The following is a 72,089-nucleotide window of genomic DNA, read 5'->3' as shown; positions in this document are numbered from 1 at the left end:
AGACACAAAGGTGATTTTTTTTTAATTATTTGTAATTTTGCACTGATGGTGGACCACAACCTAGGAGGCTAAAACCGGTGGAAAGACCACTATCTTTCTGGCTGGAGGAAAGAGAAAACAGGGAAAGAACCACAACAATCACCACCAACCTCCAGCTTGGCAGAGGGGAAATCCTGGAGAGAAGAGGACTGGAGGAAGGGCTCCCCTAATTCTGTGTGTGAAGACCACACTTGATTTATGATGACCCCTAAAGCCCATATGCATGAGACAAGTAAGAATTTAAAATGAGACCAGAGAGCAAAGCTGTATATTTTCTCCCTAAGTTGCTCGGGCTCGGATATAGAGTAAGCAGTTAGCTAGGCTGTCAGAGATCGCAGCCAATATGACTTGGTGAACAAATGAACAGGAGAGGTATGTGAGAGAGTGAAGTCTGACTGTCATCATTCCTGGGGTTTGTTTTGTGCGATCAGGTGGACAGTGTTATGGAGGTGGCAGAAAGATTTCCTTTGGGGAAGTGTTAGGTTTGAAATACCTGTGAGATGACCCGGGGAGCACTTCAAATACTGAAAAAGATCACTAGAAGCATATTTGGGAGTCACTAGAATTTATGATACAATAGGAAACTATAGGACATCAAAAATTACCCAGGAAGAGTAACTTGTATCAGTGAGCATCCTTACTGAGGATAGAAAGGATTGCTGGTGTGGGCCCATCCATGCATGAGCGTATTCACTCCTGCGTTCACTCGAGCACTTGTGCCCCACGTGTTCTAAGCACTGCGCTAGGTACTAAATATTCAGCTGTAAACTCTTAGCCAAATGTAATTTACCCCTCCCAAATAAGTTTTAGAGATATTTCATTAACAGAATTATCTACAGCAGAACTGCTCAATTCCTGTATCTTTCTTTCCTTGCTGCAAAGCAAACTAAAAAAAACTTAGCGGCTTAAAATAAGACTACACCTTTACCACCTCATAATCTCTGCGGGTCAGAAGTACAGCTACATCTCAGCTGGTTCCTTTGCTCAGGCAGGGTCTTATAAGGCTACCACCAAGATGTACCCAGATTACTTTCTTACTCTGAGGGCTGCGTGGGGAAGAATTCACTTCCAAGTCACTAGGGTTGTTGGCGGGATTCATTTCCTTGCGGAAAAAGTACTGAGGGGTGGCGGGGTGGGGGGGTCTGCCTTCTTTCTGGCTCTCAGCTGGAGGACACCCTCAGCTTCTAGAGGCTCTGGAGAGTTCCCAGAGGCTGCCTGCTGTTTTTTGCCAAGTGACTTTCCCAACATGGCTATTTATTTCTTTAAACCAGAATCACTCTAGAGGATTACAAGGTAGTAGAGTTTTCTATAATGTAACATAATCATGGAAGTAACATGCTATCATTTTTGCCATATTCTATTGGTTAGAAGCAAGCCAGATGTGCTACACTTAACTGGAGGAGACAGAGGCCATGGACAGCAGGAAACAGAGATCATGGGGGCAGCTTAGAGTCTGTCCACTATAGTTTCAGTAGATGGCATCATGCATATCCACGTGTCCAGGAAGTAAATGCAGACAGCATTATGTCCCCACATTTTTAACTGGAAATACTGGTATTCCAAAAATGCTAGCAAAGGAGGAAGTAACCTCCATGTACAAATACACTTGAATTCCAATTAATTTTCATTTGCCTCTCTTCCCTACTTCCTATTACTCTACACACACAGAAACCTTATTTCTATGGCTTATTAAAGGTCAAACCATACAAGTCAAGGATCATTATTTTAAAAAAATTGTTTCCCCAGATGTTCAGTAGAATAATTGCGGGTTACCACTAGAACTGAGTTTCTTCCGGTCTTTTTTACGTTATTATTACATTAAGAGTAAGAACTCCAGTTTCACGGACTTGTGTTCCCACGTTGTCATACTTTTTCATGAACAATATTTCATTACAAATTAGTGAGTCTTATATCCTCAGAGGCCCTATTTTTCCTTGAGTCTTCCCACAGTTTCTCTCTAGAACTCGGGCAGACATCCTGGACCAGTTCAAGGAAGAGGTACCATGCTGTTCTCCACGTATCCAGAAACAGTGAGCCCTCTTCTCCCTCCCTCCAGTAAATCAATTCGTGTAAAAAGATACCACTAGGCCTGTGGCTCAACATGCTCAACAGAGCCACTCAGAGAATTGAAATCCTACTTTCGGCTCAGCCGATTCCCAGAACGATGCTGTATTACCTTTGACACCTTCGACGTTTCAATCGTGACCATTTGTTCTGTGGAGTGTCCATATTATGAAAACGGAGTCGACTGGAATGGAAACCAAGCCAGGAAGAGGCTGGAGGAATGTGGTATCTATAAGAAATGGCCCCCAGATCCAGAGAGCAGAAGATGGATGGCAAAGGTAGTTCTGTAGTGGAGCTGGTATTAGACTGGGATGTGGAGTTGGGGTGGCATTAGGAGAACTCTGGTAAATCTCTCCTTTCTCAGGGCGCCTGGGTGCCTGGTCAGTTAAGCATCTGACTCTCGATTTTGGCTCAGGTCATCATCCCACCACTCGTGAGATCCAGCCTCTGATTATGATAGGGAAAAATTGAATAAAATAGGTAGAGGGGGAAAGCATTAGGACCTGAGGTCCCCGGTGGGGGGGGGGGAAGACACATATTTTGGAACAATGCTGAAAGTGTCTGACCACAGCAAAGGTTCCACTTAAGCATGTAGCAGATGCCACCTACTCCCCCTTGGGTTTCCCTCAGGAATTTGACAAAAGACCTGACTAAAAATGAGTAGTAGACCATAAAATGTATGACCCACAAGGAATGGTGTGGCCATAGACCACCCATCATACAATGGAAACGAGCCAATCAGGAACGGACAACCTGGCACCTAGAACTATCCAGCCAATAAGGGTACAACCTGAGAAGGAACAAGGGGGAAGGGGGGGCAGGAGGTGACCTGATAAAACAAGGACCCTTGCCTATTGCTGTGGGCATTCACTTTCAAATGTCCCCTCTCTGTGAAGAAAGCTTTCCTACCATTGTTACTTTCTAATCTAGTAAACTTTTGCCTGTCACTCATTTTACTTTGTGTCCACCCCTTCCTTCTTGGAAGCAGCGAGACAACAAATCCCAGGTATTGAGGTGAAAAATCCTGCAACAGGATTGGGTTTTGGGGTCTGCACTGACAGCATGGAGCCTACTTGGGATTCTCTCTCTCTGTCCCTCCCCTGCTTGTGCAAGCCCTCTCTCACTCAAAATAAATAAATAAATATTTTTTAAAAAATCTCTTTGGGGCACCTGGGTGGCTCAATCCGTTAAGCGCCTGACTTTGCTCAGGTCATGATCTCGCAGTTCATGGGTTTGAGCCCCGCATCGGGCTCTGTGCTGGCAGCTCGGAGCCTGGTCCCTGCTTCGGATTCTGTGTCTCCCTTTCTCTGCCTCTCACCCACTCACGTGCGCTCTCTCTCTCTCAAAAATAAATAACCATTAAAAATTAAAAAAAAAATCTCTTTGGCAGTTTCCAAATTATGTTCTATGTAGTTCTAGAGTTTAGGAAATGTCTTCTAGGTTACTTCCAGGGACAACCTGGGACTGGTTGAGACCACCCCATCCTCAGAGAAGTCAGAGCAGCACAAGACAATGTAAGGTTTACACTGTTTGTTAGATGATGTTAACACCAAAGTTACAAAGGACAAAATTAAACTGTATTCAGGGTAATGCAATAGGAGAGAGAAACTGAACTCAACTCCACTGAAACAAAACTCTGGACGGTTTTTAACCACGGAAGTGGTCTGGCGGAAAACTACTAAAGGACAACCACTCCAGAGGTTGATCAATGGGAGGGGTTTGAGCACAACTGAGTTATTCCTGAGTTTGCAAATAAATGTTTTCCTCTGTGTTTAGACCATTTGTGTTCACCATTGAGAGTGGGAGGAGAGAGGGATGTTATCTCCTTTCTTTTTTTTTATTTTTATTTTTTAAAGTTATTTAAAAACGTTTATTTTTTAACGTTTATATTTTACTTTTGAGACAGGGAGAGACAGAGCATGAAGGGGGGGATGTCAGAGAGAGAGAGGGAGACACAGAATCTGAAACAGGCTCCAGGCTCTGAGCTGTCAGCACAGAGCCCGCCGACGCGGGGCTCGAACTCACGAACTGTGAGATCACCACCTGAGCTGAAGTCGGAAGCTTAACTGACTGAGCCACCCAGGCACCCCCTCCTTTCATGTTTACATTTCAAAGAGATGGCTTCCAGAGACTTAAGAAAGACATTTCTGGGCTGTAAAACTGGCTAGAGACTTTTTAAAAGATTTACATCTCAAAGGGACAGAAAAAGACTTTACAATTACAAGTTCTCTAAAGTAAATGCTCCAAGAAAAAAAAAAAAGAGAGAGGTCGAGGCATAGAGTCAGAAAAAGCCTGTCTAAAGTTTAGTCAAGCTGAAGGAAATGTTAAAGCTGTCTTGGTCAAAGGTATATTGGCCAGGACCTTCAGAAAATCAAGGATCCAAATCAGAGAAACATCTTCCCACATGTTCCTACAAGGACACTCGTAAAATAAAGCAAAGCAGCTTAACTTTTAGTAGGCTCTTCCCCTAAATCATTATGCAGAACACTGACAGATAATGTGGTTTGGAACAATAGGCATTCTACCTTCCCTTTGAATAACACTGAATAAAACTGAATAAAACTTTGCACACTCCAGCAAAGAGGAGAGGAACTGATCAGAAGCAAATGCCCGAGAGCTGCCCAAATGAACAGCAGTAGATTCATAGGATGGAGAAGAGAAAAAGAGAGCAAGACACATGATTTGGCTCATTAGCAAACATACACTAATCTGGCCAATTGCATTAATAATCACTCTACCATAAGGAAGGCATGCAATGGGGCAGAAAGACAGTAATGAAGGAGTCTTTAAGAACTTGCTTTATAGAGGCCATGGTTTTATTTAATAGAATATTTCTGCAGCTGAAAACAAATATTAGGAATCTTGTAAGTCCTATAGAACTTTTTCAGTTCAAACATGTTATGCGATTTATAACCATATCTAAATCTGTATCTGTATCTATTTCCTTCCATTGTGTTTGAACTGTATTCTGTTCAGTATTACTTAGAAGCTATGACTCAGGTTTTAGACTCCATGATTCACTGGAGTTTGAGATGTTTCTGATTTTGTAGGAAAGGAAACTGACCAAAATCCTTCCATAGTCTTACCAATCTGAAGATTAGGGAAATGTAGGAAACTGTTTTGACCCTTGAGAATCACAGAGATGTGTAGCAGCTGATATTGTCTTTCAAGAAAATTGCACTGAAGTTCTGAATTAATATTTTTTTTCAATGAATTTCTTTTCTATCCGATTTTCCTCAGTGAAACACTTGGCCATTCAAGTCACGACTGAATACTAGCTGAGCATCTGGGCACAGTTTCCAGGATCCAGAGCGGCTGAATGAGATTGAGTTGTAATCAGCTTGGATGTGTGAGTCACCAATTTGAGGTCTGTAATACTGACAGCAAAAGACCTTGGTTGCAACAAAACTGGAGACTGACATTGCATTAACAATCGACTTTGGGATAATTTTCTGGGTAAATTTAGCATGCTTTAACACAGTTTTCCAATGACCTTTAGATTGAATATGGTGTAAAAGAAGAGATCAAAGTGCTCAACTGCAGTTCGGGGATAAATGCCAAAAGGTATTTTTGCCAAGACTTTCAGGCATATTGTTTGGGTTGTGTGTTATTTTAATTTGGTTAAGTATATTCTGAATAATCATAGGATATGAAGTGAAGACCATAGGTTCTGAAGACAGACTGCCTGGATTCTGATAGCAGCTTCTCTCCTAACGTGGTCTAGGGCAAACTACTGAACCTCCCTGTGCTTCATTTTCCTCTAATATAAAGTGGGAGTGCAGAGCTGTGTAAGAGAATGAAGCACAATTAGCAATGTGTTGAATAGAGAGGAAATGCTAAATCAGTATTTATTATTATTTACAGTCTGTAATTACACAAACTCCATAAATCCATGACCAAGATGATTGTTTGATCTCATTTTAAAATGTTTGACTTCAGTCTGTACAAAATGAGTTTTTACACTTATTTATGTTTTTTAAGTGTGTCCATATTGTTTATATTCTGTTTGACATTAACAAACCATTTTAGCTGTATTTACCAGTCACTGAATTATCATGGCCAATTGCCAAGCTATAATATAGAGATACACAATTCTGTGTGTGTGTGTGTGTGTGTGTGTGTGTGTGTGTGTGTATAGTTGAGATATTCCTCCATCCTGCTAGGAGAGCCAGGGCTCCAGAGGATTTTCTAACCTAGAAGGGACCTGGCAATCAACTGGTTGTTCATCACGTCACTTTATCGGTAAAGCCCATAAATCAGCGGCAGTGGTCTCATCCATGGCCATAGGTTGTGGAAACAGGACTACAGCCTACTCTGTATCACGTAACAGGTATTTTTGTGTTGGAAAGATGGATTCGAGCCCTCAAATAATGGGATTGATTCCAAAACGAAATAATGTTCGTTTGCAAAAAGGATTCTTGATGATCTCCAGAGGTCCTCCAGCTCATAAGATTTTTACAGTTAAAAGCCTGCCTCCTGCCCTCATAATGCTCTCTTCTGCATGTAATTCTGCTTAGCACTATTTTATTTATTTATTTATTTATTTATTTATTTATTTATTTAAAATTTATTGTCAAGTTAGCTAACATACACTATATATAAGTGTGCTCTTGGCTTCAGGAGTAGGTTCCCGTGATTCATCACTTACATACAACACCCAGTGCTCATCCCAACAAGTGCCCTCCTCAATGCCCATCACTCATTTTCCCCACTTCCCCACCCCCATCAACCCTCAGTTTGTTCTCTGTATTTAAGAGTCGCTTATGGTTTGCTTCCCTCTTTGGTTATAACTATTTTTTTTTCCTTCTCTTCCCCCATGGTCTTCTGTTAAGTTTCTCAAATTCCACATATGAGTGAAAACATATGATATCTGTCTTTCTCCGACTCACTTATTTCACTTAGCATAATACCCTCCAGTTCGATTCACGTTGTTGCAAATGGCAAGATTGCATTCTTTTTCATTGGTGAGTAGTATTCCATTGTGTGTGTGTGTGTGTGTGTGTGTGTGTGTGTGTGTGTACACCACATCTTTTTTATCCATTCATCAGTTGATGGACATTTGGGCTCTTTCCATAATTCCATAATTTGGTTATTATTGATAGTACTGCTATAGACATTGGAGTATATGTACCCCTATGAATTAGCACTTATGTATGTATCCTTTGGATAAATTCCTAGTAAGTGCTACTGCTGGGCCATAGGGTAATTCTATTTTTAATATTATGAGGAAACTCCACCCTGTTTTCCAGAGTGGCTGTACCAGTTTGCATTCCCAACAGTGCAAGAGGGTTCCCCTTTTCCCTCATCTTCACCGACATCTATTTCCTGAGTTGTTAATTTTAGCCACTCTGACTGGTGTAAGGTGGTATCTCAGTGTGGTTTTGATTTGTATTTCCCTGATGATGAGCCATGTTGAGCATCTTTTCATGTGTCTATTAGCCATCTAGATGTCTTCTTTGGAAAAATGTCTATTCATGTCTTCTGCCCATTTCTTCACTGGATTCTTTGTTTTTGTGGGTGTTCAGTTTAGTAAGTTCTTTATAGATTTTGGATACTAACCCTTTATCCAATATGTCATTTGCAAATCTCTTCTCCCGTTCTGTCGGTTGCCTTTTAGTTTTGTTGATTGTTTCCTTTGCTGTGCAGATGCTTTTGATCTTAATGAGGTCCCAATAGTTCATTTTTGCTTTTATTTCCCCTGACTTCAGAGACATGTCAAGTAAGAAGTTGCTGTGGCCAAGGTCAAGGAGGTTGTTGCCTGCTTTCTCCTCTGGGGTTTTGATGATTTCCTGTCTCACATTTAGGTCCTTTACTCTTTTTGAATTTATTTTTTGTGTATGGTGTAAGAAAGTGGTCCAGTTCCATTCTTCTGCATGTTGCTGTACAGTTCTCCCAGCACCATTTGCTAAAGAGACTATCTTGTTTCCATTGGATACTCTGTCCTGCTTTGTCAAAGATTCGTTGGCCATACATTTTTGGGTCCAATTCTGGGTTCTCTATTCTATTTCACTGGTCTATCTGTCTGTTTTTGTGCTAATACCATACTGTCTTGTTGATTACAGCTTTGTAGTACAAGCTAAAGTCTGAGATTGTGATGCCTCTAGCTTTGGTTTTCTTTTTCAACATTTGGCTATTCAGGGTCGTTTGTGGCTCCATACCAATTTTAGGATCATTTGTTCTAGCACTGTGAAGAATACTGGTGCTATTTTGACTGGGATTGCAGTGAATGTGTAGAATGCTTTGAGAAGTATCAACACTTTAACAATATTCTTCCAATCCATGATCATGTAATGTTTTTCCATTTCTTTGTGTCTTCTTCAATTTCTTTCATAAGCTTTCTACAGTTTTCAGCATACAGATCTTTTCCCTCTTTGGTTAGGATTATTCCTAGGTATTCCATTGTTCTTGGTGCAATTGTAAATAGGATCAATATCTCCTTCTGTTGATTCATTATTGGTGTATATAAATACAATCAATTTCTGTACATTTATTTTACATCCTGCAACTTTGCTGAATTCATGGATAAGTTCTAGAATTATTTTGGTAGAGTCCTTTGGACTTTCCATGTAGACTATCATGTCATCTGCAAAGAGTGAAAGTTTGATGACTTCTTTGCCCATTTGGATGCCTTTTACTTCATTTTGTTGCCTGATTGCTGAGGCTAGGACTTCCAACGGTGTTCAACAACAGTGGTGAGAGTGGACATCCCTGTCATGTTCCTGATCTTAGGGAGAAAGCTGTCAGTTTTTCCCCATTGAGGATGATATTAGCTGTGGGCCTTTCTTACCATTCTGATCTGAATTGCCTAAATTCAAGTTTATCCTTGAAAAATATAATTTTTAATCCTTATTGAAATTTTCACAACTTTCAAGAATTTATCTGTTGACATAAAATAATTCTGCATTGATGAAATAAAATCACAGTTTGGGGTTCATATTGTGACTATTTACTTTTCTGGTAAGAGTGTTTTTTAATTCAAATACATGTCTTGAACACGTGAATTAATCTATGAAATGTTTGAAAGACAGAAGATTTAACAGAGTTGATTTGTTTAAATATTAATAAATAAAACAGGTTGAATCACTGGGTTGCTTCCTGCTTCTCACTGAGTTGTTTCACAATTTAGCTTCATGATTTTATTTGAAGTAATTTTCTAGAATACCAGGAACAACCATATTTAATATAAGCAAAACAATATCCCAAGCTAATTGGAAAATTAAACCTTCTCACCATTCTGTAACAGTCTAAACTGCCTTCTACTTTTCTCTCTAATGCTACTACTATTACCCTTTGTGCTTTATCATTGTTTTACCCTGATTCTTTAATTCATTAGTGTAAAATTTAGTCTAACCTTGTTTCCCTCATTCTTTTATTCTGCAACCCTCTCTATACCAACCCACAATTTGGCAACAACTGTAAAACTTAATAGGTGACCTCCTTCAGGTCATTAATAGAACATTAAGTAGGAATGAGTCCAATAACAAATAAAATACTGGACTGCTACCTGAAATCAACATTTTAACACAGGAACAGCACTCAGCAATGCTGGGGTTGGCTATTGTGTTCTCAATTTTTCCTGCTTTTGATGGGAATGGTCCTGAAACATGGGCTCCTGCCCTTATAACAGTATCACATGGCTCTGTCCTTTTGGCCATCCTAATTGACTCTAGGGTGGATACTTGACCCTAACTGGGCTGGTAATACTCCCTTTCTGAGAAACTAGAAACTGAGAGTGAAGGGACCCACACACGTTGAGTCATCTCAATGTCAGAGCCGTGGAGAGAAAGAACTCCCACACTGCTACCTACCCGTTGAACAAACTACAATAAATATTACGATTTTTGTCATCTATTTTCTAATACTGGTTAAGCATTAACCAGTCATGTCAGGGGACATGCTAGGTGATCACTGAGCATTAGGTCATGTAATCCTTTCAAAAGACTATGAGGTAGGTACACTTTTAACAATATATGTATGCGTATTACACATAATTTACACAATATATGTATAGGTATGTGAGTTACCCATAAGAGAAGACAGGTTTTGTGTGGTTAAATGGTCACATGTCTGACAGCTAGTAAGTGTAAGAAACATTGCACAAATCCAGAACTTACTTCTTCACCATTGAATTATGTGTTTTCCTTCATCAAATGCTTATTAAATGACTTCAAAGTGGCAGGTAGAAAGAATGAGAACATGAACACCTGTATGCTTGAAAATATTTTCTAAAATTCCAAATTTTCACTCAAAGCCACCCCGTTCTGAAAGGTTAACATGTAGATATTTAAGAAAAACATTAATTTACTTATCTAAATCTCGATTTCCCTATAATTTGTCTGGAATCTAGAAATTTTTTTAAATGTACATGTTCTTTAATATATCCCTACTTTATACTTAGGGACAGCTACTTTCCTAAATTCTAAATCACAGGGCAGATTCCAAAAGAACACAAACTAATCTAAAAAGTGAATTTTAGATGAATGGTGGGAAATTAGACATGGATATAGATAACAATATCTTTCAGGGAAAAGCAAGGCATTGCTGCAGCCCATCTCAGACTGAAAAGTAACAAAGAAAGTGCTGTCTTGTGAGCCGTGATAGTCCATACGCTAACTGTAGTTCAAATAGCTTACATGAGTTATTTGAAAATACGTGCAATTAGCTGCAAAGTTAATGCATGTCTTAAGGCCAACGGAAAGCTAAAATTGAAGCTTAGAGTTGTTTCCTCAGCACACGGGGACCTGAATGCAAAGAATGAAAGGGACACAAAATGCTTTAGTATTTGGTCACTGACGTTCCCCAGTGATTAGAGCAAAATTGCTGGTGATGGACGCTCATAAGTGCAAATGATATCTGGTTACTGGGATAATTTTCAGAGCTATTTATATTATCATTCCAACTTCAGCAATGGTTCCTAATACTTGAAACATTTAGACAAGAAAATCATATGCTTTCTGAAAAGTATTAGAAAGTAATAGCAGAAGAAAATTAATGAGCTTTGAGCATTTGCTCATTCAGCAATTGCCAAGTAATTAGAAAGCCAACAAAGCAAGGCATGAAGCAGTTGCAGAGTTTCTGTGTGCGTACCTTCTTAACACACATTGTGCATTAAATTGGGTCTGACACACCAGCCATGCATCTGGTTCAAAGAATCCACAGTGAGAATGTAATGCAATTCAGTTAAGCTCATTTTTATAAAAAGTAAGCTTACCATATACAGAATTTGTATATGCAAACGTCAAAGTACAATACTGGGATTAGTACTTTATTCCAATGGAAAAAAAAATCATGCTACAGATATAACTATTCCCATTTGGCAGATTGGACTCTTGAAATAAAACAAGATTACATGCTTTATCTCAGGATTACTGACTCAATATTCTAAATAATTAGGAAAGAACACAAATTTTTAATATTTCACATTGATTATTCCTTTTGGCTCACTCTGTGTGTTTGGAACATGAATTTAAACAAAGGTTATGAATTTTTTAAAAACTTCTTTTTATGTTTATTTTTATTTTTGAGAGAGAGACAGAGTATGAGCAGGGAGGGGCAGAGAGACAAGGAGACAGAATCTGAAGCAGGATCCAGGCTCTGAGCTGTTAGCACAGAGCCTGATGCAGGGCTTGAACTCATGAAGTGCAAGATCATGTCCTGAGCTGAAGTTGGACCCTCAGCCAACTGAGCCACCCAGGTGCCCCCCCAAAAATTAATGAAAAAAAATTGAAAAAGAAGCAGAAAAAAAGGTAAGAAAATGTAGTGAAGGAAGAAGGAAGTCATAGGAAAAGAAAATAAGAAGTTAAAAGGTAATAGATAACATTATTTAAAGTCCTTTACTAATAAAGTAAAAAAACAATCTTTGCTTAGAGAGCAAGTAAATGATCAATACATAATATTATGCTCTCAGTAAGCATTGTCTGTTGGTAATAGAATTAAATGAGCATAAAGACCAACCAACACCAAACCTTATATTTGCTATCACATCATATTTGACATTAAGTCTACTGATTTTATATAAAAAAATTAAGCCAAGAAGTAAAGATGGAAGATTCTGAATACAGATAAAACATCCCATCATTACACTGACCAAGGAAGTTCAACACTATGACAAAGCACTTTAAGAGAAAAAAAAGTAAAGGATCTCATTGTGATCCAGCCATATTATTAAAGCATTCAAGGGGGAAGATACAAAGAAAGATACATGGTTTTCCCCATTTCTCTGCACATCTTAGAATTAAATTACTGCAGAGTATGGATGAATTTCTATCCCAGTAGCTCTTAGCAAGGTGGAGGGTAGGGGTCAACATCCTTGCTCAACTAGAATATTTGGAAACATCTTAGGGTCATATTGGTTGCCACAATGACAGGAGCTTACTAACTGAACTTAGAGTCAGAAGACCAGCCATCGCATTCACTCATATGGGGCATTCCTATACGATGAAGAATCATCTCATCCAAAACTCCCTAACACCCTCATTAAGAGATGTTGGAGGGGTAAAATTTCTCTATCCCACTTAAATAAGAATCTACTAGATATTTATAACCTAGTGTGATAACACTGTTCAGACAGTAAGTTCCCTATCTGCTTCTCTCACCTCAATCAACTCAGGACTGGATCTAGACTAGTACATTATGTAGGTAGTGCTCAGGAGAAGTTTGCTAATGACACTGTGCAAAAAAAAATTTGATGAAGAGAGAGAAGTCAGCTTGATGTTGAGGTGGGTCTCAGAGTATTGTTATTGTTAAGTGGGGTCACTATGGATTAATAACTCCTTGCTCAGATTTTCAAATTTAGTGACTTGATCATATTAATTCGCTTAGGGATGGTAAGAATTTGTAGCACTGAACCAACTGAAGCAAATTCATGAAACTGAAAATTCTCATTCTGCCTTTGGGTGAGTTCCAAATGAGCATATGAGAAGCAAGACCACCTTGTAGGGTGTGCAGGTTATACACAGGACTGGTAGGACTCCATTCACCTAGACTAATGTGCAAATTATGTCCTTAGAATTGGGCAGCCCACTCACATGTAGCAGCTCTGAAATATTGCCTGGTAGGCATAGAATTGGATGAAGTTAGTGTTCTTATGAAAAATTACAATCAACTTATGAGACCCTGGTTGCCACTCATCACCCTATGTAAATTTGTGTATAGTCCACAGAAATCATTAAATTTGCTCCTTCTAGATCACAGTGGAAGTCAAATACCATTTCTCCCCCTAGACTGCAGGAAAAAATAACTTATAATTATTATTGAAGCTAAGTGCTAGGGATAATGTTTTGTGATTAATCTTCAGAGTAATCCTATAAGGTAGTTATTGTTGTCACTTTACAGACGAGGAAATGGAAGCATAAAAAGACTAATTGATATATCCAACATAAAGGGAAGTGAAAAAAGGTACAGGAATTATGCTTGGCACAGGGTTATTGCTAAATAAGGACGTAACCATAACTGCAGAGAGCTAATCTCAACATTTTATATCGCCCCAGTATCGATTCCATCTTGAAGAGTAACTTGTTACGTTTTTTAAACTTTATTCATAAGTTTATCTTTAAATTCACGGCCAATTCCTTGTTTGGAGTTTATAAGTCTCCACACATGAACAACAGTAAAACCTAGTGAATTCTATAAATCAGAGGAATGCTTGATTTTTTTGTCTGTAACCCTGGTAAATAGCACCATGCAAAAAGGGAAGGACTTTTTAAAATGACACACATTGGCAAGGGAGGCAGCTCCACCTGTCTAGTCATCCTAAATAGGAAGGGAAGACAGAATTATCAAATAAAGGGATCTTTTTGGCTTCTCTTCAAGCTTGACCTTAAGATGTTTCCAGACCTTTAGGAAGAACTGAACTTAATTTAGCAATTGTGATTTTCATTCGTCTTCTCACATAGTGACTGTTTTCTTGCCCATAAACATCTTGGTTTCTAAGGAAAAGGGCAAGAACATGTGGAAAAAGAAATAAAAATAAAAGTACTGAAATGACAAATTAAATATTCAGAAATAAACATTGAAAATGATCAATGGCTATTTCCCTGAGTTAATACATAAAATACATGAAATATTAAAGAAAGAAAATATGAGTAAGTCATTTTCTGGAAAAATTAAAAAGTTCCCTTTGTAAAAAAATTGTTCCGTTGACTGATCATGGAAGATAGATTTTAAAATTCATTAGAGTTGCCTGCCTTAGGGAAGCTTCTATGTACAAATCAAATTGGATGTCAAGCTGGGCTCCTGGGGGATGCAATTAAAATTATAGGATCAGGGAGCATAACTATGTAAGGCCTTGGTATGTGTTCCTTGGAGAGTGTGATGGGGGCTTAGCCTCAACTTGTATATAAATTGAAATCATTATGAGGTCTGTGGTCTTTAAAATACATGTGAAACTCTATAATAAGTTGTAATGTTTGCTGGAATATTAACCCAGATGCAAAATGGACAGCTCAACAATCAAGTCATAACAGTTCATTTGACGTCAACTATGTAACTAGTGTTATGTTAGAAAATTGGAATAGGACACCATCTCCGACCTCAGAGAGTCTAACACCTAAGGGAAGAGGCAAGTAGACAGCATTGTTACTTAACTCTGTCTCCCTTGCCTCTACTAGTTCAACAAAATATGAACATCTAAACCAAATTAAACCAAAGACACCACCTCACTGCTGGACATAGCTGATTGGTTCAATAGTGGGTTCCTGACCCAAGCTGGGCCTAGAGTTCTTCTGCATAAGTTAGCATTGTATGACCAAAGATAATTCATGTCTTTTGGGAGGCTGAATCTGTGCTATAAGAAATTCAAAACTTTGAGAGTTGGGATGCCAAATATTTACCTAAATTGAAAAAAATGCCCTGATGGTGGGATTCTTTCCAAGGTATTCTGTTCTCTACACACAGTGAGGGTCAGAGATCATGATTTTCCAGGTGTGTTTGAGGTCTCGATTAGGTCTTGTCCTATCACCTCACTGCTTTCCAGTCCTCCCATCACTTGGATATGGCTGGCTTCCATTGCATCACCTCTAGTCATGAAGTCTAAAGAACAAAATTTGCAGTACATCAGCGGAATCTGTACCTGCCCTAGCCCACAGTCAACCCTCCTCCCTTCCAGACTTTAAAGGAAGACTATTTAAGGGAAGTTTCTTTGTACTAGATGCCAAGCTGTGTACCTGCAGGACTGCAATTAAAGACACACACTAGGCCCACTATCTATAGGAAGTTGAGTGCATCATAATTGTGATGTGATGGTTGAGGGAGATGGGGAACATGAATCCACACCATCCGACATAAACTTTCCTCTGCTCGTATTAAAAGTTTTGCCCCAGTGCCCAATAACTACTAGTGCTATTCTAGTCATCTGATTTTCAAGAACTGAGAGCTGGAAAAACTACCTTACACTTCCAGAAAGATGATAGCTCCTTGGAGTATGAGGGGCTAGGAGACTGTGGGGAGGCAGATCTTCAATCTAAATTATTCCAAGTACTGGGAGTTCTGTGGGGAGAATACTTGACTGGGAGTCAGAGGATCTAGGTTCTAATTTTGGATATAGCACTTACTAGAGGTGCAGTCAGTGTTCTGACTCATAAAATGAGGCAATCACATCAGCCATTGCTTCTTTCTGTAACTGTACAAGGAGGATCAGTTATATCAGTGGATGTCAGAGTGAAAAGCAACTGACTAACAGAATTCAAGAGATATCAGTATTCATATCTTCAATAGAGAGAAAGGTGGATATTGGCAAAAGAGACAAGTGAGGTCGATAAGCATAAAGGAGAGATGAGGTACTCATTCAGCCATGTGATAAATATATATATTTTTAAGATTTTTTTAATGTTTATTTATTTTGAGGGAGAGAGATAGAGGGGAAGGGGGAGGGGGAGAGGGAGAGAGAGAGAGAGAGAGCAGGAGAATGAACTGGGGAGGGGCAGAGAGAGAGAGAGAGAGAGAGAGAGAGAGAGAGAGAATCCCAAGCAGTCTTCATGCTATCAGTGCAGAGCCTGATGCAGGGCTGGAACTCATGAACTGTGAGATCATGGCCTGAGCTGAAATCAAGAGTTGGACACTTAACTGATTGAGCCACCCAGGCACTCCAAAAAATATACATATCGAGTGACAGTAATAACCAGGGAGTCTGGCAGCGTTCCGTACCAGGATCCAGTTGCTCCTAAAGCCTATCATTACTAGCCTTCCCAAAACTTGGTAATTTAGTGAGATACTCTACCATCACTCCAAAATTTTTCTTATTTTTCCTTTTTCTTAAATTAGTATGTTTTGTCACTTGTAATCAAAGATAGGTAAATAATGCAGAGAAGACATAAAAGAGAGAAGATGGCAAAGCTCTGCTCAGAAGTACAATTTATGTGGTCACAAAGAGCTTTCAGAAAGCAAAGATTCAGGATTGAAATTCCTAATGCTTCCTGCATCCTGGGAAAGACAAGACTCTGGAAAAGAGCATAGGAGGAATCAGGGCACCAGCTCAGAAAGATAGAACCATGTCACGGAGCTCTGATAGCCCCATGACTTTAGCAGTGAAGGATTTTAGCAGTGGAACATGTCCAAGTGAAATGTTACAAGAACTTCTACCCCATCTAAAATAGATACAGGTGATATTTCTTTAATATATATTCAATTGCAAGTTCACATTGTTAATATTTATTTTTATTAAGATATATAAGCAATGAAGATAATGAGCCTGTTTGAAGGAAAATACATTTTTTTTTAATTTCTTTTTTTTCAACGTTTATTTATTTCTGGGACAGAGAGAGACAGAGCATGAACGGGGGAGGGGCAGAGAGAGAGGGAGACACAGAATCGGAAACAGGCTCCAGGCTCTGAGCCATCAGCCCAGAGCCTGACGCGGGGCTCGAACTCACGGACCGCGAGATCGTGACCTGGCTGAAGTCGGATGCTTAACCGACTGCGCCACCCAGGCGCCCCGGAAAATACATTTTATATTGAGGATTATGGTCACAGTTTTAGGCATGAATCAGCCTTTGTGTTTGTGAAAATTAAAGTTTCAACCATTCCTCACAACATAGGATAAAAATACACACCACATCCAGCCTCTTCTACTTGGAGTGCATCACATGTACAGAATCAGAACTGTTCTCTTATCTTAGCTGGCTTACGTACTTCCTACAATGTGACATGAGTCTCAAGGGGAATGGTAAACTTTACAATAAAATTGACTCAATTTACGTAAAATTTCCTCAATATTTTATGAAGGAAATGAATGATTTCACAATTTAAAATTCTGATCAAGAATATGTCAATCAATATGTTTTAAAAGAACACAATAAAATTCAAAGTCAATTCAGGCTCACATTTTATGACAATGTTCATGAATGTTCTTTGGTTCTGGCTGATGAAATTTGAGCAGTTTGGAATGAAATTATTTATCCTCATATGACTGATAACTTCCAAACTTGGTTCACTATGATCAACGTGATCTTAGTTCACTATGATAAAATCTGAGCTCCTCTAAGAAGTCTTTGAAACATGATTACAGTACAACATGATCCAACTCTAAGTGGAGAGAGTAACTACTAATTTAAATAATTTTCAAGGGCACCAGTTAAGGTTCTTCCTTAAAGTATCTCATGTCGATACTTTCTTTTCTTTTCTCCTTCCTTCCTCCTTCCTTCCTTTCTTCCTTCCTTCTCTCTGTCCTTCCTCCCTTCCTTCCTTCTTTCCTTCTTCCTTCTATTTTTCTGAAAAAGGTTTTTTTTTCCCTCCCTACTTAATAGTAAAATTCAAAGAGGATAAAAGTTCTGTGCATGAAAATAGAAGTACACTGCCCAATAAAACTCTGTGTTTATTAGCCAATACTTACTGAACACTTGATACATGATCAATTTGAACTGGATGCTCTAGGGCCGTGTCATCCAATATCTTAGCTGCAAGCTACGTAGGGCTAGTTCAGTTAATTAAAAATAAATAAAATCAAAATACAGCCCCTCAGCTGCCCTAGCCACATTTCAAGCATTCAATAGTCACATGTGGCTAGAAGCTATAGTATTGGACCATGTAGGTATAAACTTTTGCAACATCAGGGAAGGTTCTACTGAACTGCACTGCCCTAAGGAGATAGAGTCTCAGTTCCTGCTCTTAACGATTTGTTTGGCTGGGAGAATAAGTCTCACATACATAAAGCAATAGGTCAGTAGTGCAGATATGTAGACAGTTACATGTTAAGACATGATGGAATTCACTCTAGGTGCTCTGGGAAATATGCCACAATTTCATAGGTTAGCACTTACAAAAGGAAAACAAGCAAGGAGTAACTGAATGAACAGAAATGCTCTTCCCTCTAAGACACAGACAGGGGGGAAGTTGGTCCTACTTAATGATCAAATGCCTCTGAGCATAAAACTCAATATTTCAACAGGGCCTATGTGGAGCTAAGAAGGCAAACGCCATAAAGGTGTATAGGTCAGTAGTAGGAAGACGCTTATGCCTAGCAGGCATTAGGTGGCAACGCTGGAAAGAGTTAGGGACAGTGGCTGAACACAGTGTTGTTTCATGTCCTCCAGTACAAACTGCATTGTGGGAAATGCGACCCTGCAAATTAAGGCAAAGCTAAGAAAATGTTTCCTTACGTCTTTATGGGGTTAAAGCCTATTCAGAAATCACTATCTCTGAGAATCAACACTTAACCTTAGGAGATGTATGCATGCATGTATGCATGTATGTTTTTGTGTCTAATTCAATCCGTGTCTGTGGAAGAACTAAAAGGCTAAAGAAGTATTTCTAACTCACATGGATTCAGAGTTTTGGAAAGATACTAAATTTGAAGAGCCCATACCTTCCCTGGAATTTTATGTGGGGAAAAGCCTATCTTGCTGGGGACTCCACGGCACTATTTTAGGTGATATTATTCAGACATGGAAAAATACACGGTTGGGGCAGTGGGGGTGGATAAGAACTCAAAATTAAGCACAAGGGCTAGCTAGGATTTGGGATTTGTTTCTTCTTTGTTATTTTGGGATATTAAATAGCCCAAGTGGGGATTATAGCGTAATCTCCTGGTCCGTCTGGAGCCAGTTTACCCAATGAACAAAAGCCAAACGTAATTATAAGCAATTTTACTTATAAATTTGGAACAAATACGCATGAGTGCCTCATGTCTTGAAGTTAAATGGGACCCAAAATTATTTTCTGAAACAACCTTAGCACCTGAAGATCCTGATTCTTTGACCTTGAAATAATTTTAGCTTCTAAGTAGCTTGCTGAGTTACTGCTAGACTGCCAAGTTAAGGCTCAATGGGACTGTTAATGGACTGTATAATTTGGTGCATTTTAAGAATAATTACGATTGTCCCAGAGAAATTGTTCTAACATTACATTTGTGTCGACTGATACATGTGAGTGGATATATGTTCAGTAACGCAAATGTTTTCTGCTCGTTAGTGGGCAAGTTTCATCTCTGTTTGTCCTCCCTTCTCTAAAAGCAACTACCTCTCCTAGGTGTCAGGCTTTCCCACATTCCATGCCATCGTAGGATATTGTGTGCTCACAGCAAATGCTCGGCCACATCCTTATCTTGAGCCACTTTTATTCAGCTATTTAGCAGTTGAAAGTTTCTGTAAGGGTTGAAATCCCAGGATTAAATAATAATTGAGAGAAAAATCAACAGGTATGTAGAAAGCACGGGTCTCTGAACCACTGAGAATATGTATAACATTCCCTACCATATCTGCATTGTGCTTTATAATTTTAGAACTCTTTGATTTGTGCTATGTGACTGCACTGTCCCAGGTACAAGGTTGGGGGTAACGCATTAAAATGCAAAGAGCATGGACTGCCCCATCTGCTCTTGGAATTGTGCCCGTGGAATCAGGCACAATTAGGGTGGAATCCAAAACTTGGAAATTAGTAGAATTGCTACTTACGAAAGCTAAGTTTTCTCTCCTGTTTTAAAAATAAAAAGTCAATACCGACCCCCACGTGTAGAGCCGCAAAGGCCAAATGAGAGGCTGCAGGTTAAAACAGCTGGTACACAGTGGGAACTACACTGATACATTCTATCTCACAGTTAATTCAGAGAATTAACTTCATTTGTTAGTGTCATAAAATAGAAAAGACCTAATTCATATTTTTTTATTTTTCAATTCTTTTTTTATTTTATGTTGATTATAAAACTAACCCCAAGCATTTTCTGCTCAATTCATGCACTGTGGTAGTTAGTCTAGCATTGTGTGAAAACAGGCAGAGTTCAGAATATTTATTTTTGATTGGCAGTGATAATTGGAAGTAGACTCATATCTTTGTGAATAACCATGAATTTGCCAGCTTGCAAAAGAGACTTGGAATCTTTGGAGGTAGTGAGGTAGGGCTGCGGTGCTGGTGGTCCCTGGCCACCGACCAGAGGACTCTTTTGGTGCACCTGTCCCTACTCAATGACTGGCCCCACACTCTCATGGCATTGGCCGGGGTAATTGAGCCAGATGGCATTTAAGATAAAATTCTTGCATTATCTTTCAGGTAAGATATTAGTTCCCTGAATATCATTAAATAAAAAAGGTTTACATGTATAAAATCAAATTCATCAAATTCTCCCTCAAATTCTCCCTCCCTGTTTTGAGGACCTATTTGGGGAAGTTTTCTCCTCAGTTTGGGAAAGTCCTCACATTTGAGACATGCTCCAAGCTTTGGGAAAGTTGCACAATGTGGTAATGGAGAAAGGCAATCCTGACCTGGCTGGTCAGGTGCATGAAATGAAAACATCTGGTCAGTGCAATGAGACATGAGCAGCGCCTCGTTACTTTCCATTTGCCTTTTTTTTCATGAGAAGATATTGAATTCATTAAGGTGTGAAGCCCTGTGTTCCCACCCTCACCACTTCACCCAGTCATTTATGAAGCCATTGGCTACTACTTCTCCGAAGTCCTAGGCTTTGATCCTACCCATTCTGTTCCATTTGCACTGCCCTGGTTCATGCCCTCATCTCTGATGGAGGCTCATAGCAGCTCCCCCTTTTCTCCTTTGGACCCAGGCTCAGTGACCCCTTGAGCAATCTTCAAATAGATTCAATTCAGTCATTTTCCCCACGCCATCCCACCCCTTCTCAGAGGCTTGTGCTGACCCCCATTACATAAGGAATTGAATAAAAGTTCTTGACCTTTAGATGTCCCACAACATCTTCAGTGTTAACGTCTGACTTCCTTCTCCATGGCTCTCCTACCTCATGCTCTAGCCAACCTGGGTAGTTTCTCCTCCAACGTGTCTCTTTCCTGCCTCGACATCTTGGGGGTGATTCTTTTTTGTCAGTCCCACAGGTAGCAATGCTGTCTGTCTTTCCAGAATCATCTTAAGCTTCAACCTTATTAGAAAGCTTTTTTAATTGCCCAGATTCAATAAGATCTCTTCTTCATCTGAACCTCGAATCCCTCCCTCCATGCTAGAGCACTTGCTTTACAGCATTTTATAAAGCTGTAAAGCCACGCAACTGCATAAATTGCATGTTATAGGGATTTGTTTTGTATATAAATCCCTAAAGGTTCTTTACTGCTTACGACTGAAAATCATTTGTCTATGTCCTATTGCTACTTAGTACAATGCCCTGCACATGGTACTAAGCTCCATAAATATTTACAAGCTAACACAAGCTCCATAAATATTTTTGTACCAGAAATATGAGATACCCTGCTGGTTCAAAGCAAATACAAACTAGATTTTCTTGTTGTCTAATCTTTATATTGCTGTTGCTTTTGTCTGTTAGCATCAGTGTGCATGCGTGTAGAGGACATACTTTTGATGTTCATTCTGAGATCACTACATACCAATGATCTGTTACACAGAATGGGATAACTGCATAACTGTGCACTACCTTATGTTGGCAGCAGAAATTGCCAAACGAGAAATTCAAATGAGATTCAGTTTCTATGACTGATATACTGGCTGAGTGAGAACAAGAGCCAAAACATGTAGATTTTGATTAATTTGCTGATCTGTCAAATGGGATTCATTTTGGTAGTAGGTTTTTTTCTTTCGCATATTTTTCACAGATTGTAAGTGCAAGTGTTCTGAAATGGTAAATACAAAGGTAAAGTAACATTGCTATTACTTTCTAGCAACAGTTATAGACTTACACAGTCTCCTTCAAGATTAAAATTACATGTTTACCCAGTAGGCTTAAAAATATCAGCCATAGTAACGAAAGATGGAAAAATTTCCTGGTTTACATGGTATGAGAATCCATGTTCTTGAACTGTTTTCAGGATCCTCTAACAAATCCATAAACTACCCATACATAGGCATCAACCATATAGAATACTGACATTAATAAAGTCAGGAATACTATTATTTGAAAACCTACTGAGTTCTGGAACTTTTTTTTTAATGGTTATTTAGTTTTGAGACAGAGAGAGACAGAGAATGAATGGGGGAGGGTCAGAGAGAGAGGGAGACACAGAATCTGAAACAGGCTCCAGGCTCTGAGCTGTCAGCACAGAGCCCGACGCGGGGCTCGAACCCACAGACCTGAGCCGCAGCCGGATGCTTAACCGACTGAGCCACCCAGGAGCCCCAAGTTCTGGAACTTTTTAAAAACAATATTGAGGGGCGCCTGGGTGGCGCAGTCGGTTAAGCGTCCGACTTCAGCCAGGTCACGATCTCGCAGTCTGTGAGTTCGAGCCCCGCGTCAGGCTCTGGGCTGATGGCTCAGAGCCTGGAGCCTGTTTCCGATTCTGTGTCTCCCTCTCTCTCTGCCCCTCTCCTGTTCATGCTCTGTCTCTCTCTGTCCCAAAAATAAATAAACGTTGAAAAAAAAAATTTTAAAAACAATATTGATAACATTATATCTTTTATTTTTTTATAATCACCCCAGGAATCAGGCAATATTAATGCTACTTATGGATGAGGCAAGGAAGGCTTAGCAAAAACATATAACATGCCTATGTGAGATAAGTGTTATGTCAGACAACTAATATGATTGGAATCCAGATTTGTCTGATTCTAAACCATAATCACTCCATAGCCTTCCAAAGTTAGAAGCAAAAATCTCAAGACCTTGGAGATGATGCTCCAGTAACAAGGAACTGCTTGAATTCTCAGCACATGTCATGCTGTGTCTTACCCCCAGTCTTTGACATGAGGCTCCCTCATTCTGGACTATCAGTCCCTCTCCTCTCCCACACCACATTAACCAGAACCAATGGCCCCAATCTTTGCCATCCTTTAAAATTCAGTTCATGGGGCGCCTGGGTGGCGCAGTCGGTTAAGCGTCCGACTTCAGCCAGGTCACGATCTCGCGGTCCGTGAGTTCGAGCCCCGCGTCGGGCTCTGGGCTGATGGCTCAGAGCCTGGAGCCTGTTTCCGATTCTGTGTCTCCCTCTCTCTCTGCCCCTCCCCCGTTCATGCTCTGTCTCTCTCTGTCCCAAAAATAAATAAAACGTTGAAAAAAAATTTTTTTTTAATTCAGTTCAAACCATCTCTACCCCCTGCATCCCCTACTCCAGTCTGGATAAAATGGGTACCCTACATGCAGCCTCTGTCCCTGTGCACACTTCTATCATGTCACTTACTGCAGAGAATTGCATTTATTTCCTTATGTTTCACTCTCCTCCATAAAACCATGAACAACTCGAGTGTAACCATATTTCCTTGCGTTTCTTACACTAGCCCCTCATAGGGTATATGGTATATGCTTGTATATAAATGTAAGTTGAATTGAACTAATTAATGATATAAACTAACCTTAATATACTTTGCTCTTAAGGTAGATGATATTCATTTACACAATCAATAAAATAAATAGATGCCAAGATTTTACATTTTACTGAACAACATGAATAAAAAGAGGTAATGGCCATAACACTCCATGTTAGGTTTTTGACACGAGGAGCTTTATAAAGTTAAATACAATTGAATATGAAAATGCTATATTGTCGTTAACACCAAGGACAGGAGAAAAACCTTTTTTTTTATGCGATTAAGAGTTTGCTATGTTTGCAATTTACCAGAGATTATCAAGATGTTTCCATTTTCAGAGAAAAGTATCCCCCAAATATCTGTTCATTTGGGAATTTCATTTGTGGGATTAAATGAATTTTGAATCACCTGATGTAATAATAAAGGAATGTACATATCAGTAAAAGCTTAGATCTGAATCTCGATTTTCATGCAATTTAAAAAATTGTATAACTAGATCTTGTATAACTATATAACTTGTATAACATTTTGCATAACTATATCTTGTTTAAAACACTATTTTTAAAATACATCTGTCCTTTGTTGTCTTTTAATACAGCTTAGGTAACCTAAACAGTAATATATCCTTTGAGAAGTGAATTAAGGGAAAATAAGGGAAGTGGCTATAATCTCTATTTTATGGACCACTGGATCAAAAAAAATCCTTCTTATTTGTACTGGGACTTTAACGTTGATATTATAAAGTTATTCTTAAATTGCGATCCTTGAACTGTGCTATTTAAGTTAAATATTTATGAGATGATAGTACCTATGCATTTGATTTCTCACGTCAATTAAAACTTTGTTTCTGCTGTATAATAAAGTCCCACTTGGCCAGCTATCACACCTCTGCCAGGCACCTATGAGTATGGTTCCAAACAGAGAAACTAAAATAATAGCCTTGGGTTAACAGGAAATAACCCACAACTAGCACTTTGCCCCATGGGAAAGGAGAACTCAGATTAGAGCCTATTGATTTGTAAAGACATTCCATAACCATTTGGATGAATTTTGCGCTGTCTTCCAAATTTAGCAATGAGTTGCTTCCAATAACTAGAAAAAAAAAAGTCAAACATGCAGATGCGCTCTTGCGTGCTTGTGTACACGTAATATATAATCAATATATAATATTTAAGCAATATATAACATAAAACATTTAAATCTGTTTTTGGAATTTATTCATATGTAACTTGGCTAATATATGCATACATATAAAGTGCAAACTCTAAAAGTCTAGGAAGGAAACTTCTTCCTTTTACATCTTATCCATAACTCATCTTCCTTCAATATCCCTGGCTAGGTCCTGAAAATCCTCTGAAATTTTCTCTGAAAAGCACAGTCCATGTTACTCCCTCGTTAGCCCCAGGAATTTATTCTTTATACAATTAGAAAGTTCATATGACAGCCTCCACTCCAGTGATACTTAGTATTTATTTCTGTACATGAGGATATCTTAGTTCCAAATTCTTTTCTGTATTTCATGTTTCTATTACAATACCATACTAAGATTATAAGTGATAACACTATAATACTTTTTTGGTACTTCTCAATAATTTTTGTGATGCTAGAATTATTAAATGACAAAAGAAGAAAGCAGAGTCTTTATAATGTACTTTGTATTCTAGTAGCATAGCTGATACTGTGTATAAATATCATGTAATCTTTTGCCCGGCTGGATCATATTTGGATGAATCAGATGCCTTCTGAAGTCCCCATCAAAATGTCTATGGATGAACTAAATTCATTTTCAAGGCAAGTCTTTTAAATCCATGAACAACGTAATGCAGTATCGATTTAGAAATATTTATCATAAAATGATAAAATATAAAAAGCAGTTTAAACATATTTTTATTCGGTCTTATACAAGCCTTTTAAATTCATGCTCTAAAATATCATGTTTTTATCATATTGATTTTCATAAAAGAACTTGGTACTTTTTTTAAAGCCAAAAATAGATTGTTCTCAACAGGAAATTTTTCTCATTCTAAACATATTATAAAATCAGGGATTTTCATATCCTCTATCTTCTAGTCAAAATTCCATGTATCTCGAACTTAAAAACTCCCAGAAGTACAATGCCCACCTTAGATCATTGTCACTTAACTTTTACTGAGGACCACAATCTGTGTGGTCAGGGAAGACATCTCTGAGAGGGGGACATCTGAACTGAGAACTGAATAAATAAGAAACAGCCAATTATACAGAGATCTTTGAAAAGATTATTCCAGAGGAAAAAAAAAGACAGTAATGACAAAGGTCCTGTGGCAGGTAAAACATAATATGTTCATGGAACTGAAAAGCCAGCCACAGTGACTGAAGCTTAGTGGACATATGTAGCCTACAGTGAAGCTGGAGAGGTAAGTAAGGGAGAGATAATGCAGATTCCTTGCGGCGTTTTCAGCTTCCTGAATTAAATCCATGATGAATGATGCTCAAGCCTTTGGTAAGTTCAGGCTCACAAGACTGATAGGGCAGTGTACTGTGTCCTGTGCTGAGGATTGAAAATTGCCTGGCATGAACTGTGGAGTGGAACTGGTCATTTCATTACACTCACAAGAGATATCTGATAATGCCCCCACCATGGAATCAATTTTTTTATGTCAGTCTAAAAATGTAAATGAATCGATACATTAAAATCCATGCTACAAACCTTCTTGTTTCCAAGGCTATATCCTCTAAACGACATATCGCTTCTAGTTATTCTTTTAAACAGACATTGATTGCAATAAGCCTTTATTTCTGGTTGAGGCATAGGTTAGCAAGTATTTCTCTGGGATAGCTTAAGTAAATTTGTAGCAGGTTGTACTGAGTTGTACTCCCTATCTGCAAATACTAGTCTGCAAAGGTTGCAACAGAGTCTAATTTGATTTTTTTTTATTATTTTAAAGAAGAAATCAATTCCTTTAGCCCAATATATGACAGGATGTCATTTTGATTAGTGTCCCCACAGCTATGTTCAGGCTGCTTAATTTCAGTAAAGAATGGTCAGAATATATCTTCAGCGAGGAGATTTGACAGAGCTCATAATGCTGTCATAGCAAAAGTAGCATTATTTTAAGGAGACTCTGTTACCCTCTGACAACAATATTACATTTCAGTGTCCTACCAAGACAGGCTGTTGGAAAATTGGGTGGATATGCAATCAGGTTCAGGAGAATGGAGGCAAAAATGAGTCAGAAGGGCTGGCTTTGAAGGCAGGCTTTGTATCCTTTTAACTACACACATGGGAACTAAGTATTGTATCAGCTTTGGTTTTCTGACCACAAAAATAATGATACCGTACTTTAAATTTTGGTGAACCATAAAAAAAACTGCATGATTCTATGCAAAATAAATTTGAAAACAAGAATAAACATATAATTTTCCAGGGAAGTTTGAATTTACAAAAGGAGATTCTTAAGGAAGGAATCGTTAAGGTTTAAGTAGACTGATTCCTACAGAAGATCAATTTTACAGTGATTCCACCAAAATCACAAGGTGCAGATAGTTTCAAATAGAAATTTTATCAAGTCTTCAAAGAGCCAATAAATTGCAATGTTATTTAAATTGCTTCAAAGAACACTGAAAGGAAAAATCTTCCAATTAATTAACATTAATTAATCCCCAAATGTGATAATGTCAAACACGAAGAAGAGACTAAGGACCAAAGTCACTTACAGCTATCAATAAAAAAAAAATCCTAAGTATAATACTAGGAAACAGGATATAGTAGCATGTTAGAAGAATAATGCATATTGAAACAGTGAGATTAATTCTAAAATGCAAGGATGGCTCAATATTAAGTAATCTATTAAATTAATCATATTGTAGATGAAAAAGAAAAAAATTTCTTCATCATCTCAATAGATGTTATAAAGTCATTTGATGAAGTTTAATATAAATTCTTGATAAAAACTGTTAATACACTAAGAATATACAGACTCTTCCTCAACATTATCACTCTTTCAATCCAAAGGCCAAATTTCTTTAAAAAAAATTTTTTTTAAATATTTATTTATTTTTGAGAGAGAGAGACAGAGTGTGAGTGGGGGAGGGGCAAAGACAGAGCAGGGCACAGAATCCAAAGCAGGCTCTAGGCTCTGAGCTGTCAGCACACAGCCCAATGTGGGGCTTGAACCCAGGAACCATGGGATCATGACCTGACCTGAATTCGGACGCTTAACCAACTGACCCACCCAGGTGCCCCCAAAGGCCAACATTCTTATTGGCAAATATCAGAGACATTTCCACCAAAATCATTACCAAAATAAGACCATCCTCTATCAAAAATATTATTCATTATTCTAGAATTACAAAATAATAAAATTAGACAAAACAAAAGCACTATAGGTAAGGAAATCATAAAGGAGAAATTAAAACTCTCAATGTATATAGACTGTAATGCTTGAAAGAAACACACACACACATAAGATGAATATGATACTTCATATGAAATAAGATACTTCAGTAAGGGGTGGTATATAGAAGGTACAAAAACAGTTACTATGGAAATATCAGAAACAGTAAACAGAAATTAAGCAAACAATCCCATTTACAACTGCATCAAAAAGAATAAAAGACCTAGGAATAAATTTAATCAAGCAGATGAAAGACCTGTATTCTGAAAACTCTAAGACATTAATGAAAGAAACTGAAGATGGTATAAATGGAAAGATACTCCATGCTCATGGAATCCATATTGTTAAAATTTCCATACGACCCAATCTACATATTCAATGCAATCTTCGTCAAAATACCAGTAACATTTTTCACGGAACTAGAACAAATAATTCTAAAATTTGCATGGAATCACAAAAGACCCCAAATGGTCAAAGAAACCTTGAGAAAGAAGAACAAAGCTGAAGGTATCCTGCTCCCAGACTTCAAACTATTCTACAAAACTGTGGTGATTAAAACAGTATGGTACTGGCACAAAACCAAACACATAGATCAATGGAACAGAAGAACAAGCCCAGAAATAGACCCATGTTTATCTGGTCAATTAATCTATGACAAAAGAGGCAAAAATATACAGTGGTGAAAAGACAGTCTCTTCAATAAATGGTGTTGAGAAAACTGAACAGCCACATACAGAAGAATAAAACTGAGCCATTTTTATACCATCTACAAAAATAAACTCAAAGACCTAAACCTAAGACCTAAAACTATAAAACTCCTAAAAGAAAACATAAGCAGTAAACTCTTGTACATCAGTAGAACATTTTTTTTTGGATCTGTCTCCTCAGGCAAAGGAAACAAAAGAAAAAATAAAGAGTGAGGACTACATCAAACCAAAAAGTTTTTGCACAGTGAAGGAAACCACCAGCAACCTCCTGAATAGTAGATTTTTGTAAATTATATCTCTGAAAAGGGATTAATATACAAAATACATAAAGAACTCCCTACAACTCAGTACCAAACAAACAAACAAAAAACAAATTTGATTAAAAATATCCACAGAGGGGGGCACCTGGGTGGCTCAGTCGGTTAAGCGTCAAACGTCAGCTCAGGTCATGATCTCACGGTTTGTGAGTTCAAGCCCTGCGTCAGGCTCTGTGCTGACAGCTCGGAGCCTGGAGCCTGGAGCCTGCTTCAGATTCTGTGTCTCCTTCTCTCTCTGCCTCTCCCCCACTTGTGCTCTGTCTCTCTCTATCAAAAATAAATCAATGTAAAAAAAATTTTTAAATATCCACAGAGGACCTGAATAAACATTTTTAAGGGAGACATACAGATGGGCAACAGACAAGAGATATGATGTGCAAAATCACTAATCATCAGAAAAATGCAAATCAAAACCACACTGAAATACCACCTCACACTGTCAGCCTGCCTAGTATCAAAATGACGAGGGATAGCAAAAGTTGGCAAGGACGTGGAGAAGAGACAACCCCTGTACACTGTTGGTGTGATGTAACCTGGTGCAGCCACTATGAAAAAAACAGTACAGAGCTTCCTCAAAAAATTAAAATTGGAACAATCATGTGATGCAGCAAAGCCACTTTTGGATATTTATCTGAAGAAAATAAAAGCACTAATTTGAAAAGATATACGCAGCCTATGTTCATTGCAGCATTATTTACAATTGCCAAGCTTACATATGTCATTGCTACTATTAAGTTGAAGTTTTAAGGGATTTTACACTGCCGTAAAGCGAGCTTCTTCCTAAGCAGTGTGCTGATAGTAGGTTATAGGTATACCAATTATTAATTCCCCCGGCTCTCAGAAAGGTCAGGTGGAGACCTGGCTATAGGCAGATGTGTGCCAGTTACTGATCTGGACAAATAGCCTCCAGGCTCAAGCATTGTCTTATATTTATCCCAGGGTGCTACAGAAATACTCATTTTTTACTCATTTTCTATATGAAGCATTTAGCACAGTGCCTGGCAGAGAGTGCTCACTATTATTTTCCACTCAAATTTCACTAATGTCACAAATCTTGATGTTTCTGGAAACTTTTACTTCCAGCTAACAAAAATACAAACTAGAGAACCTTTTTTGGAAATAAATTTGGCAATATATATTAAAGACTTTTAGAATATTGTATTTTTAACCCATTTATAATTTCTTCTTTGGGACTTTATCCTAAAAAGGAATCAGAAATACATACAAGAAATTTGATACAAGCTGGATTACAGCATTAATTGTAAAAGGAAAAGTTGGAAACATGTATAAATAAACTAATGTTTAAAACTATTCATGACAGAATATCATATAAGCATTCAAAAATCATTTTTCAAAGGGTATTTAACTAGAGGCAATACTCAAGACATAAGGTAACATAAGGTTAACTGTAAAAAGACAGAAAAAATTGTAAGCACATAAAATTCTAAGTAAGTAGAAATAGGTATATGTGCATAGAAAAAAATAAAAGGACTAAAATAGGAATACTTACAGAAAAAAGTATGATTTTATTATATGATCAGAATGATTTTGATAATGATATAAAAACTCACTAGCATAAACCAGAAGATCTAATTGGAAAAAGAATCATATGCAATAGCAGCAGAAAAGAGAAAAATGTCTCGAAAGATTTAAAAATATTGAAGACTTAATATGAATAACTTTAAATCATTTCTGAATGATACAAAAGAACACTTAGATAAACTGCAATCAATACAATAAAATGAGATCCCAATAAAAACATAACGTGATCTCACGAAGTTTAATGAAGAGGGTTTTTTTTTTAACCAAATTCTAAATTTGTAGTGGAAGATAAACATGAATAGATAAAAAAGTCTGAAAAAGGAAGGACAATAAGATAAACTAGTCATAACCTATATTAAAACATACAGTGCACTCTCCATGTTTAACACAATGTGATACAGAAACAGAAAAATTCATACTATAAATCAAAATATATTCAGGAGTTCAGTACCTTATAAAAATAGCATTTCAGATCAAGGGGGAAATAATGCTTTATTTGATAAATCATGTTAGCACAATTGGATAGCCTTCTAAAAATAAAAATTGAATCCATACTTCACATTATATACCAGAACAAATTCCAAATGGATTGATTAATCACTTAAATTTCCACTAAAAAATATGAAGCCATATTTTTACTATGAACTGACTAATTTATATCCTTGGGGTGGTAGCTAAATTTCAAAATAAGACTCCAAGTTCAGATGCCATAAAAGAGAAGATTTACAGATTTGATACACAAGAGCAAAAAGTTTCTGCATGGCAAAGCATAAAAGGCAAAAGGCGAATGACAAATAGGTTAAAAATCTGTAGTCCACATCCAGAGAGTAGCTCGTGTCTCTAACATAAAAAGAATTCAGAAATTACATCACAGAAGTCTAACAGACAAGTAGAAAAACAGAATTAGGAGATGGACAGAGATTTCATAAGAAAGAAAGTACTCAAGATGTAAGTTAGCATAAGGTTAACTGTAAAAAGACAGATAAAATTATAAATACATAAAATATAAAAAGTGTTCAACCTCATCAAAAAAGAAATGCGAAAAAGAAAAATAAATCATGGTACTATTTTTCACCTGCTGGATAGGCAAGAATTCAGAAGTTTGCTGACACACTTTTATGAAAAATTCATGGGCTCTAGATGCTTTAAGACACTACTGACAGGGCTATAAAGTGTAGTATATGAAAGAAAATTTCATATGTATATATGAAAACACAAATATATATTCCCTTTGACCTCATACTTCTATATATGTAGAAATATATCTTACAAATATGCTCACACGTATTTAAAGTGACTTAAGTACACTGATATTCATTGTCCTGTTGTCAGTAATAGCAAAAGATAGAAAAAAACTCAATATCCATCAATCTTGAACTGTTCAAGTTAGATCATGGTGAAATGATTAAAAAAATTCTTTGCAGCTGAGCCTCGGATAAGACTTCAGCACCAACTAGTTCCTTGACTATGGCCTTGCAGAGGACCCAGCCACCCGAAGCTTGGACTCCAGACCTATAGAAAACTATGAAATGATAACAAATGTGGATAGTTTAACCATACTACTGTTAGGCAGCAATAGAAACGAATATAGATGGGGAGCTTTATGAACCCAAAACTATAGTCATTCCTCTCTAACTATTTTCTAGTATCTCACGTGCAAATGACTTCCCAGCTTCCCTGATTTTACCCTCAAGGGGACCTGGATCAGAGGTTCAAGCCAGACAGGTGTGGGTTAGGCATAGGTCCCAAGGCAAGAGCTGGGAGAAGCAAGAACATCTTTCCAACAGTCCACTTTCTTTCCTATTTAAAAGAAAATTATATATTCTTACAACCTTGATAGGCTGCCTCCTACCCTGGGTAAAGTCTACTCCTCTACACAGCCACTGGCTACAAGAAGCCTCCAGTCCTAGCCGTCACTCCAGCTTTCTTCATGTTCTCTCTCTAGTTCCTTTGGAAGTGATAAGGGGCAAAGGAACAAGCAGAGGAATTAGTTGACCATTTTTGGCTAAACTGGAACTGGAAAGCCCCTCCCACATCAGTTGTTGTCCTTGGCCTGGAAATATGTTCGTCTCATTATTATTCTTGAATGATAGTTGCACTGTTTATAAAAATTTAGGTTGATAGTTATTTTTTCCTCAGTATTCTGAAGATATTAACATACCATCTCTCAGCTTCTATTGTTGCTGTTGAGAAATCAGCCATGTGGCAATTATCATTCTTTTGTAGCTTACGTGGCCTCCTGCTACATCCACCCCTGTCTACAGCTCCTTTTAAGGTCTTCTGTCTTTGATGTGTAACATTTGCAATATGACATGTCTATTGTGGATTTCCTTTTATTATGATGATTGACAGTTATTAGTTTGTCTTAAATCTGAAGAATGAGATTTAGCATGGATTCTAGAAAATTCTGACCCACTAACTTTTCAAATATTGCTTCTTTGACATATCCTTTTCTCTCCTTCTGAAACTACAATTAAAGGTATGCTAGACCTTATTATTTCTTTTCATTTTATCTTTTCATATTCTCCATGTGCATATGTCACTGTCCTGCTTTCCAAGTAGTCTCTTCACATGTATCTTTAGTGCACTTTTTCTTCATTTCAGATTAATTTGCTAGGCAACTCTTCTACTGAAACTTGAATAGCAACTATTAATTTGTTTTCCTTTTTAGATTAATTTATTATTAAAGTTTCCTGGTTATTTTGACAGTCTTTTTTTATGTATCATACTTTCCATTTCTGGTTTGATTTTTTTTCACATTTATTTATTTTTGATAGACAGGGAGAGACAGAGCACAAGCAGGGGAGGGGTAGAGAGAGAGGGAGACACACAATCTAAAGCAGGCTCCAGGCTCTGAGCTGTCAGCACAGAGTGTCATGTGGGACTCAAACCCATGAACCGTGAGATCATGACCTAAGCCAAAGTCGGATGCTTAACCCACTGAACCACGCGGGTGCCCCAGGTTTGATTTTTTTGTTTTCAGATATAAAAGCTCATACTTTTATGTTCTTTATTGTTAAATTAATTTCTATACCTGTGGTTTTTGTGAAATTAATTCCATTTTTTAAATCATGAAGTCAAGTTCCTTAGAACACTATTTTACTTTCTACTTTTTATGCTTGAGTGTTTATGATGCCTTCTCCCGGAAAGCATTTGCATTTTCTTTTGCCAGGCACCTGGGATCAATTTTAAACTACTAACTCATGATCACTTGCAAGTACAGAAACACACACACACACACACACACACACACACATACACATATACACACCCACCCACACACATACACATAAACACACACACATACACACATATATACATACACACACACTCACACATACACACACATAGATTCACACATATATACAACACACACATATACACACCCCCCCACACACCCACACACTCACAGCCCACACCTCCCCACACACATACACACACCCACCCACATACACACAAATATATACACACACATATAAACACACATATACACACATGCACACATATATACATATACACATATACACATACATAGATATATGGTTTTGTTTGGGGTTTTTTACTTCTCTTTTACCCAGAGTCAAAACAAAACAAACATACGTGCAGTTTAAAGTCTAGTTGGCTATATGCAACTGGTTGTCCTTAGCATTTTGATTTCATAAACTTGAGGCCTTTATAGGCTTAGATCTTGGTTTTCTTACATAGGGCACCTTGGCATTAGAGACACCTCAGTCTAATGGCCTCTTTGTTTAATTTATTAAAGAGTGTGTATAATTAAACCCATGTAGTAGTTAATTGTTTCCTTTCTTTATAAAATACTTACTGAGAAGAAACTATGTGCCAAATACTTTAATAGGCCATGCACATATAGAGCTGACAGAGACCTTTGTGGAACTTATTGTGTAGTGTGTGGGATAGAAAAGTAAACAACAATAATTAATTCAACGTGAGAAGTAATTGAGTACAAGTGATACAGGATGCTCTAAGAGTACATAAGAAGTGTATCGATCCAGAACTCAAGAGTTAGGAAAGTTTCCTGAAAAAATGCATCTGACACAGGAACTTTCAAGAAAGAGCAGGTGTTTTCACAGGGAATAAAGGCATGAGAGAGGATTTTTTTTTTAGTTATTTAGAACAACGTGTTTCCTTGAAAACTTTGTTTTCCATGTTTTAGCTTTCCTTAACTATGATGCTAACAAAATGCCTCTTGTCACTTTTGTATGATCCCCTTATGAGATCTGCTGGGTGTGACTTTCTCCTTGAGAATGACAGGAAAGAAAATGAGCAAAAGATGCAGTGTCTTGTTATTTAATAGCATTGGAGTTCATCAGTCCCATTTTCTGCAGGCTTACTCTGTTATGTCCACTGACACGATCATACTGCCCTCTGGAGGAGTAAGTTAGCAATGGTTTTTTAAGTATGTAAAAATTTTTGAGAAATTAAAAAATCAGTTATTAAGCGTTGAATGGGAGGCACCTTAAGTGCATAATTACTGAGTGGAAGAAACCAATCTGAAAAGGCTAAATACTATGTGATTCCAACTCTGTGACACTTTGAAAAAGACAAAACTATGGAAACCACAAAAGATGTTGGGAGGGGTTGGAGCTGAGGGAGGGGGGAGGGATAAGAATAGGCAGAGCACAGAGGGTTTTTAAGACAGTGGAACTATTCCATTGTGATATTATAATGATGGATAGATGTTATTATCTAATCCATAGGCCGTAGTACCCCAAAAGTGAGCCCTAAGTAAACTATGGACTTGGAGTGATTACGATCTATCAATGCAGGTTTATCTTTGGTTGAGAAAAAAAAAAGTACCAGGGCGCCTAGGTGGCTGGCAGTTAAGTGTCTGACTCTTGGTTTTGACTCAGGTCATGATTTTACAATTCCTGGGTTCAAGCCCCAAATCTGTCAAACTGCTTGGGATTCTCTCTCTTTCCCTCTCTCTCTGCTCTTCTTTCTTTCTTTCTTTCTTTCTTTCTTTCTTTCTTTCTCTCTCTCTCTCTCTCGCCCTCGCTGTCTCAAAATAAATGAGTAAACTTTAAAAAAAGAAAAAAAAGTACCAGTCTGATGGGGGTATTGATAATGGCAGAAGCTACATATATGTGGGGATGGAAGATATATGGGAACTCTCTGAACCACCCTCTCAATTTTGTGGTAATTCTACACTGTTCCTCAAAAATAAAGTCTTAAATAGATTTACCTAAAATGTAAGTGGAGTTTGGATGGAGAGAAGAGAAGCATAACCATATTAGGTCAAAGTTCATGATGTAATTTGCTCTCGAAAATTGGATTCTAGAGAAGTGTGAATACTTTAGTTTTCCTAATATTAAAGAATAACTGCTTTAATTTTTTTTTTTTTTAGAATTTTTATAGGTCTTAAGGAGACTGCATTGGGAGGTGTTGTAAGACCCCCCCAAAGGGAAAATTTTGACATATCCAAGTGTAGGGATTTTTATTTTATTTAAAAGTCATCAGGTCTTTTTATTCCTCTCATTTTCTAAACTTCTTTTAGAGTGGAGGATAGGGGTAAAATAAATTCTTTTTTTTGAAGCTTATAAATCTTATTTTTTGCTGAAGCCAAACCATATTGGAATACTTGTCACAGATTTAATAATTATTAATTTTTGATTTTATGTTAGGAAAAATAAAGAATAGAATATGCTTATACTCCAAATTTTTTCTTATTTTAAAGCAAAGATTTTTAAAAATAAAACAGCTGGCCTTAAATAAGAATTTTCAAGTTTTCAGAAAATAGCTAGTAATTTAAGATGGCTCAGTAGCTCTGGATCCTAAATGATATTCACTTCACGGATATAAGCAGTTTGGGTACTGAACTGCAAACACTATATGCAAAAATAAAGTCCAATGATGACTGAAAAGTTAGAAAGACATCAAAGAAATTTCTGAAATGCCAGTGCGTGGGAGAATGAAATGCTCTTTTAGTTCAGTTCAATTCATGAATTTTATTTTTTGTGTGTGAACGTTTATTACACCGAGGTTCTGTTCTCGTTGAATTACTAGAGAAACAACTTATGTTCTGTAGAGGTTTTGCAACAGATGATGGTCCTAGATCATGTGAGGACTGGAAATGAGATAAAATAGAGCAGCACTGTCACATAAATGGTCATATATTCCCCTGATGTCTCCAGACCCCTGATTCAAGTGTTGCTAAGAGGAATACCCTGTTGGTAAACACATGACCAAAATGGCAAATTATGCAAACCATCCCCCAATATTGAGAAGTAAACTAAGAAAGCTGAAGGGCAAATACAAAGTAGGGTATTCTTGGGATCAGATGATTTGTAGCTTTGACTGTCATCTCTCCCTGCCAATAAAGACCCCAAATATCCTTCAAGTTAAAGTAAATCATTTATATAAATAGATACAATGCCTCAAATGTTTAAGCCAAAGCAATCATTCAAGCTATCACAATGGTGACTGCAAAATCGATTTGAGTATTTCTGTCCACCGTGCACTCCCATTTCATCTTGTGGTCCAAGTCCAGCTAATAACTGAAAAGGCTTTTAAATATAAACAGAACACAAACTCTAAGTGCAGAGGCTTCATTGGTAAACCAGTAACACGTTTGTGCTAGTTCTGGGTGCTTAAACATTATTACCAAGGTAACCCCATCTGAGAAATATCATTGAAAAACTAAAGTATTGCCAAAAGATAAAAGTCAGTATATCAAAATATTGAGAAAATGTGTCCTATCAGGAAATCACCGAAAGAAACAAGGAAAATTCGTTCATTCAACAAATAGTCACTGAGAATTTATGCACAAGGCACTGGTTTAGGACTGGAGCTTATTGTGATAAATGAAACATGTGAGAATTACTGTCCTCATGGAGTTTATATGCTACCAGAGAAAATAAATAACAAACATGGTAAATGATTAAAATTTCTAGTACCTAGATAGCCATAAAGAGTTGGGTCTTCTGTTCTCAATGTGGCACTCACAGGAAGAGTTGTTAAGCTTTGGGGACTTTTTTAAAGTGTAGATAATAACAAAAACTTAGCCACTATCAATATATTGCATGTGGACTTAACATACAGTTTAAACATTCTTTAAAAAACAAAATGAGAGTTCTAAATGATCATACAAGAAAATTTGAGACAAACATTGTGATATGTTATTCACAATTTAGGCCACAGACATCATCTTGGGGTTATTTTTTTAAGTTTATCTATTTTGAGAGAGAGAGAGAGAGAGAGAATGTGTGAGAGAGGGGAGGAGCAGAGGGAGAAAGGGCAGGGAGAGAGGGAATCCAAGCAGGTTCCAAGCTGTCAGTGCAGAGCCTGACATGGGGGTCGAACCCACACACCGTGAGATCATGACCTGAGCCAATATCAAGAGTCAGATGCTTGACCAACTGAGCCACCCAGGCGCCCCGGGGTTGATATTTTTAATAGCCAGGTACTTGTTTACTTGATAAAAGGAATCTTAAATAATGCCCCACAGGTTATTAGTTTTAATGTATAAATATATATACAAAGTGACAGGTGTAGTGAGTGCTTAACACATTTAGCTACCTCATAGGCAAAGAAAAAGGCTCTTCTGTCCAAAACCTTTTCCATCTCTGGAATGCCATAGTGTCCCAAATTTTGGTGGGTGGGGGACCCTTGAGTTAACTGCAATACAAAGTGGATAAACAGAGGAAGGGATATATGACATTCCGGAAAAGGCAAGACTATGGAGACAGTAGAAAGGTCAGTTGGTTACCAGGGGTTAGAGGTGAGAGAGAGAAAGAACGGATATGTGGAATACAGTGGATTTTTAAGCCAACAAAAATACTCCATGTGATAATATAATAGTATATACATGTCATTATACATTTGTCCAAGCCCATAGGATATACAACACCAAGAGAGAACCCTAAAGTAAATTGTGGACTTTGGGCGATAATTGATGTAGGCTCATCAATTATAGCAAATGTATATTCTGGTGTGGAATGTTGATAATGAGGGAGGCTATGCATGAGTGAAGGCAGGAGATCTCTGTATCCTTTACTCAATTTTTCTGTGAATCTAAAACTGCTCTAAAAAAATAAAGTCGATTTTTAACAAAAGAGCACTTACAGGCAATTTAAAAAATGAATGGATGTGTTAAAGAAACAAACACAAAAGAGGAAGGGATAGAGGTAGGTAAATGGGCAACTAGATGGAAACTGGAATTATTAACTGAATACCTGTGTGGGCATCAAGATGAGGGATACGTTGGAAAGAAACGTAGAAAGGTAAACTACCTACTTAGCTTCTCCCTACGGTTGATGCAGGTCACAGAAGGTCATACTTAAACATAGTAGAGCTTTACTATATTCAAGTTCAATTTACAAATTTGGTATTACAAGGAATCAAATAGTACTTGTAGAAAGTGCATGAGCCTTGAAATCATTCAAAAGAATTTAAATACCACTTTGGCCATTTACCAACTGGGTAAGCTGGGAAAAGTCACTTAAATTGTTTGATAGTTTAATCATCCATAAAAAGATGATTGCAATACCTGAGATTGTTGGGGACATTAATGGAATATCTATATATCTGGATATATATCCAGACTAATGCAATGGCATTAGCTTCTCACATACAACTCAAGACAAGATTGTGGTGTGTGGGATATGTACAAATACAATTGAGCATATTGATGTAGAGTCTATTAGAGTCTATGTTCATAAAGTGCTCATTGACTTAGTAACCTAATTCCCCTGTAGTTTTTCACCATGAAAAATGTATATTTTGAAGGGTGCCCTGGGTAGCTCAGTTGGTTAAGTGACCGATTCTTGATTTGGGCTCAGGTCATGATCTCATGGTTGTGAGATATAGCCTAGCATGGAGTTCTGCACTGAGCGCGGAGCCTGCTTGTAATTCTCTCTCTCCCTTTCTGTCTGCCCCTCCCCTACTCATTCTCTCTCTTTCTCTCTCTCTCACTCAAAATAAATAAATAAACTTTGAAAAAAAAAATATATATATATATTCTATTGAGGCTTACAGAGCTCAGCTCTGCTCTAGCCACAAAAGCATTTTGATGCAAGTGAAAGTCAACAAAGGAGAGGATAGGCAGTGACAAATGTATTTCTCAAAATTGATAATTGAGTCTGTTGTCAACTCTCCACAAATTAAGAATCACCATTAAGCATAGAAACAATGAGGAAAAAACACTCAGGCTGAATTTGGATTGATATTTTCATGTCTCATCTAAACAGAACTCTTCTTGTTTCCAATGGGATGAATTTAGCCTTGGATATTGTAATTCATTTATGGTGATGTATTACAAATACTGGAAACAGTAAGTTTGAATCCATTAAAAAGGATTAGCATTTTCATATACTTTTATTAAAAAGCTTATTTATCACCTACTTTTGATAATAGCCACTTAAAAAATACTTGTTTACATATTTGTTTTCATTGGGTAAATATTTCCTTCATCTCTTTTTGTATTTCTTATAAGCCCAGCTTCACAATATGTTACACTTACATATTCTCATTTGTTGTATCAATTATGAAAGAGACAGTTAGGGACAATGGGATTTGTTAGCTACTTTGTGCTCTTCCGGCTTGCTCTAAGTAGTTGTCCCAAAGTGCAGAAAAGTGCATAAATTGTATCTACATGGATATCATTTTTCTTCTCAAGGATAAAGGATTGTTAAAAAGGAGAGATCAGACCTCTTGGTACATTCTGACAGTGTCTCACATATAAAATAAATTCAGTAAACATTAGATTAACATAAACATGAATGAATCAGAAGGTTTAAAGCTATTAATTAAAAATTTATGGCATCTTTCTGCAAGGATTATTTCTAAAAATCAGAAACCATTTAAAATTCAGAATCAGGAGAAAATTAATATGTTTCATTAAGCTGAGTTATCAAATAAATGATGCTTACCACTTAAAACCCTAAACATTGTTCCAAACTACACACACACTACTCAAACTGGGGGCATCCCTCTGCACACCAGTGGTTGTGTTGTGCTGTTTGTTATACAATGAGGCTCTCAGGGCGAATCCAACAGGCAGTACTTAAACAGCCGTGGAGCACAGGATTTGAGGTTTCCTGCCACTAATTTTTATTTTTATTTCTTTTACTTTTTTTTTTATTGGGGGGGGTGTAGAGAGAGAGAACAAACAGGAGAGGGAGGAGAGGAGAGAGAGGGGGACAGAAGATGTGAAGCAGTCTCTGTGCTGACAGAAGAGAGCCTAAGGCGGGGCCCGAACTCACAAACGGTGAGATCATGACATGAGCTGAAGCCGGACGCTTGACCGCCTGAGCCACCCGGGGCGCCCCTGTTGCCACTAATTTTTAGACTTTATTTCTGTTTTCTTCCTCAGTCTCAGGTTGAGAGCACTTTTCTTCTGTTTCATTACGATATCTATCTCTAGGAGCTTCTATCCTTTCATTCTTGTCCCTTCATTCTTGATTGCATGTCATAGTTTTGGAGTTCATAAACCAGATCATTTAGTACAATGCCATGGGGATTCCCATCAATGAAGTGTGCGAACTCTGTGATATCTTTTGGTGACTCCCAAGTCCTTTTGGTCATTTTCTTTTTCTTTTTCTTTCTTTCTTTCTTTTTTTTTTTTTTTTTTTTTTTTTTTTTTGAGTCCTTGGTCTATCTAGACAGGTGGTTTGCCAGAGTGGCCACAGTAATTTAGATATTGCCCTAGTCATAGCATATGGAGCTGCTATTAACAAGCAAGCGGGTCTTACTCATTCGTATCTCTTTTTTTCTCCTCGACCAGATCCTTCTGTTTAAAACAACAATTCCTCTCGTCTACACCCAACCAAATTACATCTATCGGATCCCTCATAAAATGTTCCCAACACACGGACTTCTCAAATATATGTTGTTCTAATGGGAGTTTGGGGCTCCTGGGGTAATATATAATGCTCTATATAACACACATTTGTTAAAAACGAACAAAAACAAATAAAAAACGAATGTGGTAATGGTTCCCTGAGTATTAATGCTTGCAACCACTCTGAAATATGGGTTTCTTTATTGACATTTTATAAATGAAGAAATTGAGAGCCGGAGAAGTTAAGTATTGTGCCCAAAGTCAAATAGTCAGAAAACAATGAAGTCAGAATAAAAATTTCATTTTGTCTATCTTAAGAGATGATGTATTCTCTCATCTCCACAGTCTCTGTATTTCAATGCAAATTTTACAAATATCTTATACTTTTAGTTATTTTTAGATCCTTTTTTAATGTTTATTTATATTTGAGAGAGAGAGAGAGAGAGAGAGAGAGAGGGGGGGGGGGAGGGACAGAGAGGGAGGCACACAGAGGATCTGAAGTGGGCTCACGGCTAACAGAAGAGAGCCTGATAGGGGCTCCAACCCACCGACCATGAGTTCATGACCTGAGTCACCCAGGTGCCTTATAGTTACTTTTAGATTCTGATTTTGCCTAAAAGAATCTCAACAGAGGGTCATAAATTACAGGTTTTAACATCGAAGCAGCTCAAATGACCACCCAAGCAGACATTATTTAAGGATGAAGACCGCATCTAAAGAGTGAAACAGGTAGGAGCTGAAACTACAATTGGCATTTCCTTAAGTTCGTGAGTGATGGGCCTTGAGTAGTCAATTCCACAACATTTGAGAAAATGAGAAACTTGCTCTGGGCCTCATGTGAGACCTACACACTAAGCAGTTGTCACTATGTACCAGAAATAGCACGAATGATGTTCCTTACCTTGGCACTAAACCGGCTAAAATCCGGAAATTTCCACTTCCGGAAAATGTTGGCATTTATCTGACATTCTTCTCTGGACAAGCTGAAAACGAGAATCAAGATGCTGTTACAATAGCGCCATCTGCTGGTTGTTATATGGAAGTAACAAATCTATTGACCCTTTTCTTTAAATTGGTGGATTTTTTACTTACAGGCCAGTGTTGATAGAGTAATGGGGCAGGAACACCAAGAACACAAAGAGAGAATCAATGGGCTACTAAAAAAATAATAAGTATGCCTATTGGTTCAGAGCCAACTCATCAACTTTTGCAATGACATAAAAAAAAAATCAATCAATCAATGAAACTTCGGGCCCTGCAATGAAACTTCTACATGGCAATTTTGACACAGTATTAGAATTCTAATAATCAGAATGGGCAGGCAGTGGTTTTCAGGTTCCTTGGAACATCTTTGCAGTTTCCAGCAATCCACTCATCCAATACTTATTTAAAAACTCATTCAGTGAATATTTTGGGGGCACCTACTTTGTGCTAGGATTTGTTCTATGAACAGGAAATACAGTGGTGAACAAAACAAATCCTTTCCCTAAAGGAGCTTACATTCTATATGGGGTGGTGGGGAGGAGGGGGGAAAAATCAAATAAGTAAATACACATCAGATAGTGATAAGTGATATGAAGATAAGCAGACAAGGGTATAGAGTATAGAGGAAAGGCACTAATTTACACAGATGATCGGGAAAGCCCTATCTCATGAGGGACATTGAGTGAAGGTGCAAGAGGCAGCCATGCACACGGGGAATTGTGCACTAGGCAGAAGAAACAGCAAATACAAAGGTCCTGAAACGGGTGCAAGCTTGGCTAACTTAAGGAAATCAAGGAAGTTTATGTTCATGTAGTGAACTGAATGAAAGCAACCACAGTGGGGCATAGTAGTGGATGGACAGCAAGGGTCAGACTGCATGGAATCTTTAGGTCATGGAAAGAAACTGGCCTTTCCTCTGAATGAGAAAGAAAGCCATCAGAAGGCTTTGAAACAAAGAAGAAATGTGAGGGGGAGAAAGAAAGCTATTAGCCACAGTGGTGGCAGTTCTGTCACACAGGAATATATTCAGGAATTATTGTTAAGCAGAGGAACATCTATTACTACTGTCCTCCTAGCTGTTGGGGTCCTGAAGCCAGTAACGCATCCCAGCCATTTTTTCCGAATATTCTCCCCCTTATTAAGCTTGGCTAGAAGGCTAACCTGTTAATGATTCACCTCTAGATCTTAGGAAAGTGAACTTGGATCATTTCTTGACTCAGAATTCCAGCCTATACCACTCTCTCAACATTACCAGACTCAGCACTTTGCTTTTCATAGGAATATACACTGATATTTTCATGCTTTGACCTATTAAAGCAAAGAGTAATACAGCATGGATTAATGTAGGTTATAAGCCAGCATGACACATTGAAGATCAATGCTCAATGAAGAATAGAAGAAGATAGAAACGTCTGGTGCAATCTGAACTGTTATAAATTCCTGCAAAAATGCATGCCTCATGGGCATCTTATACTTTATATACCTAAAATTGAACCCATGATATTGACTACTAGCATCCGAACTTGCTCTTCTCTTTACAATCTCTATTTTAGTAAATGGCGCCACCTTGTGCCCAGTTGCACATGTCTGAAACCGTGGAGTTGTTCTTGACACCTGCTTTTCTCATACTATACTTCTAATCAATCACCAAGTACTATTGATTCTGTAAATTACTTCTATCTCCTTTGACCCTTTGCCATCACCTATATCCAAGCCACAGTACTGCTCATCTAGACCACTATGGATGATCCCACATTTGATTTCCCCTTTTTGTCCACTCTATCCTTACTCACTTCATTCTCTACCCGATCAGAATTCTCTTTTAAAAAATTATGATGCTTCTGCCCTGTTTAAAATCCTTAGCTTCCCACTGTCCTTAGAAAAGCATTCAAAATTCTTAGTATTGTCTCTTCCAAATTACACATCCATACATCGAGGATGTTTTAGACCCTTAACTTTGTGAAAAGGTATATTAAATACCTGCTTACATGCTACAAAATCATATAGTCCATTAAATATGCAGAATCTTATCCCGATAAATCCATTCCCTTCTCTTGATTTCCAAATTTTCTCAAACATCTTTTATTTTTTCAAGAACTGTTCTGAGAATGTCGACAAGTATCAATAGGAAATTATCTTGAATGTAACATTTAATAAGCAAAATACCTACCTACCATTTTCTTTTACTGCTTCCTTTCAAACATCGTGAGCCCTAAATCTCTCATAGTGCTACTTCTTCAAATACAATCCAAGTACAATTAAATCTGAGGAGAGAGGCAGGGTCAGTTCTCATCAGTCTCTCACTGGCTTCTATGACAGCATCACTCCGATGAATAAATAATAATAGCATGTACTGACCACCCAGGTCATTAGTCTGCTATCGAGTTGTCAATAAAAATGATAAACCAAGGAAGGGTAAGTATTACAGTAGAATGGAAAAAAATATTGTCTAAGATAAATAAATCTCTCACATAATACAAAAAAAAAAATGATGACAGATGTAGCTGAGGATCCTGAGTAGACCAATTATTATGTGGCTATAGGCAAGTTACTTAATCTCCCTGAAATTCAACATCTTCCCTTAAAGATGGGCTATTTAGGAAGAGGGAGAAGCTCTTCCTAGGATTGAAAAAATAAATGAACTATATACACGACACAAATGAGAATTGGCAAGAATTAGGCACATGTCAAACTTCTTATACCCAACCACATTTAAATCTGACATAATAAAATCTTAGATTTTATAGATTAGTGGCTTTTTAAAAAGGATAATAATATAAATTAAAGAAGACATGGTCCCCTGATTAGCTGAACTCCTCTCGCTGCTACTTCCTGGGTAAAGCTGATCACAGGAGCCCTTCTATAATGGAGTGGCTGCTGAAGCACGTGGAGCTCACTGGATACAAAGAGAATGATGTACCGTATGTGCACTGTAGGATCAACTGTTCTTGCCTGTCATTGGTCTCCAGCTGAGAACTCAGCCAATAATCAGCAACCACCATGGAATGTGTCAATGGATATCCTTCCAGATGATTCTACTACCCAATCATTAAGAACCCTCAATGTCTAAGTCTTTGAAGATGAGGCCCCAGGCATCATGAAGCAGAGAGGAGTCATCCCTCCATCCCTATTGTGCTCTATCTGAATTCTTTTTCCCACCAAATACGTGGATATAACAAAGCAGTTGTTTTAAGCCGGTGAAACCAATGTACTTTGGAGCAGTTATGTAACAGTAAGTGGTTGAGAAATGTGAAACCTGGGAGTAGGGAGACTCCATGACAAAAACAAAAACAAAACAAAACAACAACAACAACAAAACAAAAAACATGGCATTGGCTTTAAGACTGGGTTAGGTGGGATCTGAATGGGCCTTAAGGAGACTATTAGTTAAAGCTGGAAACACCTCAAGGAGACAGTTATAAAGACTGGGCAGACAGAAGAAAGTTACTGGACATTGGAGGAAAGAAGATTCTGGTTGTGCACTGTTAGAGAGCTTAGCAAAATTGTTGCCTGTGGCAGCATAGAAAATAGAAAACAAGTAACATGTTTGTGTTAGAAGTCTGGAACACATGGGTTAAGCATATAGCAGTGTACAGTCACTTATTGTGTAAATAAATCATATTGACTCATACAGAACTATAAAAATTATAAGAATTATAAACTGTGGACTGTTTCTGAAGTCCTTCAACCTCTTGAGATCTTTTCATCTCTATGCACTAAGTCTCACAGGCATTTCATCTATGCATTGAGGTACCAGAGTTAATATTAATAACTAAGAAATTGAAGATTGTCTATTGGCATTTTTGTAGTAATCATGAGACCGAGGGAGGACACACACAAATGTGTTCTTCGCTAAATAACGGCAATTAATGTTTACATACGACTTTAAATTTACAAAGCATACTTATATACATCATCTCACTTGGTCCTCTCAGTTACCCTGTGAAGTGGGTGCCATTCCATTGTTATATGTGAAAAGTATCCACAATACGTTATTTGCCCAAGTTTACAAGTAATAAGCGGCTGACCAAGAACTGATTGCCAGGTTCTAAGCCTTTGTTGGTATCCAGAATTCTACAGAATCATTTGTTGTTTGTAAAGTGCTTGACTAAGTAGAGATCCATACATATTATGATCGTTATGATTGTTAGTTTTTAAAGGACAGAATTTAATCAAATTGAGAGTCTCATTGTGTCAATTACCTGCCGCTCTAAAAATAAGATCTACACTGCAGTCAAGTCCTTAAAAGAATAGGAGACAATATAAATTATTTCAAATATATGTGAAGAGAAATGCTAGAAAAAGCTATAAAGAAGGTAATTATGCCCATAACCAGGTACTTCATGTACAAAAGGATCCACTACACCCTCCATTAAATAATACTTACTGAGGAACTTTAGCTTAATTTATTGAAATTTAATTTCTATAAAACTTAGAAATATGAGTTGTCACAGAGTTTAAAAAAAAGAGCCATCTGGTCTAACTACAGCTATTTTGTAAAGTAGAATAAATGTACCTATATTATCTAAGTCTTTAGTTCTAAATTATTAACAAAGCAAGCTGTATTTGTTCTTAGTTGGTGTCCAAGGAAACTCTATGATCTAATTGATTTCAATTAGCATTTCTTTTTCTTTTTTTCACCTTTGGCAACGATTTTAACCAACTAACAAAATATTCAATTATTTGCATATAAGTAGGGGATATTTTGTTTTTTAAATTATTTTTTTAAACATTTATTATTTTAACAGTTATTTATTTATTTATTTATTTATTTATTTATTTAAATGTTTATTTCTGAGAGAGTGAGAGTGAGGGAGGGGCACCGAGGATCAAAGTGTGTTCTAGGCTGACAGCAGCGAGCCCAAAGCAAGTCTCCAACTCATGAACCATGATCATGACCTGAGTTGAAGTCTAATGCTCAGCTGACTGAGACATCCAGGTGCCCCTTTTTTAAGTTTAAATCCAAGTTAGTTAACATATAGTGTAATAATGGTTTCAGGAGAATTTAGTGATTCATCACTTACATATAACAATCAATGCTCATCCCAACAAGTGCCCTCCTTAATGCCCATCACCCATTTAGCCCATTCCCCACCCAGCACCCCTCCAGCAACCCTCAGTTTGTTCTCTGTATTTAAGAGTCTCCTATGAGGCGTGTGAGTGGCTCAGAGGGTTGAGCGTGGGACGTCAGCTCAGGTCATGATCTCAGGGTTCATGAATTTGAGCCCCAAATTGGGTTTGCCACTGTCAGCACGGAGCCAGCTTTGGATCCTCTGTCCCGCACTCTCTCCACCTCTCCCCTACCCATGCTCCCTCTCTCAAAAATAAACATTTTAAAAAAGACTTTCGTATGCGTTTCTTGAATGCAACTCTACACAAGGCACATTGAGGAACCGGCAGCATATAATTGCAATAACCCGTGGCCTCTGATCTCCCATGAATGCACCACAGAAACATGGTATGACAGGGCAGATTTTGGCTAGTGCCACACTGGAGGGATAAAATGCAATAGAGGAACTGGACAAGAAGGGATTTAATCCAGACTTACACTGCATGGGAAAGCTTCGATGAGGACATCTGAGTGTACTTAGAGCCTTCATGACTTGAAAGATGACAAAAACTCATATCTCCACTTAAAACTGTTGTTAGTTCTATCGGACTGTTTTAATAAACTGATTTGGTAGGCTCGGTTTTGTAAATCCAAGTTCTCAGCAAACTTTGTATTTAATTACGTATGTGTTGATTGTTCATGAAACATTCATGTAAATTATGACCAATATGTCATGGCCGGTAGGACAATTTTCAGTAAATTGAAATAGCATCCGTCTTCTCCCCTAGACCATAGATAAATAAAATAAATAGTAAAGATGAGGCCAAACTAACATCTGTGCTGAGAGAAGCTCATACAGAGGGAGATGGATTAACACGTGATCCGGATGCACCTGTTAAGCAAACCTTGCTTAATTTACTCACCAGTCACAGCAGAGCCTGTGGACTGGCTTCCAGTCTATTTTCTGGGACTCTGAGCAGTGTTGGAGACTGGGAGAGATACCAAAATTTGGAAAAGAGAGTTTTGATTTTTCAAGCAGAGAGGGAAAGGACGTTCCATACACCAGGGAGCTTGAGTTTGACCTTGAGCAATATCCGAACTAAATTATTGAAAGGATGATTTGTGAGCTTCTACAAGAGATGTCTCTGAAGGTCCGCCATGCAGCCTTCCTCAGAGCTGTCAAAAGGAGAAAATGCTACCCCTGAGTCACAAACCTTTTCTTGATCAAAAATTCTTTCTGTTATGGGTTTAATTGTGTCTTCCCCAAAATTCATAGGGGAAAATCCTAACCACCAGGATCTCAGTATATGGCTGTACAGGTAAAACCTTGGATTGTGAGTAACTTGTTCTGCGAGTATTCTGCAAGATGAGCAAACATTTCTAATAAATTTTAACTTGATAAATGAGTGATGTCTTGCAACACGAGAAGTTGCCGAATGTCATGTGATCACAACTGAGCCAATGGTTCTTGAAATACGCTTTGATATATGGGTGCTTTGGATTCCAAGCATATTTCTGGAATGAGTTATGCTCCTAAAGCAAGGTTTTACTGTATTTGGAGACAGCACCTTTAAAGAGGTGATTAAGTTAAAATGAGGTCATATGGGTGGGCCCTAATCCAATATGACTGGTGTCCTTTTAGGAAGAGGAGATTAGGAGAGATACGCACCAAGGAAAGACCATGTGAGGACCCAGGGGGAAGATGGCCATCTACCAGCCAAGGAGAGAGACCTCAGAAGAAACCAACCTTGCTGATATTTTGATCTCAGACTTCTAGCCTTCAGAACTGTGAGAAAATACATTTCCATTATTTGAGCCACTCCTGTCTGTGGTACTACCTACGGCATCCCCAGCAAGCTAATACACCTGCTAAAGCTAAGTAATGATCACACAGCAGTGATGTGAGGACAGTGACCTTGAAAGTTACCACAATAAAAGCAGATTCTATGTTTCTCTGTACTTATCACATCATTCAGAACCTGGTCAGGAGAGATAAGTCATGCCAGTTATTTTAACAGAGAGAATTTCATCCAAAAAAATCATTAATTGGGGAAAAAATATTAACTAGCTCTCTTCGTTTCCTGGAGCTGTCGTAAGAAAATACCACAGGCCGGATGGCTTGAGCACCATAAATGTATCGTCTCCTCGTTCCAGAGGCTAGAGGTTTGAGGATTAAAGTGTCAGGAGGGCTTTTCCTCCTGAGGGCTGTAAGGGAGAATTCGTGGAGAATCCGTGAGAGAGAATCCTAGTTTCTGGTAGTTTTCTGGCAATCTTTGGCACTCCTTCGTGTGCTGATACATCACCCTGATCTCTGCCTGTTCACATGGTGTTCTCTCTGTGTGCATGTCTGTTTCTGTGTCCACATTCCCCCTTATTATACGGACACAGTCATATTGCATCAGGGCGACACTAATGATCTCCTCTTAACTTGACCATGTGTGAAGACCTGTAGACCTCTAAAATGGAGTCTCTGTGTCAGGGAAAAAACGAAATCAGCCAATGCAGGTGAATTAAAGAAAATGAAACGTAACCTTACCTAACAGAAGTTGTAGGAATGTACAGTTCTTCTCAGAAATTAGTAGAGGGTGCCAGCGAATCCCCAAACACCAAGTCTATTCAGGTCATCTCTGGACTTTCTTGTTCCCCTAACTCAGCTACCCTGACCCAAACAGGGGAAAAAGCCACTTGTTATGGTTGCAAAAAAAGCCTCTAACTTCCATTAAGAAAAACCCTTAATCTGTGAGCAACTTGAAACTCATCGCTCCTGGAGCCTAGAGTTTCTTGGCCTGCACATTGAAATCCTTGCAATAAACTCACCTTTCTGCTTTGTTTTAATCATTGTGCCAAGTTTGGTTTTTGACGGATCCCATTTCCAAATAAGGCCACATTCACAAGTAGTAGGGGTTAGAAACTCAACATCTTTCGAGGGGACACAACTCAGAACATAATACTAGGTAACCTAAGAAAGCAAAACATTTTCACAGAGACAGTGACTGTAGGAAGAGCCACCACGCCTAGGGCTGGTGGAGCAAAGGAAAGGAGTTGATTATTAAAATGTAGGAGCCTAGAGAAGGGGCCCCACGGAGCTAAAAGTCAGACACCTGAGGAAGGGGCACTTGTGCTCAGCTGGTGGTGGGATCTCTGAGGAAGCTGCTTCTTCATGCCCTGGGACACAGCAAGTCTTGGGAAACTGGATTCAGCTGCTGCCACAGGAAGGCACTGCTTCTGAGCGAAGTGTCACCTGGGTGATGCTCACAGGAACTCCTAGGCGAGACAGGAAGAAGCCTCCTTCTTCCTCCTGCAGCCTCTCACTGCCCCCCCGATGGGCGGATCCCAGCAAGGAGCAGCTAGCACAGCAGAAATGTGGTCTGCAGACTTCCAGCCCCAGCATCACAAAGCAAAGATGGTTTGTGGCTGAGAAAAAAAATCAATCAGTACCTGGCACATTGTTTCATTTGATTGAGTCAAGATCAGCCAATGACCCTGAAACGAATGGAGAAAAGTGTCTGAGACCATGTTCTTGCAAATATTGACCCAAAGGTGTCACAAAATTCCTGGATTTGTGGTTACTGATGTGCAAATTTTTGCCTTAAATTCCTTATCTATTAAATGGGTATGATAATAATGAAGACCTTGTAGGATTGTTAAAAGGACACATAATAAGCACTTAGAACAGTAGATGACACAGGCTAAGAGTTTAGGACTCATAAAATGCTACCTATTATTTTATTACTATCTCGTTTAATTAGATAATAAAAAAATTAAAACATTAACAACACATTTTAGGGACTATATCTTCCTTTATAGGGAACTCAAATAACTTAAGAAAAGATTCAGGCATTTGCTCACTGCCAATAGAACATCTACAAACAAGTATGGGCTTAATTTCTTCATATCAGATATCTCAAACTACTGTGAATACTTAACATTCCCTGACTGGCAATTGCTTCTAGAACATAAACTTTGAGAAAGGAGAGTTTCTAATCAGGAGCAATGGGACTGAAAAAAAACCAGAATGGCAAATAGGATTCATCATGATTGTCTACTACTGATTGACAGCGGCCACCTGGAATGCTGACCGGAGAATCTCAGGCTTCATCTGAGTTCAGAGGGAAAGAAGTTCAAAATTATTTAGCGATCTCTACTAATGGCATGAGAGGGCATAGATGGGACTCCCGTGTCCTCCATGATTTTATAAACATTGGTAGAAAGTGTGGCTTTTTGGGTCAAAAGTCCATTCAAATTCTAGTTCTCTTTGCAATGGAGATAATAATAACTCAGATGGTAATTTTGAGGATTAAATGAGAAAAGAGAAAGAAAACTCTACCATCTCTGCAAAACTCAGTGTTACTTGTTCCTTTTCCTGTATACAGTAAGACAATAATGCATGATCAACTTACAACCGTATTCAGACTTACTAAACTTCATAATGCTCTCATTATCTGATCGGTAATGTAAAAAGTAGTCATTGTAAAACATATTTTCTTACAAAATGGCTAACACATTCCAAATTTATTTATTCTATAGCAGGATACCTATAGTCATGTTATTTATCCTCCAAATGTAAATGAAACTGGTTTGGGTGAATGAGTGAATATGGGTGAAGTTTGGCTTCTCTACATATCTAATTACTTCAGTATCTACAGATGATACAGATTAAGGGTGATTTGTTATCTTTCCCCACCGTTCACTGAATTAGGGGACAATTTTCTTCCTTTTTTTTCTTTTAAAAAATTTTTTAAATGTTTATTTATTTTTTTATATTAAATACAATTTATTGTCAAATTGTTTTCCACACAACAGCCAGTGCTCATCCCAACAGGTGCCCTCCTCAGTGTAAGGGACAATTCTCTTTTACCTTTTACTAATATGAGGGGCAATAAAATGCAATTGTTCTTCATTGCCTGAAAAACAAAAGGAACAATTTCATGAGCAAAAATAAGTAGCTTCCATGGAGTGAGATTTCGTTAGAAGAGACTCTTGGTTTTTTTGTTTGTTTTTTTCTTGTTGCTGTTTGTGAAAAGGCCAGTGGCCATGTTTCAGTTTTACTATTAAATGAATTTCCTGAACTTCATGTAGTTTTCTGAACTATTTGCTCCAGACAGTGCATTTTTGTAAAATATTTTCTCAAAAGCCTCCCTTACAGAAATCAAAGGAACTCCATCCTTGTCAAAAAATCTGGTGAATATATAAATAGATGTCAAAGAGGTATGATATTTCTCAGATCTTCGATTTTCTCTTTTCGTCTACTTCGTCGTTTAAATACACAGCACCACCTGGTGGCTAAATAAAATTATTGAAATTTTATTGCATCTTAAAAATGGAAAAAAAAGTAGATTCAGCAGCAGAAAAATGCCCAATTATTTTTTTTACATTAAATTGGGGCTATTCATTGTGAATTTTTATGCTACCTGGTTTTCTTATTTTAGTTCTAGATGTCTAATTATAAAAATACATACAACTAAACCATGACAAGCTTTAGCCATTGCCAAATACGCGTGTTTTCTTTTTATACCCTTGCATATTTATGAAAAGATATACCTGTATAATTTTAATGGTGCTATTTTTAAAACCAAAATTTAAAGTACTTTTATAAATTCACCCTCGTGAGGCACTTTAATTCACTTGCTAAAATTATCTTATTGCGCTTGTCTTGAAAGCATTCTCATTTGTAAAGAACCCTAGTCACAGACACTTTAAAAATAACTTTACTCATGAAACACCATCAGAATTAATAAGAGTCATTTGGAGAAAGGCATGTAATTATTATACCGTAATTATGGTTTTAGACCCAGGATTGAGTTTCCAAAGATGCATTTGATTAAGAAAGTAATGCTGCTGCCCTCTTGTGGTTTAAAGCGCGTATTTTTCTCTAGAATTAAGATGATAGCTACCAAGAAATAATGCTTTTGCTATTTAATGACAAAACTGAGTATGAGCTACATTTGACCAAAGTAATATAATAAATAGCCCACTAACTATCATAGCTAAGGAGTGGAATGTTCTAGTTAATTCAATATCATTGTTAATTAAACTTGGCGATTAACTTCTTTTAACCTGTTCTGTGAGAATCCTCTCGCACGTAACTTTTAGCATTCTTCACCAGTTCCACGAAATATATTCCTGCAGATGGTACAGTCAACCCACATCCTCCAACTAAAACTAGAAACTAGTGGAATTAATTTCCTACTTTCCCAGCACTAAGTGGGGGAATACATTACCTTCAAACTACTTCAAAAAACAAATAAAAACAAAAACAAAAACACAAAATCCTTTTTCACGTTGCTACTACTGTTTTAGCCTGGGATAAGTTCAGGAGTCTTTTCCAAGGTCCAGGACATGCATTTACCTTGCCGAAACCCTCTGGCCCCTTGCAATTGTGGCACTGAATGGAAAACAAGCTCGAGTTGCACATTCCAAATGGAAGAGCCAAGCTTTCCTTGCATTGGCTCTGCTGTTCTCCTGCTAGAAATGAATGGTGCTTTTCAGATTTCTCCATACGAACAGAACTAATTCTCTGAGAGCCTGCTCTGTGTTTCTATCTCTCACCTCGCGAATGTTATTATGGATTAAAGGCAAACAAGAAGAAAACAAAGGGATGATTCTGTCTTGGCCTTAAACCCCAGGCACAGTAGAGTTTATCTTTATTTTCCAACTCTGTCTGAAATTTCCTCCAACCACTCCTTCTCTATAATATCCTACAATGCTATCCTATTGAGAAAATAGGAATCCGTTATTATTGAAGAGGGAAAATAAAGCAATCAGGTTTACATTGCCTTTATTTGTTCAGTTCCAGAGGAAACAAGCGGTCAATAGCAAAAAGGGGAGATTGGTTTTGGGCACCACTACTCCCATGGACCGTTCCGGTACCTCTTGTGGCTTTAATGTGCTGCTGTCCCCTTGGGGGCCAGAGCCTTTTAACATAGGGCTTCACCCAAGTTTTATTTGAGGAAGGGACATTTCCTTTCTTTCTCTCTTACTCTTTTCTTAAGAAACCTCTAGATTGATCCAGAAGGCCATTAGCAGGAGAAGATTGAGGGCGGGGAGAGAAGGGCAGTGCGACTCAACATGCTCAGGGCTGTTCTCACAAGATCGTCATTGCCATTTCCGATATATTTAACTGGAAAACAGAATCTGCAGGGGTTGGCCAGCCTAGAAGAAGACCTGAACTTGGCATGTCTCAACCATGCACTGGAGAAGTTTCCACCTGATGGTCTGTTCTTCGCTGCCCGATCAGCTGAAGACACTCATCTGGATCTGCAGATGAATCCTGTTCTGTCCTATTCTCGGACACGAGAGACGGGATACGGCAAAGGAGAAGCAGACAACACTGAGCTGCTCACAATGTGGGTACATTCCTGTCAGACAGCACCTTCCCTGCGCATTCACAGCCCTGCCACAGGCCCTGACTGTCGGGAGCCCTGGGTGTCCCAGAACTCACTTCATCCTGTCCACCAATTTCCCCAGAAGGGACTCTTCTAAACCTCCAGTGAGACGAAGCAAGAGAGGGACACTCTGCTCAGTATATCTTCTCCCGGGAATCTTCATTATGATGCCAACATTGCCCTTGCCTCACACAGCTAGGTTTGCTGATGCTACTCGGTTTGGAGAGGGAAGGTTGCATTGAAAGAAGAACTCACGGGGCAGCTCTAAGATCCTGGTAAAAATCGACTTTGGAAACCTGTGGGAGAACATGAGTTTTTAATTTTATAATTTTCCTTTAAGTTTATATGTGCATTTTGCACATTTTCCTGTATGCATGTGACATAGGTAAGTAATCTTAAAAGTTATGTAAGAGAAACCATTAGTTAACATTGTGCTGAGTGAAATAAATCAGATTCAGAAGAGGGCATACTTTCTACACAAAATTCTTAAACAAGCAAAACTAGAGCGGTGGGATAGTAACTGGAAGGAAGTGCATGCGCAGGGGCTTTGGGGAAGCACACAGAATGCTGATATTCTGTTTCTTGATCTGTATGCTGATTCAATGGGTATGTTCGCTTTGTGACAATGGACTAAACTGAGTATTTCCCAAATCCATGGAAAAGGATTAATTGACCCTAATGTGGAAGCAACTTACTCTCTTATTATCCCATCCACCTTGAATGAAGCGCCCAAAGCCCAGAGGCAAGAGGCAGTAGCTCATTTAGTGCAGGTTTCGCGAACAAACACAAAACCAGGGTCACTTATCTCTCATTTGCTTCATGGTCCAGTCTGTTTATCAGACCGGAGACACTCAGAGCCCAGGACGCCTCACTGGATGTGACAGGAGGTGATAGGAGCCATCATGCTCCTACTACGCTTGCTACTACTGGGCTGTGCCTGAGGGATGCATTGAGGGATGGCGAGGAGATGAACCGACTCTGAGCATCTTCTGATCAAGCAAATGTGCACAGGAGTTCACCTCCTCTGGCCACGCCGCAGCCTCGTACAATGCTTTCTTCTCACTCTGTCTTGCTTGCCCTCGTACTAATACACCAACTGAGCTCAGTCACATGGGGATTTATCCTTTATTGGTTCGGGCAGCCATCTTTCTTAGAAAAGCCGATGTTCAGAAAACTAAAATGTGGCACTTTTTCCAGTTATATTGGAAACATCAAACAAATATTTGCATTTTTGGAAAAGTCCCTCTTTCCTGCATCCCCCAAAGCAAGAACATCAAAACTTTTTAATAAAAGTCTGTCTACATACAGTCTCGTTGTTGATACAAGTGTATCAAAATAGCACAATACGCTAAAAGCTGATCAATATCATTTTCCCCCCCCGTAAGTATGTTAAAATTAATTTCCACTCACTACCTCTTACCAGCTTTGAAACGTATTGTTGTTGTTGGAGATAAGACACGGTGACAAGAGAAGAGCGACACTGGCACGTGTAGGCCTGGTCCAGCAGGCAAAATCCTTTCTGGGGTCTTTCTGTTCTTACACCTTGGAATGAGCAGCAATGTGAATGTCTCCGAGAGAACGGAAGAGAGCTGGCCAAGAGCCATCTTGGGAAGGAGTCCTCCATGGGGAATGGTTTCCTGCCAGGAGCAAATCCACATTAGCTCAAAGAAACTAGAGATGAACTGTCAGATGTAGCCACTGAGGGGAGCAGCCATCACTGATTGGAGTTTGCATCTAGCCATGCCAGAAAATGAGTTTGAGCTCCCCAGCAAGGAGGAATTGGCGCAAAAGCAGGTGAGGAATGGATGAGAAACAGGAAGTAGTATTTGGATGTCATTTGCTATACCCAGGTAGTATTAAAGCCACAGAGCTACATACCTGTCAGATCAGTGCTTTGCTGATTCTTACCTCTTGTCCCTCTCCCAGCTCCCACTCTGAAGATGTCAAAGGCTGCATGGTGATAATGGGGGTGAGGGGGTGAGAAGTGTTAAATCACATGAAAGATTGAAGTCTAATATTAGATCAGACTAGACTTTTTTTTTTTTTAATTTTGAAAGAATTTTAGACTTACAGAAAAGTTGCAAAACTAGCACAGAGTTCCCATATAATTTTCACCCGGTTTCCCCTCAGGTTAGCATTTTTGATAACCGTAGTACAATTATACAAAGAAATTTATATTGGTAGAATACTATTACCTGAACTACGGAACGCACTTGGATTTCACCAGCTCTTCCACGGATATCCTTTTAATGTTCCAGGATCTAGTCTGTAGTGCATTTAGTTTTTCTGTGTCCCCAGTCTCCTCCAATCTGTAAGTGTTCTGTGGCTCCTTGTCTTTTATGACCTTGAAAGAGTCCTGGTCAGTTACTTTGTAGATTATCTCTGTTTGAGTTTCTTGATGTGTCCTCTCATGACTGGATGAAGGTCATGTATTTTAGCAAGAATACCACAGAACTGATGTATCCTTCTCAGCACAGAACATCAAGGGATACATGATACTAATAAGATACATTGCACATATCTATTGCTAACAGTGCTACCTTGGCTCAGGTGATGTCAGCAGTTTCCCCCCTATAACGTTACTGTTTTCCCCTTTGTAACTAATAAAGATCTTGGGGGAGACTCTTTGAGGCAATGAAAATAAGCAGTTTCTCCTCAAACTTTTGCCTATTAATTTTAGCAAGTAATTGTTGCTGTGGTGTACTAATGATAATTTTCTATTTCCCTCATTCTTCTACATTTATCAGTTGAAATTATTTTGAAAGGAAGAGCTATTCTTTCCCTCGCATTTATTTATTCAATTATTTAGATTTATCAGTATGAACTCATGGATATTTACTTAATTCTATGGGTTATAATACATTATTATTATTTTTACTGCTCAAAAATCTTAGCTTTGGCTGTTGAAAGCTCTTTCGTGTTGATTCCTATGCCCTTTAGACATGTCCCCATCCTTTTTGGAGCATTTATTTTTGGCACCAAAAGATAATCCAGGCTGATCTTGTGTTTTCCCTGCTGGAAGCCAGGAACCAACCGCTTCTCCAAGGAGGCTTTTCTTGTACCAGGATCCAAGCTAGGATTATATATTTCATTGAATTTTCATGTCTAAACCTAGTTTGGTTCCTTGGTTCCTTCACCCCCACCCCCCCGCCCCATTGGACATAGATATGCACACACACACACACACACACACACGCACATATCTACATATATATATAGATATACATGTATGTGTGTATATAATGGTTGCATATATATATGTGTATATATATATATATATACACATATGCAAACACATGCCTATAGACATCTGTATTTCTTTATCCATATGAAAACCTGCACACACATACATAACAAAAACATGAGTCCATATTGATACTGATTCCAATCAAACGCCTCTTGGCTTATTCTAGCTTTCCCACCCCTACCCCTGTACTATTTATGATTTCTTTATCTAACCTTGAAAAACCTGGCTTTCATTATCTGTAATACATTTATTTATTTTTCAAATCTGGTATAAAAATAGCTTCAGAATTGGTAAGCTACAGATCTGTGAGAGACAAATGTCCTAACCAGAATAAAATATTTGTGTGTGTTTCTTTTTTTGTCTTTTGCCTTACATTAGCCAGTCAAAATACTATTTCCATTTTATGTGGTAATGTTATTCATGCAGAATATGATTAGGTTCATTCATTATTGGTTCTGTGAGTTTCCCACACATTGTTGATTTTTAAAAATTTATATGCAGTAAAATTTGCTGGTGGACAGCCTATGGGATGCGACATATGCAGACTTGTGTATTTCCCATAAAGTTATGATATAAAACAATTCTATTATCCTAAAAATTTCCTCCTATTTCCCTTTGTAGTCAGACAACCCCTTGTTATCCCTGTTAACCATTGGTTTGTTTTTCTTTCCAACTGTTCTACCTTTTCTGGAATGGCATATAAATCATATCATATAACATGTAGCCCTTTGGTTCTGGTTACTTATGCTTATCAAAATGCAATTAAAACTTATACATGTTTGTTTTTTATGGATGTGCCAGTCTGTTTATACATTCACCAATTGAATAACATCCGGTTGTTTCTAAGTTTGGGCAAGTGTGAATAACCCTCTATCAACACTCACATACAGACTTTTGTGTAAGATTTTCACTACACATTTGTGAATATCCAGAAGGAGAGTAATTGGGTCATTTCATAAGTGTACGTTTAAACTCATAGCAAAATTAAAATTAAAATTAAAAAACCCGTTAAGGTGTATGCCACAATATCTATACCATTTTGAACTCCTACTAGCAATGTGGTAACTTCTCGTCACTCTGCACCTTGCCAGCATTTGGTATTTAATGTTTTAGCCATTCTAAAGATGTACAGTAGAGGGGCACCTGGGTGGTTCAGTTGCTTAAGTGTCAGACTTCGTGAGTTCGAGCCCCACGTCGGGCTCTGTGCTGACAGCTCAGAGCCTGGAGCCTGCTTCGATTGTGTCTCCCTCTTTCTCTGCCCCTCCCCTCTCCCACTGTCTCTCTCTCTCTCTCTTTCTCAAAAATAAATAAACAGTAAAAAATAAAATTAAAAGGCAGTGGTATCTTTTTGTGGTTTTAACTTGTATTTTCCTAACAACTAATGGTGTTGAGTATCTTCTCATACACCTATTTGCTTTCTGGTTTTGTCCTTTGATGAAGTGTGTATTCAGTTTTTTGACCATTTTATTATTTTATTTTGTTTTATTTTATTTTATTTTATTTTTTAACGTTTTATTTATTTTTGAGACAGAGAGAGACAGAGCATGAACGGGGGAGGGGCAGAGAGAGAGGGAGACACAGAACCGGAAACAGGCACCAGGCTCTGAGCCATCAGCCCAGAGCCCGACGCGGGGCTTGAACTCAGGGACCGCGAGATCGTGACCTGAGCTGAAGTCGGACGTTCAACCGACTGAGCCACCCAGGTGCCCCTCTTTTGACCATTTTAAAATTGGATTTTCTTCTTAATGAGTTTTAGGAGACTTCAATATTTTTAAATAAAAAACTCAGTCAAAAATACAATTTACAAATACTCTTCCAGTCTGCAACTTGTCTTTGTCTTTCATTCTCTCAGAAGTGAATTTCGTAGAACAAACATTTTTTATATTGATAAACTCCAATTTATAATTTGTTTTATTTTATGGACCATGTTCTTGGTGTCATATCAAAAAACTCTGCCTAACCAAAGTAATAAAGATTTTCTCCTTCATTGTGTTCTAGAAGTTTCACAGTTTTAAGTTTTATATTTAGATCTATAACTCATTTTGAGTTGAATTTTATATATGTTGCAAGGTATGGATGCAAGGTTTTTTTGTCTGGTTTTACTTTTTGCACATGGGTGTCTGTTCAGCACCATTTGTTAAAAAACTACCCTTTTTCTATTGCCCTTGGACAAGTGTTAAAAATCAGTTGTTTCTATTTGTGTGTGTCTCTTTTTAGGCCTTCTGTCCTGTTGTATCAATTAATGTATCTATACTTTCACCAATATCATGGTGCCTTTTTTTGAGTTTATTTATTTATTTTGAGGGGGTGGGCAGAGAGAGAGGGAGATTGAATCCCAAGCAGGCCCCATGCTATTAGCCTGATGTGGGCTTGAACCCACAAACCATGAGATCATGACCTGAGGGCAACCAAGAGTTGGATGCTCAACAGATGAAGCAACCCAGGTGCCCCCCACCAATACCATGCTGTCTTGATGGCAGTAGCTTTATAGTAATGCTCAACTGTATTAGTCACTAGGGAAATGTAAAGGAAGATCATAATGAGATAGCACTATATACTCACCCAAATGTCTAAAATTGAAAAAAAAACTGAACACCAAGTGTGGCAATCATGGGGAGTAACCAGAACACTCATACGTTGTTGTTGATTACGTGCAGTCACTTTGCAGAATAATCTGGCAGTGTTTTATAAAATTAACACTCCCTCCCTGCCCCAGTAATTCCAGTTCTAGACATTTACCTTATAGAAATGAGAACACACATCCACAAAAAGACTGGCACAAGAATACCTGTTGCATTTTTCCCTATAGCCCTGAGCTAAAAACTGCCCAAGTTTCTTCAACAGGTAAATGGATAAACAAACTGTATGTAATCACATGCTCAGTAGTGAAAAGTAATGAAACAGTTCTGTTACACACTGAGTAAAACAAACCTTATCCAAGACCATCCATTGCATGATTACACTGATATGATTTATAGAACAAGCGATAATAACTTATGGTACAAAAAAAAAATTGGACCCGTAGTTGCCTGTATGTAGGATGGTGGAAAGACTGACTGGAAAGGGTCATAAAGGAAATTTCTACAGTAATGATAACGTTCTGCATCACGACAGGGGTTTGAGATGTACAGGTGTAAGCTTCTATGAATACCTACTGCATGGTGCACCTAAATTTTGTGCATTCCACTGTATGTCAATTTTACTTGGAAATTTTAAAAAAGATCAACACTTACTGTTCTTTTAGAAAGATGTCTGAAGGTAGGTAGCTCCAGAGTTCTATGGGTCAACGTTATTGTTAAAGACCCAGGCTCTTTCCTGTCTTCTACTTTGCCACCAACCCAGTGTTGGCTTTTTGTCTTCATGCTTGGTACCTTATGACCAACATGGCTCTCTAACATTGCATTGGATGGCTCAGTGATCAAGTCTGTGAGCTACAGAGTCATACTGGGTTTGGATTCTGGTCTTTGTACCTATCGGTTTTGTGATCTTGGCATTTTTTTTTAAACTTCTCTATGCCTCAGATTCCTACCTCTAAAGTGGAGATAATCATATCTGCTCCATAGGGTTGCTGTGAAGGTTAATCAAGATAATACATGTGAAGTGCTCAGCATAGAGGTCAGGGTATAGTAAAAACATTTTGGTATCAACATACATAGTTGAAATCATATCACATTCGACTCTTGAACAACACTGGGGTTAGGGGAGCTAACCCCCTATGCAGTCAAAAATCCAAACTCCCCCAAAACTTAATTACTAACAGCTTACAATTGACCAGAAGCCTTACTAATAACAGTTCATTAACACATATTTTGTATGTCGTATGTATTATATACTGTATTCTTACAATAAAGCTAGAGAAGTTATTTAAAAATCATAAATCAAAGAAGAAAATATGTTTGCAGTAAAAAAAAAATCCACTCAAAAGTGGGCCTGCACAGCTCAAACCCCTGTTGTTGAAGGGTCAGCTGTATATTAATATTGCAGGGAGCTTTTAAGTTCTCATGGTATTTATAGTTTCACTTAGCTGGCATTCTCATTTTTAGAAAGCTAATACTGCAATGTAAAGTAATGTAACCTATTTATACTCTCTTTGAGGTAATGTTTGTTTAATAAATTCACCTGGGACAATTTTTCCCACCAAAGGAAATGTAATGTGCAAGCTGATTTTATTGTAACGTTTATTTGCTTCTCAGACTCTTAAACAAGAATATTCTATTCCCCTGTAGTTTTGTAGGAATGCCTACCGGTATAGTTCTCCTGCATGAGGGATGGTTCGGAGTCTTCCAGCTTGGTTTGGAGGAAATGAGGGTGAGGCATATAAATACACTCTTCATTGTCCCCCCAACTGAGGTCACCTCCGCCAAGGTGCCATGTTTATTTTTTGTAAAAGCAGCCTGTTCTTTCAATTGACTTAGAGATTTAGAAAAACTCAAAGATCTCAGGAAAGTACCTTTGTTAGTTGAGTCACGATCAAGTTCCGAAGCCCAGCAGTGGGGCCGAGCTTGGGAAGAAGGTGACTAATGCATCAAGATCCCCAAGTGCATCACCCCACCCCAAGTATACCTACTAGGTCTTAAGAGATTGTTGAAATACTGGGAATTCTTCTAGGATAACGTTATGGATTGTTGGAAAGTTTAACAATAGGCATACATTAGTTTAACAATGAGAAAACAAATATATTTTCATTTTTGAAAAAAAAATCCTTAAAAGCCATTTGTGAGCTTATCCATTGTTCTAAGTATTTCTCTCTCTCTTTTTTTTAAGTTTATTTACTTATTTTGAGAGAGAGAGAGAGAGAGGAAGCACAAGTAGGGCTGGGGTAGAGAGAAAGGCTGAGAGAGAATCCCAAGCAGGGTCCACACTGACAGCACAGAGCCATACACGGGGCTCGAACCCATGAAGAGTGAGATCATGACCTGAGTGAAGCTGGATGCTCAACCAAGTGAGCCACCTAGGTGCCCTTAAGCATTTCAAAATTTATCTTTCAGGCTCTCCCTTTTCCCTATTATTTATTAAACTGACCATTTGGGTGTTAATCCCTTTAATCTCCATCTATAAAACCTTCATCTATGAAATCTCTAAAATGAAGTCAATGAAGTCGCCGTGAAGGTGAAGTATTTCAAGGGTGTTTAGTAACTTGTAGTCATTTTCCACCACATATTTACCAAGGGCCTACTGTGTGCACACTCTGACATAAAAGTGACATTTTATGTCTGACAGGAGAAGTAACACGAGATCCTTTTAATAGTCTACTGAGAAAGATGAAACGATATTTGACGTATTTTCTTGCACTGACTGAAGAATGTATTATTTGTGGACAGAACTTAGAACACACAGGCTAGGTTGCTTACATAGCTTATTCGCTGCTCCCAAACACATTTTATTGCTCCTTTTTATAGGGAAAACAGTCCTGAGGAGTCTTCGTTTGATGTTACCGGTTGCACTTTGCATTTCCAAGGAGGCTATGGGCTGGAGGAGCCAGTGAGAAAAGTCTGGGGTTTCCAGGGTTGGCAACATAAAGAGTACCGATGCACACCAGCTAAGGTACAGCAGCCGCACTGGGGGGCATCGGTTCTTCTGTTTGTGTCCATATTGACCGAGGTAATAGCCCTTCTGATCACATTATTCCCTCTAGAGTGTGAAATCACAGGGCCTTTTAACCTGGCCTCAGAAGTCAGTGATCCTGTCTGCTGTTATGCTCCACTAGCCTGTAAGAGGGAGCTGCTGAGAGCCTTGTGGATCTTGCATTCGCGGGGGGGGGGGGGGGGGGGGGAATTGTCTTCTCTGCACCCTTTCCCATTGTTCCCGAAGCCTGTGTGAAGGAAAGTCATTCAAGAAATCTTGATTGTTTTGCTGGCTGTTTCCAAGGTGCAGAGTGAAGCAAGGCATGCTGTTGGAAAGGAACACCGTTTTGTTTTTGGAGACCTCAGCAACCCGCGAGTATAAACAGGTTCCCATTAAAAAGAAAACATTTTTGGGGCGCCTGGGTGGCGCAGTCGGTTAAGCACCCGACTTCAGCCAGGTCACGATCTCACGGTCCGTGAGTTCGAGCCCCGCGTCAGGCTCTGGGCTGATGGTTCAGAGCCTGGAGCCTGTTTCCGGTTCTGTGTCTCCCTCTCTCTCTGCCCCTCCCCCGTTCATGCTCTGTCTCTCTGTCCCAAAAATAAAAACGTTGAAAAAAAAAAAAAAAGAAAACATTTTTTGGCTCTTTCCTCTACTTGCTTATGCAGGACCTCAAACTCCTGAGCATCTCCCTTTGCTCCCAAATGAGGGCATCTCACATGACACTTTTGATCAGCTCCTCTGCCAAGACCGCTACCTCTGCTCTAGTTGCATCTGACATCGTTGCTTCTTCCGGGCCTTGCCATGCAATCCTGGGCTCAGTTGCTGTTTGAGCTGGTACTGCACCTTCTGGTGGCACTGGGCCCCCTTTTCTAGGTACCAGGTGGACAGTGCCTCTGTCATTTGCTAATGGCAGTCACCAAAGTATCCTAGTCGGTCCATCGCTGATGCACTGAGCCCTCCAAAGGCAAAACCGAAGGACCGGTGTCTGAAAGGAGAAGGGTTCCTTCCCTCTTACAAAGAAGCCTTTGGGGACCCTGTCCCACGAGTTTTCCAGACATTCTCTGGCATGTCTTAATTCCAGATTAGCTCAAGGCTAAACCTTCTGCTCCAAGACTCTACTTTTAAACTGGTAGAGATTACCTGAGATATACTTTATTATACACTAAAGGAGTCTGCTTTTGTAGAAAGATTCGTTTATGAGGTGGAATCGAAATGGAAAGTCAGGGGATAGAAGATTGTTGAGTGGGGAAAAAAAAACAGTGAAAGGAAGCAGCTGTTTCCCCTCACTTAGAAAATGATGGATTCGTGTGGTGATGTCTCCTTTGCTCCATCAGTGACTCACCCCTGCCCGGTATGGGATCCAGAAAGGTCCATGAGAGCATGCTGCCTGGCTTCCACACTAAGTTAGGTACTTACTTGATAACTCAGTGATTCTTTCTCATGCCATCGCTCCAGGGCTGAGATCAAAGAGTAAACCTCCCTCCATGATACCAGCTCTACAAGGGTTCAGCGCAGTGAAGCTGCTTTTAAATTCCTTGCTGCTCCCATTGTCACACACAAATCCTCCCCAGGGACCAGGTGTGGGGCAAGCTGACCTATGCTATCCCTTGAGCTAGTCTCCAAAGCAGGCATGCTGAGGTCACCCTTCACCCCTGCTTCCCACACAATCACGCAGAGCTCTCAGAGAGAGTAAAAGGAACAGCTATAGTTAGATTTTTCATTTAAAATTGGGCACTGCCTGAAGTCATTCCCATTCCTTCCAACGACTGTTGCCATTATATTAAAAAGAGTAAATTTGCTGCTGCATTACTTACTGCCCAGAAAATCCAGCTGAAACCTGCCATTGCCAAATCTGCAGTTTCAATGCAAGGCCAGAGCCTTTAAATAGCTCCTGCTAGTGAGGATTTTCTGCTCTCTAGAAAAAAAAAATTTGATAAAGCGTCAGTTTGAAGGATTGGACATGGACCATTAGAAACAGAAAATGGTTGTCCCTGTCTCTCTCAAATTCTGACTGCCCCATTTGCCTAAGTTTTAAAGGTAAAGGCACCTCAGAATGGTAGTGCTTGGCATCTTTGATCAGAGTGAGGAAATTTCCCTTTTCCTACATTTTGCCAAAGTCCCTCAAATCTTTCGTTAGAGGCCCACTCTCCAAATCTGAAATGTTTATGTTTACAGGCTAACCGGTATAGAAATATTTCTTCTAAAAAAAATACAGTGGAAAGAGAGCATAAAAGAATGAAAGTTCTTTCTCAGAAGGTCTTCAGATTAGGTCCTGGCCTCCTTCTCAAGAGATTTAATTTGATTCCATTTACTTATTTCATAGCACAGCAAACAAGAAAGTGGGAAGATACAAAAGTGGGTTTAAAAAAAATTTTTTTTTGTTTTTTGTTTTTCTTCTGGTCACCCGTTATCTTGGACCTAAGCTGTTCCAGAAGACTGAACATGCGATGCACAGGGTTGCAGAGAAAATAATTGATAAGACAATACCTTATTTTAATAAACGTGCAATTTTGTGGAAGGAAGTTTAAAATTCTGTGTTTTCTCGCTCCTTAAAATACGTTCAGAGAATCAAGTCTGACAGCTTGATTGTCTACTATGCTCAGAATTGGGGGGGCGTGGGAAACCACATCGTAACTCACTGCTCTATTGGCAGGAAGACCCCAAATATCTAGGAATCAGATTACAAAGATGCTCCCGCCCACTGACATAGGCTATGACGTCTATAGGGAACTCTGAAAATGTCCAGAGAATTTCTAGCCTTTCTGAGGTCCTTCCATCTAGAGGTTTTGTTCAATATCTGGAGGCCATACAGACACATTTTACCCCTTTCCACAAGACACTATTTGACGATCACATTTGTTCCTCCCTGAGAATATTGTAGCAATATGGGCAAATACTGTATAGCTCAGTCAGTCATATATCATGGTTTCTGTGTCCCTTTTCTCTGCTGTGTATCCCTTCCCTGCCTTTAGTTATGCTTTGCCTGGTTTGTTTCTTAGAGGCCTGTCCTTGTGCTGCTGGAGACCCTTGTGGGTAAGCTGAGAACCAGGATGTCTGGGAATGTACTGCCTGAGCTCAGGGACTTTGGCCAACAACTCAAAGATACGGGGAAGTTTGAATGCCCAGTTTCCTTCTCTCAGTTTTGGGCAACTGTAAGGTCTCTCTTTCACTCAAGAGCATCCCTGTAGAATCGGGGTGAAGTAGGACTTAAATTAACCTCTGCTTGGTTTCTTGTCCTTCTCTGTCCTGCTACCAGGCAGTCTCCCTCATCAATATTCCTCAGAGCACTTCCTTAATAAACCATTTCACGTAAGTCCTCGCTTCAAAATCTACTTCTTGGTAACTTAAGACAGTGTGTCTTCCGGGGCGCCTGGGTGGCGCAGTCGGTTAAGCGTCCGACTTCAGCCAGGTCACGATCTCGCGGTCCGTGAGTTCGAGCCCCGCGTCGGGCTCTGGGCTGATGGCTCAGAGCCTGGAGCCTGTTTCCGATTCTGTGTCTCCCTCTCTCTCTGCCCCTCCCCCGTTCATGCTCTGTCTCTCTCTGTCCCAAAAATAAACGTTGAAAAAAAAAAAATTTAAAAAAAAAAAAAAAGACAGTGTGTCTTCCCTGTAATAAAGAGCAATCAAAACAAACATTACGTTATGAGTGGTCTAATCAGTAAACAGTAAAACAGAGCTAACTGTCAGTGTATTCCAGGCACTGTGTTTCCACTGCTGCAGCCTATGTTTGCATTCTCCATTTAGACAACCGTATCACATCACCGATTGCTGCCACTGACAATCAGCTCCCTAAGATGCTTTTCTGTACGAGCTGCTAAAAAACTGAATCTCTTCAGTGGGTCTGCAGTAATGGAGAATTTAGTTCTTGTATTTTGTTCACGCTTTCTTTGCTGTAAAGAATGCTAAACAGATACACATCATCATCATGGCAGAAGAAGAGTTTTCTACCACATTTCCCCTGAATAACACCGATTTAGTTATCACCCATGGATGAGACAGTTTTTGTGAAACCCCAGGAGTTCGATGGAAAAGATCCAGTACACCCCTGCGGCCAAAACGTCAGAGACTGGGTGCACTGAAGAGGGTGAATAGAGGGTGAAAAGGGGTAAAAGGAACTCTCCCAAGGTAGTGCAGATCAGTGCCGAAAAGACCTTCTCAGCCCATGCTTCCTCCTGTGGTGGAAAGTGAGAGTATGTGTGGGAAGCTACTGAAGAGACTCATTTTCCTCTTGCTCCATCCAGAATACTGAAGTATGCTGTACAACTGGGTGGGCAGAGAGCAGCTGGGAGAACAGCAGGGCTCTTGGAGGACATCAGAGGTATCTGATCCTACAACCACCTCACAGTCTCCATCGGAAAGGCCATCCATGAGCCGCTGGGGACGCTCCACCTGCAGATTCCCCCACTGGCCCACAAACACCAAAAACACTTCAAACACTGCACTCCTCACCCCTCCACCCCATGGCTGGCTCCCTAGATGTGTGCGCATGGGCAGTAAGAGCATCTTTGCAGATAAATAGTGAGCATGCCCAGAAAGCGGAGCTGACTGTGGACCTGGGAGGAAACTGGAACAGTTAGCATCATGCTAGGAAAAGCAAAGGAAGGCTGTCCACTCTGGCTTGGCCTTGCAGGACTGAGAGCAGAACTGCAAGATCAAGAATTCTGTCACAAGAGGGCACAGGAAGTGTAGAGCAGGTGTATCCATAGAAAAGCTCTGAGAAAGCCTCAGAATCCCTAACAAGGCTGACAGGTATTTGTCTCCCAAAGCCAGTTCGTGAAGGCTGTGGAAGACAGCTGTTTCTTCAAAAGTGAAGACGGAAGACAAGACTTCAAGGAACAACATGAAAAGCCAAGGTAATAGGACACCATCAAAGGAACGCAATAATTGTCCAGTAACCAACCCCAAAGAAATGGAGATCTGTGATGTGCCCCCCAAAAAACTCAAACTTGTTTTAAGAAAGCTCAGTGAGTAACAGGAAAACATAGAAAGAGAATTCAGTGAAATCAGGATAACAATACACACCAAAAAATGAGAAGTTTAACAGAGAGGCAAAAATTATTTTGAAAAGAACCAAATAGAAATTCTGGAGCTAAACAAGGTGTTAAGCTAAGCAAGTAAGACAGAGAAAGACATACATTGTATGATCTCACTTCTATGTGGAATCCAAAAAAAACAAAGTAATAGAATAAGTAAAATGGTGGTTGCCAGTGACTAGGGATCAGGGAAAATAGAAGATATCAGTCTAAGTGTATAAACTTCCAGCTATAAGAAAAATAAGATCTAACGTACAGCATGGTGACTATAGTTAACAAGGCTATATTACATATTTGAAAGATGCTAAGAGTGTAGATTGTAAATGTCTTTCTTATTGTCCCCAGACACAAACAATGGTGTGTATGTGAATGGCTACAGGTGTTAACTAATCTTATTGTGGTGATTATTTCACAATATATACCTGTATCAAATTATCGTGTTATACACCTTAAAGCTACACAATATCATAAGCCAATAATGGCTCAATAAAACTGGGAAAAACAAGAATTCTGGAGTTTGTGAGTAGGAAGGTCATAGACTTCCAGTTGTGAATATATTGTAGATTCAATAACTCAAAAATTCCAGAACGTTGTAGACATTGTAGACAAAATATAACAACTTCATTTTGCTTTTTAGCATTTTTCTCAAGAGGTATATATTTACACACTTTAACAAGAAAGTACACAAACGTATTTACAGTAAATTTTCTTCCCCCACTCTCATGCCTAGCTACCCAGCTTTCTTACACAGAAGTCATAAAAACTACCAGTTCATCATGCACCTTTCTAGAGATGGGCTATGCATATAAAAGAAAAATATTTATATACAGTTGATCCTTGAGCAATGCAGGAGTTAGGAACACTGAAACTGTATGCAGTCAAAAACTCACATATAACTTTTGACTCCCCAAAAACTTAATTACTAATAGCCCACTGTTGACTGGAAGCCTTACTGATAACATCAACTGATTAACACTTATTTTGTATGTTATTGTATTATATACTATATTCTTACAACAAAGTAAGCTAGAGAAAAGAAAATGTTGTGAAGAAAATCACAAGGATAAGGGATTAATATCTATAATATCTAAAGAACTCCTACAACTAATACCAATCCCCCTCCAAATAACCCAATTAAAAAATGGGCAGAGGACCTGAACAGACATTTTTCCAGAGAAGACATACAGATGGCCAATAGACATATGAAAAGATGTTCAACGTCACTAATTATCAGGGAAATGCAAATTAGACCACAATGACATATCTCTTTATACCTGTCAGAACAGCTAAAATTAAAGACAAGAAATAACAATTGTTGATGAGGATGTGGAGAAAAAGGAACCTTCAGATACTATTGATGGGAATACAATCTGGAGCTCCCACTATGGAAAACAATATGGAAGTTCCTCAAAAAGTTAAAAGTAGAATTCCATTGCATATATAAACCACATCTTCTTTATCTATTCATCAGTTGATGGCCATTTAGGCTCTGTCCATAGTTTGATGAATGGATAAAGAAGATGTGGTTTATATATACAATGGAATACTACTTGGTAATGAGAAAGAATGAAACCTGGCCATTTGCAGCAATGTGGATGGAACTGGAGGGTATTATGCTAAGTGAAATAAGTCAGTCAGGGAAAGAGAGATACCGTATATTTCCACTCATGTGGATCTTGAGAAACTTAACAAAAGACCATGGGGGAAGGGAAGAGGAAAAAATTACAGACAGGGAGGGAGGCAAACCATATGAGACTCTTAAATACAGAGAACAAATTGAGGGTTGATGGGGGGTGGGAAAGAGGGGAAAGTGGGTTATGGGCATTGAGGAGGGTACTTGTTGGGATGAGCACTGGATGACAATAAATTACATTTTAAAAAATAAATAAATAAAATAAAAAGATTGTAAAAAACAAATTATAGTAGAATTACCATATGATCCAGAATTCCACTCCTAGGTATTTACCTAAAGAATACAAAAGAATTGATTTGAACAGGTATATGTACCCCTATTTTTTCTGCAGCATTATTTATAATAGCCATGATATGGAAGCAACCCAAGTATTCATAGGTAGATTAATGGGTAAAGAAGATGTATATGTGTGTGTGGGGGGGGGGGGGTGTGCGTGTGTGTAACATTATTCAGCCATAAAGAAAGAATGAAATTTTCCCATTTGCAACAACATGGATGGACCCAGAGGGTATAATGCTAAGTGAAATAAGTCACTCAGAGAAAGACAAATACTACATGATTTCACTCATATGTGGATTTAAGGACAAAACAAACAAACAAAGAAAAAAAGAGACAAACACAAAAATGTACTTTTAAATATAGAGAACAGGTGGTTTCCAGAGGGGAGGTGTACAGTGGGATGGGTGAAACAATAAGGGATGAAGAGTACATTTATCTTAATGAGTACTGATAAATGTATAGAATTGTTGAATCACTATATGGTATACAAGAAACTAATGTAACACTGTGTGTTACTTATATTTCAATTAAAAAAAAAAGAAAATCACAAGGAAGAGAAAATATATTTATAGCATCATACTGTATTTATTGAAAAAAAAATAAGTGGACCTACATAGGTCAGAGCCATGTTGTTGAAGGGTTAACTGTACCATATTTTTATTCCAATAGAACACCAAATATGCATGCCATAGTTCATTGTGTTTGTTTCACTTACCAATAGATTTTAGAGATAGTTTCACATTTTAAGATAAATTGTCTTCATTATTTCTTTCTTTAAACTACAGAGTATGCGTATAAAAGAGGTATCTAATCAGTCCTGTAATGACTGACTTTTAAATTGTTTGAAAACTTTTGCTAATGTAAATTATGCTGTAATAAATTTTGGCTTCATAGGGTATACACTTTCAAAAGGTTGATAGATTTTGCAAAAATTTTTTCTATAGATTTGAAAAATTGACACTGAGAGCCAACAATTGATGAAAGTCCCTCTTTCCCCATACCCTGACCAACCCATTTGTAATAAATATTCTTTTAAATATAAACTCAACTCAAAGTACAATGAGGGACCAGAAATGAGGAGGAAACTTAATCACAGCAGGTAACTATGTGATGAAACTATCATGGAAGGGAAATCCAGACTGTATAATCTAAGGATATAGGTTCTAGCCCTCATCAACTAATGAAAAAAAAAAGACCTCACCTACTGAAAGAGTTACATGTTCAGTGAAAGAATAGTCTAGAAATAATATTCCAGTTAATACAGGAAAGGAGAAGATAGATATCATGTTTTGGTTGAGACTGTAGGAGGCAAATTGAATTATTTCCAGGTTGAAATTTAAATTTATACTAACTGGATGTTCTAGT

This window comes from Prionailurus viverrinus, chromosome F2 (genome assembly GCF_022837055.1).
Source record: "Prionailurus viverrinus isolate Anna chromosome F2, UM_Priviv_1.0, whole genome shotgun sequence".
In the NCBI taxonomy this organism is placed as follows: domain Eukaryota; kingdom Metazoa; phylum Chordata; class Mammalia; order Carnivora; family Felidae; genus Prionailurus; species Prionailurus viverrinus.
Note: the sequence above shows the minus strand (reverse complement) of the source record.